The 72,089-nt window shown below is 36.5% G+C and overlaps 2 protein-coding genes and 1 non-coding gene across 3 annotated transcripts; 2 read left to right on the forward strand and 1 right to left on the reverse strand.

The window, feature by feature from the left end:
- Positions 1–16,930: 16,930 nt before the first annotated feature.
- Positions 16,931–17,824, forward strand: LOC137816975 (uncharacterized). Its single transcript, XM_068620167.1, has one exon. It carries the CDS (start codon positions 16,931–16,933, stop codon positions 17,822–17,824), a length of 894 nt encoding a protein of 297 aa, XP_068476268.1.
- An 18,660-nt stretch (positions 17,825–36,484) lies between these two features.
- On the forward strand, positions 36,485–36,589 carry LOC137816980 (small nucleolar RNA R71). Its single transcript, XR_011081905.1, has one exon. It is a non-coding gene; the product is annotated as a small nucleolar RNA R71 (small nucleolar RNA).
- Positions 36,590–59,341: 22,752 nt separating this feature from the next.
- LOC137816976 (uncharacterized) lies at positions 59,342–60,732 on the reverse strand. Its single transcript, XM_068620169.1, has 5 exons — positions 60,706–60,732; positions 60,454–60,579; positions 60,308–60,374; positions 60,096–60,202; positions 59,342–59,839 (listed from the first exon to the last, which is right to left on the reverse strand). Exons 1-5 carry the CDS (start codon positions 60,730–60,732, stop codon positions 59,342–59,344), a joined length of 825 nt encoding a protein of 274 aa, XP_068476270.1.
- Positions 60,733–72,089: the final 11,357 nt, after the last annotated feature.

The following is a 72,089-nucleotide window of genomic DNA, read 5'->3' on the forward strand; positions in this document are numbered from 1 at the left end:
ATAATAACTTTTTGATAAATAAAACATTCTACAAAATTCAATTCAAATTTGTAAGTGGAGTAAAACTATTATTTTAAATTTTTTTACTGATCTTTAAACCTACTAAAAAAAATCATTAAATATAAATTAATTTTAGAAATAAAACATAATTATTTATTATATTTATTAAATTATATATTATTTTAAATATTAAAAAATGTATTGATATAAAAATTAATTATTATTATTAATAAGTAGTTTTGAAATGGATATTTAATTAACTATCTAAATTTTAACTATTAATTATTTAAATTTTAAAGTTGGTATCTAAAAAACCTTATAACTAATTAGATATAAATTTATAAATTATTTATCAATAATATAAAATAATATTTAGTTAATATGACAATTAATTATCTTTTATTTTTATTTAATGATTATATATATATAACTTAACTTATTAATATAATCAATTTCATTTACATGATTCTATAATAAAATTTAAATTTAATTTAGTATAATTAGTTTATTAAAATTAACTACTTGTCATGATATAATAAAGTTATTATATGTAATATTAAAATCTTATTTTTAAGATAAAACTCATAGTTATTTTGAAATTTAATATTTCTTATAAAATATTATTTTTAAAACGTAACTTAGTTAAGAGAGATAATATATATAAATTGTTAATAATATGAGAATTTTCAACATATTAAAATAAATACTTTTAGTCAAAAACTAAATTGGGTACAATCTCCCTCCAATATATTTTTCATTTCACTTATGATTAAATATGGTTAAAAAATATTTTAAAACCAATTTCACATTATCAATGATTTTGTTATTTATAAATTTTATTTTGTCTTTTTGTTTTAAGTTATTTACTTATGAAATTGAGAAACTAACAAATTATTTTATCATAATCAATTGTCTTTATTAACTTCTCAACTTGTTTATCATTAGATGTCCAATATGTATGTGTTGATCCTTAAACATAACTCGATTCGACATTTTCAGTGTCTCTAGATCGACTTTACATTTTGAGTTTTTTTTTTTTATCTCACCCCTGAGCTTTAAGTGTATCTAGATTGATTCTACACCTTGAGTATCTCTAACTCAATTCCACACCCAAAGCATATCTAACTTAGCCTTACATTTTCAACATCTTTAACTTAGCCGCATATTTTAAACATTTCTAGTTTGACTTCACTCTTAAAGTCTCTTTAGCTTGGTTTCATGCCTTAAGCATCTACAAACCCAATTCAATGCCTTAAGCGTATCTAATGTGGATCCACGCCTTAAACATCTCTTGTTCAGTTCCACGCCTTGAATATTTTTAGCTTTGTTTTATGCTTTATACCTCTTTTGAGAAATGTGTAGTTCGACCTCACTCCTAAATCATATTTAGCTTAATTTTGATGCCTAAAATATCTTATAACTCTCATGCATAAAACATTTTTAGCTTCAACCATATACATCTCTTGTTCGAGTTCTCACTTTTAGAATCTTTAACTCAACTTCATAACATAAGGATCTTTATCTTGGTCTCATGTCTTGAGCATCTTTAACTTGATCTCATTTGAGTAATTCTTTATTCAGAATTTACTATATTTGAATTTTCAGAAGGTAAACATAATGTTTTATTGAGCATAAACATCTAACTTCATTATTAAAGGAATCAAATTGTATCTAGTATAACCATTACATTTGACCAAATACAAATATTGGGGCTCACTAATAAAGGCATCAAACCATATCATCGAACTATACATTGTATAAGCATTACACTATATTATATCAATTCAAAAGATAAATGTCATCATTTACCAAGTGTAAACATTGAACTTCAGTATAACTTAGATATTGATCTAAAACATCATATTATTAAATATACAAGTTAAGTCATAAGCATTGACTTATACCAAACATTAGCATCTAGTTATGCCACATATAGAGTTATACTAAATATAAGCATTCAATTTATACATCAAGTTATACTTAAGTATAAGCGAGCATGAACATTATTCTACAATCCATCATAACATAATCTAAGCATTGTCTTCTATGAGTTGGAATGACACATTTAATCGTTAATTATTTTTTATGTTTTGTAATATCAAATTAAATCATTTTTATAATACTTTAACTTAGTTTTCAACTAGTTCTCAATGTCACATTTAACTTGAGTTATTCTCACAAATTTGTTTTGGAAACTTACCTTAAATTAAATTAGTAGAATTTTTAATTGATTTTATAAGGTATTACATTTATAAAATATATAGAGAAAAATATTAAGAAGTTTTTTATATTTTTTCTTCACATTTTGAGTTCATCATCTTTTTAATAGTAAAACTTAAAACTCATTATTTCTATTATTAATTTTTTACCATACGTTATATTCCATTTCTACTCATGTTTTACTTATTCTGTTTCATTTATGAAAAAGAAAATAACTCTCTCTTGTCCTATTTGACGATAAAATATTAGTTTTATGGTGTATTACTTCATATACATTAGTTTTTACTATGATTTTTTTTTTCATATGCAGAGAATGTTTGAAATATAAAAATTTGAATACTTATATCTAATCTTCTTTTCCAAGCTTTTAAACTCTAACCACTACAAAAAAAAGTTTATTATCGTGGGCCAAAAACAAACGTTAAGTATGAAAAAACTATGCAAAATGGTCATTATCGTCGGCATAGCGTGGATAAGAATTTTGAAACTAATATACTCGACGTAAAGATATTGGCGGGTGTGGGCGACACATGGCAGGTGTTTTTTGCGTAGGTCAAGCGTGGGCTTAGCCTACAAGAAGTTTAGAAATTTATAAAAAATTGTGAGCTTGACCCACGCTTAGCTCACACAAAATTATATTAGCGTGCGCCAAACCTTCAAAATGTCCAAGTAATTATAAAAATTGTGAGTTTGACCCACGCTAAGCCCACACAAAATTATATTAGCGTGGGCCAAGCCTTCAAAATGTCCAAGTAAAGTGAGTTTAGCTACGACGAATGTAGGTTGTTGGCCACAAATTAGCGTGGGCTTAGCCTTCAAAATATTTTTTATATTATTTATTTGAAAAAGTGTAGGATTAGCCTAGTTTGGCACGTAACTAGTTTCAATTTAAAATATATTTTTATTGAAATAAATCAATTTAAAAAATAAAATTATTTTTTTATTAAAATAAATCAATTTTAAAATTACATTAACTAATGTGAAATCAATTTTAAATTACTTTATTTCTCTTTTTCTTATTACATTTATTCTATTTTTTACCTATTTCATTTTTTTCAATAGATAAAATTATTTTAGGAAGCAATCTAATATGAAGAAATGTTTTTCTTACTAAATTTTTTTTATTTATAACTTTTTCTTTAAGAAATATTTAGTTACGTTAGTTTGGTTGAAAAGAATGTATGAGGATTTATAATGATGGCAAAACTCTATATCTTATATACTAAAACTAATTTAAATTTTTTAATTAAAAAGTTAAAATTGAGAGAGTTAAGTAAAGTAAATGTTGAAACTATGTAGTTCATAATGATAAAGCATAAGCCTAATAGTTACTTTTGTCTGCAAAGCTATCTGCACTATTAATATTTTACCCTCCAGACAAACCAAAATTTCCACAAACAAATTACCAACTTTATATATTTTGCTTCATCAAGAAAATAAATATTCTAGTTTATTCTATTTGCATGCTAAAGGAAGAAAAAAAAGCAAGGGAAGAACAGAAGAGGAAAATAAGAAAGGTAAGCAACGAATATACAAATAACTAAATGGTGTTTTGGGGTAAACAAGGTTAATGTGAGATGAGAGATGTCATAGGCTCCAAAAAGAACATCAAAAGTACTTTAACTGCAGCAAAAACAGCATCAAAACAACACCAAAGCTGCAGTATAAACCAACATTTATACAGTATAAAACCAGCTAAAAACAGTACCAAAATTGCAGCAGAAAACCAACATTTGTACATCATAAAACCAACACCAAAACTGCACCAAAACTGCAACAGAAAACCAACATTTATACAGCATAAAACCAACAAAAAGCAGTACCAAAACTGCAGCAACAAACCAGCATTTGCAAAACATAAAAACCAGCAAAACCAGCACCAAATCTGCAGCAGAAAACCATCATAATCCTAGCAGCTACTTCATGATATCTAACTTCCCCGCATAATCATAATCATAATCATAATCATAATTTGAGCTATTAAAGCCTACCCTGCTTACAACAAATCAGTATCTGCTACTATCTAATCACCCACCAAAGGAAAAGAAACTTCAACTTTCTGATTATTTTGTACATTATCTAACTTCATCAAGAGCAGTATGCGACATCAATGAAGGTAATGAAACATAATCTAGTTAATACAAGGAAAAGAAAGTTATAGTATCATACAAAGATATTGTTTTAAGAAAACTTACAAAATGATGAACTCAAGGCAGGGGTTGATCATCAAAGTTCCGAGCATAGTGAGGGTGAACCTGACTTGTGCTTGTTGAGGTGTCACCCTGTTGTCGCTCCATCATCATGGTTAACTTTTTCTCCATGAACTTTATTTTATCCTCCAACATTGCACACTTTTGATTTGCTTGAGCAACTATTTGAGTTGCTTGATCGACTCTTTCATTTGCTTGCATCACTTGTTGATTGTTCATTATGAGAAAAGTAATCACTGGAAGGAGCAAGTATTGAAGGTTGGGTTAGGGAAGACACTCCATGGCGAATGTTGGAAGCCAAGTCTGCAGTGCCATAACATCGACCTCTACTCTTGCCTCCAACAACATCCTTCCAGCATTGAAGTTTTGTTGTTGGATTGATCGGTTGGCTGTTGGAAGTTGATCCTTCAGAGTTGTCTGATTGGAGGGCTTTCAATCGCTCATGGTAGGTTTCCTAGTTCATTGTGAAAATTGTAAGTGGGACAATAATAAGTTAGAAATATAAATCATGTATACAAAAGTAGAGTAATAACTTACGTAAGTCTGTTTGGCACGACTATCTACCCAAAGTCCATCCTTCTTAGTGTGTGTGTCTATGAATAATTCATCGAGTTGAACCGACCGGCCAAGTTTTCGTTCCTAAAATAAATGGAAAAGTTACCAATATTAGATATTATCTACTAAATTTAGGCTTATGCAACAAAATATAGATACTTACTAGGCCCAATGCAATGTCGAGGTGTGATTTACGACCAATAGAGTGTAATGCCCCACCTCGAGTCGATGACCTATTCAATTTATTTTGGATTGATTGTTCTTTGAACTTTTTCGAATCCCAATAGTCTAAGAGACCAATCCATGCTTCTTCACTAATCCAGTTAGGTTTAGTTGCTTTCATCCTAGCTTTACCAAGCACATCAGAGAGGCGTTTTCTCACCTTTGACTCGTACACTTTTCTAATTTGCCACTCATCATGAGGGGCCCAAGTCACTCGAGTCTGTAAAAAGAACAACAAATTTAAATAAAAGTTAATGAATATAATAAATGCTTAAATGGAAATGAGTGAAAATGCTATGTTAAGATCACCTTAAATTCAGTCCACCATTTAAGTTGGACTTCCTCTGGTGTTTCATCATAGTGATAGTAAGGACCCCTAAATTGTGACCTAATTGCATGCCCAATTGTTTTAGTAGCACAATGATTAGGTGTCCATCTACAAAACATGCAAACCAAAATGTTAAACATGAAGTATAGCAAACAATTCACAATAAAGTTCAATGTGATAATAAACTTACCCTTTACCCACTAGTCGAATGATGACCCTCCCACTACCATCATGTTCTTCATCAGGGATATCATGGTGTGTCGTGGGTTGTACTGGCGTATCAAGGGAGGGTTGCACTGATGCCTGAGTAGGCTGAACTAATGTATGAGTGGGTTGCACTGATGCCTGAGTGGGCTGAACTGATGTAAGAGTGGGTTGCACTAGAATTTGAGGAGTCACATGAATGAATGGAGCACCAGAGAAGTGAACTAATGAGGGAGTAGATGTGGACTGTAATGGACTGTAAGTGGGAAAGAGTGTCGGAGTAGACAAAATTGGGCTGCTGGAGCCACGGGCGACAGGACTGGTATAATACGAGGTATAAGGAGGAACATTGTCCTGTCGCACTGCATAATGAAAGGATGAGGAGGGGGTTGAGGAGGAAGGGGTCGAAGAAGAAGGGGTGGAGGAAGAGGGCGTGAAGGATTGAGGAAAACGGGATTTGGGTGATGGGCCAGAATAAGGAATTGACCCTAGCTCTATTGCAAGACGGCCATGCATAGATGTGTGAACTCCACGCCTAGCATTGTTATGTCTAATAACAGAACCATCCCTTCCTATAGTTCTAGGCATTTTTCCTGGAAAGAAAATGGCATCATAAAAAAAGAAAGCATAATAATCTGATCTAAATTGATCACAAAAAAGAACGATTATTAGTTTGGTTATACATAAACAAAGTCAAAAGCAGACAAACAACACAAAACATGGGAGAACAAGTCTATGCTAGGTCTCAGTTGGAGTTAAAAAGGGTAGGTGGAAATGACAATTATTCGGACAAAATAATCTGTAAACAAAGTACATATATATTTTCATCTAATCCATATTCACCACAAAAAAGAGAGAAGAAAGAAGAAGAAAACAAAAGTAACCTGAAATTCAAATGATCGGCTGACAAGGTTTAGACCAAAGCTGACCAATTGTTGAAGTGGGATTACAGTATGCTGCAAATAAAAGTTGAAGATATATTAATGACATTGCAGAGTCTAGAATTGATTCAATACAGGAAAGGTCAACATGTAATATGTGTTGATCCCAAAGTGTTGGATCGCCATCTAACTTGTACCTTTTTGTACAGTCACAATCAGAATAGTTGTAGCTGTAATGTAACTGTAATAGCCTAGCTAAGCTCTATTATTTCTTTCTTCCTCCAATCAGCAATGCCGCTGCCAAATATCTATTTTTGATAATTCAACTATACAGTATGAAATTTGATAATGCAGATTTCTCTTAACAATGTTATTATGGAACTGCGTAAGCTGTGCTGCCACCCCTTCATGTTACAAGGAGTTCAACCTGATCTTAATGATGAAAAACAGGCATATGAGTAAGCTCACATGCTATATTATCTGAGTGCCATTATCTGTTTGAAACATTGATTCTTTTTTAATTAAAAGAAAGAACGATAATGTATCACTATTGGGTTGCAATCCTAACCAGATTTAGTCTACAAAGTGTACCAATCATATGCAGCATTCTGAATACAATTAACCCAATCTGAACCGTATGGAAATCCAAACAATAATCCAAGTTCCTGTCAAAGTAAAAGAGAAAGTATATGAAGTTTATAATTGTTAACTTTTGCACCTAAGCTAAAGTATTTAATGTTCTTATGTTTAAAGTCATTAACATTAACATTTTTTATTGGTTAATATTATGGTTGATTTACTATTGTTTTCCGTCATTTCTATTTGATAGGCAATTACTTGAATCATATGGGAAGTTGCAATTGTTAGACAAGTTGATGGTGAAACTTAAAGAGCAAGGTCATAAAGTCCTTATATATTCCCAATTTCAGAGAATGCTTGACTTGCTGGAAGATTACTGTTCTTATAAGGTAAGCCAGTTAGTCATCTATGACATCATGCTTTGACTTGAGATAAAAGGAGATAAAAAAATTGTATTTTGTAAAAAATTGTATTTTGTAAGATGTTGAATTTGTTTTCCTTCTCTTTTAAACATTAGCAATGGCAATATGAGAGGATAGATGGCAAGGTTGGAGGTGCTGAAAGACAAGTAAAGATAGATTGGTTTAATGCTGAAGATTCTTCAAGATTTTGTTTCCTTCTATGATATGATTCCACTAGCACACTTTGAATGATTCTTGACATTCTTAGGAATCATCTTGAGTTGGATATGAGATAGGCACTTTATCATAGAATTGGATCAAGGTTCTATGAACAAGAACTCACCAAGACTAGTACCAAAACCCAAACTCACTTGGAAGTTCCATGTATTGTCAAATTGAACCGATTAAAATGGAACAAAAGGCAAGATTACCGAATAGAAATGCTGGAAACTTAAAAGCACCGAACCAAAATCAAACAAAAGAAGAACAGCCAGCTGAAAATTGAAAAAACCGAACCAAAAAAAAGGCAAGAACACAAGCTAAGACATGAACATAAAAAGAGAAGGAAGGAAGGAGAAGAGAAAGCTCATGAGGATGGAGGAATGGTTGGATGATCACGCCAGTTAGAGGATGGTGACTCCAAGATGAGTGTGCAAGCCGCCACTTGAGGTAACCATTGAACTCTCAAGATAAGACTAGTGAGGAAGGCACAAAGCTCTCCAATGCTCTCTCAAAAATTGAGTATAGTTTCTCTAATCAAATTTCAAATATGAAAAATACAAAGGCAGCATCTTAATTTATAGCCTAGAGGTGCTGAAATGCAAAGCTAAATGAATTCAAAATTCCCCCCAAATACAAATGAAAGTGGCGCCAACTATAGTCATGAGGAAGGTGTGACCTTCTCTCTCACTTTGGCACCTCCCTATTACTCCTACACCTATCTACTAACGCACCCCCCTAAGACTCCTAATCTAAAGACCTAAAGATGCTTTAACAAAAGAGGTTTCTAATGTTTCCCTCTAAGCACCTTCAAACAAAGAAATTACAAAAAGAGAAAATAAACGTCCATTAGCTCCTAAAGCTTTGAACATGCTTCTTGTAAGCCTTTGAGGTGGGCTTTGACCTCCATGGGCGTCCTCCATTTGAGCCTCAACCTCTTCTTGCTCTTGATGATTGGCCTCCATGTCCACTTGAGCTTGATCTCCATCATTCTATCTACTAGAGCTGGGGGTTTGGGGATAAACCTTACTACAACTGACACAGTTATTCTATACGACAGGTGGAGCTTTACATTTTTTTCAACATTTCTTTTCGTTTTTTTTACCTCCCTCACCTTTTTTACACATTCAAATCACATTAATTGATGTTTTTTCATAGTTGTTGACAGTGTACTGTTAAATCATACAACTTCCTGTTAGTATGCTATAACTGCTACTAGTAACCTTCAGTTAGTTAGCTTAGGCTATTCATTAGTTGGTCTCTTAATTTCTTTTAGAAGCTGTCACTGTGAATAACCAAGAATGCTGGCATATTAAGGGGATCTTTACAAATTAAAATAACTATATTCATATGATATGATAAACAATGGTCACTTTCACTATACTCATTTTGATTCTGGCATCCATATGATGCAGAAACATTAAGTTTTTGGTTTAAATAGAGTATTATAGTGTTCTTATCCTTTCTCTTTAAGCTGGTTTGCTATCTCTGTTCTCTATAGTTTTCTGTTGTTTATTGTGTATTTTAATTCAATAATTTTTGCCTCCAACTTACTGATTCTGTTCTTTTATTGCCTTTTTCAGTTTAATTGTCATTTTAGAATTTCTACACAGGTAACAAATCAGAAATTTCCCTATTCTTAAAATACTTACTGTTAAAAAATCAAATTCCTTTGTGATTGTCAAGAAAAGTTTTACACTAATTAGATAGTTCATCCCCCACTATAGCATATGACTACCTAAGAATGTATCAGGCATATCTAACTCATACATTGTCATCTTGACTTGATTCATTGACCTCATCTTCATCATCATCATCACATACTGTTTCCATAACATCATCATTGACGAGCTCAACAATTAATGTGTCAGCTAAGCCTTCTACTTCCTCAATTCTACTAATTGGTAACACATTAGGCATTTCATCAAACTAATAAGGTAAATCATCTTGTATGTTATCAACTTCAATAAGACCTCGGGGTTTTGTTGTGATTGCCACACTCCAACCACGCAAGTTCCTACATATCTTTGGATAAGGCACATAGTAAACTTGTCTTACTTTTTGTGGAAGAATGAAGGGATCATATGGAATATATCTTCCACTCATCTTGATTTCTACAATGTTATATTCTGAATGAACTTTGGTGCCTCTATTATTGGTTGGGTCAAACCAATCACAAAAGAAAAGAGGAATCTTCTTACTCAAACCAAGATATTCTAATTCATAAATATGTTTGATGACGCCAAAGAAGTCATCTTGTCCTCCTTCTGTTACACCTTTTACATGCACCCCACAATTTGTGGTTTTCTTGCCTTCACTCCATGACTTTGTATGGAACTTGTATCCATTAACAAAGTACATGTTTCACGATGTTGTAGATGAATTAGGGTAATTGAATCAGTTCGAAAATAAATAAAATTGCAGGAATAATGTTTTCTTGTAGATGATTCATGAATGATCTCATCGGAAGAGGTGTTGAGATTAAAAAACGAAGCGAGCAACGTGGATAGACGTAGAGAGCTGCACGTGTCCCTTTACATACGTGGCTCTTCCATAAAGCATTATCCTGATACAGAAAATCGGTGACTCAGAGTGATCTCAGAAAGATGCAGGTCTGAGTCCAATATAATATGTGTTTCAGTGTTTTTCTTCTGCTATATATACAATCACATGCACTACCAAACTCAATAACATTCATGAAGCTAACTTAAGGTTCTCTAACTCACAACAAGAGGTAGAAAGTAGAGAGCAGCCAAGTAAAGTTTTTTTTATTTTTATTTAAATATAATATTGGTGTGTGTTTGGTTAATTAGTTGATTTGTTTGGATTTGGTGATGTTGTGCTTCTTTATATTGTAGATCAAAAGCTTGCAAAGAACAAAATTAAAACCTTCACCTGCAGATTCTTCCCTCTCTAATCTTAAGAGATTGGTACAGAAAGTGCTTCTTCTTCGAAGTCTTACCTCCACGCCAGAAAAGAAGACAATTATGTATGGTTAATAAGTAGAAAATGCTGGATAATTGCGTGTTTGTTTCTATTTAATTGTTCCATAGTTTTCTCAATCGGGTTATTTGTTTCCATTGTTATACTTTTGGTGTCTTCCAATTGAGAATTGGAAATCTCATTAATCACAGTTGTTACAACTTCTGACTCTGATGTGGAAGCCAACATAGTAGAATGATTCGCCCATTGCAACATTCACATGGAGTTCAGGTTCCATTACAGATTTAGGTAGAGCAGGATGAAAACTTGGATATGATACATCTGGGTACTCCAAGGTCTTTGCTACAGCTGGTGTGAGTTCCTCCACCTGCATAGATGCAACTTCTCGACACCTTGTTTCAGTTAAATAAGATTTATCGCCAATAATTGGTGGATTTGGCAGAGTCTTTGGCATATCCCAATTCCATATCTTAGAATCTAATCGAACACTAAGAGATCTCAAAGGTGTGGCAGCTAACCAAAGCATAAAACATAACGATGAAAAAGAAGTTGTTAGAAGAACTAAATACGAGATAGATACACCACTCCCCACATTCCATCTCAAATCACTAGCCCAATCACTATTTCCAAACATATTTTCAGGTTGCTTACCTTGAAGATCCTGACAGATTCACTCAATTTGTATTAGTGAAAACAGTCTGATATGGTGAAAACAGCTTGAGACACCAACATGATTCTGAGTTTTATTAGACTCAGTCACCATAGCAATAACCTGTATCTTTTCCTTAGATGAACAATCACTAAACAATCAAATTCATGTGCAGGTGCAGGTGAACAATGCAGGAATCAATGGGTTCGATACATATCTAGATGGCATGGTCAATGAGCAATTTTTTTTACACTGTGTGAGGATATTGTTCTCTCTAGATTAAAGGCTTCTAAAATTCATTTGGCTTCTTTACTCTAATGCAACTGCCTTAAAAAGTTAACTGGAACGAGCTACCTCAACTACCTTGGCTTCTCTACCTCTGCTTTTTTTTTTCATCTCCTCTGTATGAATTAAAAAAATTAGAGACTCTGTGTAATATGTTACCTAATACCATGATTAAGTTTTGGACAAAACATAGTACCACGTTTCATCTCATTCCTCACTTCTTCGTTTTCCTGTCATTCTTGCTAAAAAAAAGCTTCAAAGAAATGGGAAGTTCCCAGAGATACAAAAAGAAAATTATATACACTACTGTTACCACTGTCATATTCATCTGGATGCATTGAATTCAAACAGTGTCAAACATACAAAACTAATAAAAAATAGTGAATCCAGTATCATTGAGAATACAAAATACACACTAATAAAAACCAGTGAATCCAGTATCATTGAGAATACAAAATACAAAATCACAGAGAATCATTGAAAATCAAAACACAATGTTAGGGCAAAACTGAGAGAATCACTGAAAATCAAAACACAATGTTAGGGCAAAACTGAGTGTAGAAATAAAAAATAAAATTACACATAACACATAAAGAAAGGAATCAAAATGAAAACCTAGGGCAAAACCGCGAAGACTCCGTTGGCACGTGCTTATGAACGATTCTCCCTGGCACGCTGCTTCCCGAATGAACCTTAACAATAGCTGAAGCTGAAGGCTATTCTCTGGAACGCTGCTTCCCAAATGAACCTTAACAATGAATAACAACACTTTCCCGAATGAACCTTAACAATAGCTGAAGCTGAAGGCTATTCTCTGGCACGTGCTTCCCAAATGAACCTTAACAATTAAGAATAACAACACTTTGTTTAAAAGGGGTTTAAAATTTTCTCAAAATATTCAAAACCTTAACAATTAAGAATTTTCAAATAAATACAAATTAATTGTTTGCGTGGGCTTCACCTTCAGAATTTAATTCTTTGTTATTTAGCGTGGGCTAAATCTTCAAACATTTAAATTTTTTATTATTTTTATACTTTTAATAGTAGTTGTTCCACCCACGCAACGTTTTTTTTATATATATATTTTTTTTAAAGTTTGCGTGGGTATAACCCACGTTTTCTCACATTTTTTTTGAATTTTGTGAATAGCGAAGGCTTATTTGACACTATTTAGTGCCGACCTAAGACCTTCGCTTTTTTTTTGCAGCTAAATAAGCAATTTCTTGTAGTGAACTAATTTAAGTATTATATTTTTTTATGAAAATTCTTTTTAGAAACATAAAATGAAATCTTTAAATGCTATATATATATATATATATATTTCTTTTTATAACATTTTTTAAGTGTGACTTATTTATCATAAATTTATGTTTTGGTAATCACTTTTTTAAAAATTTTATTTTTGATTTAATTATTGTTGAGTTCAAAAATTTGAAAAAAAAGTAAAAAAATGTTTATGAATAAAGGCATTAGCTTTTTTTTTTAATTCAAATTAATAATTACTATAAACTTAGCTAGTAATAATTACACAAAATATTTTTTAAAACACTTTCTAGTTTGAAAGTAGTTTTTTTCCTGTCTAAATTAAAAATTATTGTGTTAGGAATCCTATACTTAATAGGATAAACTACTTTATATTTAAGTCTAGAAGTTATCGAATGAAATATGCAAGCCTTTTTAGTTACACTCTCCTTTTATATGTTTGATGTTATCTTAATTAACATTAATCACAACAAATATTTTGGTAAAAGAATTATCTATAATAGGTTATTAAATCATATACTATTGATGCAATATAATGAAGCAGGTTGGGTACATAATCCAACTAAGCAAAAAAATCAATTCACATTCGAGAGATCAATAAATGGTAAGGGTTTTCTTGTTATATAAGGAAAATGAGGGATAAGATCATAGTCTAGTTATTATAGGGTGTATTTACCATGTGAGTATAATAGTATAATAAAAAGAAGCAATTGTGAGAAGAATTCACTAGAATTAATTAATAGGGATAAAGAATATAAGATATGGTTGTGTGAATTTATTGAAGAGTTAGAAATGGTAGATATACCAATGATAATAAGGAGAAAATACACGTGGTAAACAAATAGTTAATTTAAAAGCATATTAAATAGAATCCTAGTTATCTGTGATTGTTTGGAGAAATGATCAAGGTGGAAATAATACTGGTTAGATATGACATTTTTAGATCACTACGCTTAAGGTTAAAAGAAAATTTGGGTGTGTGGGGATTTAAAGCCGTTTAGAACACTAAATATTTGACAGACTGAGAGAGACTTTAAAGAAATCGTAAAACAAATATGGAATAGTTACGAGGTAAATGGAGGGGCATGCTAGTATTATAGGAGAAACAAAAAAAGGTTGAAGGAACATCTAAAGGTTTAGAATAGAAGTCTTTGGTATGTAAACCAAAGAAAGCAAGAAATTATTAGAAAAATAAGTAATCTTGATAAAAGAGATGATGAGAGCAGTCTAAAGTAAGAAGGAAAGATAAAGAGAAAGCATCTAGTTGTGGAGTGAAAAAAAAATAGGCTTTAAACATGAAGCACTACCAGAAACAAAAGTCTAGGATTAAATGGATAGAGTTAGGAGATTTGAATGCAAGGAAAGTGTAAGATGGAATAAAAGGAGTAAGGAGAAATGTAGAATAATCTAAATCATTAATGGTTTAAGAGGATATTGAAGTTCATTACATTAATAGATCAACAAAGACAAATGAAGAATAATAAGATGTTAAGACAAAAATTTACATAAATAAAGTTTTGGGAAGCAAAGTGGAATTGTGAAGGCACTAAAAGCCCAGGACCACATGGATATAATTATAGTTTTCCTTGGAAATCATTAAAGCGAGAGTGTCAAATGTAATAACTTTGATGGAAGTGGAGAGTGACCAAGAGGTAGTACCTAAATCAGATTTTATCCTAAGGCCTAGAAGATTTTAGACCAATACCATTGGTAAGAAACATGTATAAGATCGTATCAAAGGTACTTTCCAACATACTAAAAAAAGTATTACACAAAATTATTAACAAAAATCAATAGACTTTTATTGAGGGAATGTGATTGATGGATAGTGTGCTATTAGTTAATGATGCTATAAACTATGTTAGAAGAAGGAAGAACACATAGTAAAGATTGATTATGAGAATACATATGATTAACTAAGGTGATTTTTTTTATATTATATGATGAGAAGATATCTTTATGTAAAACATGGATTATCTGTGTAAAGGGTTGTTTAGAATCATAAAAAATATCAATCATGGTTAATGGAAGCCCAATAGAAGAATTTAAACCATAAAAAGGATTAAGAAGAGGAGATTCGCTTGAACCTTTCCTATTGTTGATGACGGTAAAAAGGCTACCAGGAATTGTAAGATAGGCAGGGAAAAAACACATGTTAAAAGGGGTAAAAGTGGGAATTAAAGAGGTGAAGGTTAACATGTTACAATTTGGTGAGGACACTAGTCATATATTGATGGAAGAAGGCCAAACTCAGGACCAACTACTAGGTCAATGGCAAGGAAGATTCAAGAAGACTGGGACTCTGCTACTGATGGCAGAGACACCCTTTTATACATGTTCAAAAGTGCCATAACCTAGTGTAGAATTTCTAGAGTATTAATTTTGCTAAAGTTAGGATAAGAATTTTACTTGTAATTTTTCTTAATTTGAATTAGGGTTGAATTTAGTCATATAAAAATCAACCTAGGTTAAAATTAGGGTTTCTAGAAGACTCCTAATTAACCTAGGCTGGTCATCCAGACCTAAATGTGTGACTTGAAACACACCTAGTCATGCTTGCATTGTGATCTCATTTTAGGTGCCTAATTCAAACTTAATTGGTTTGAATTTTTCCCATTCTTTCCTTCTACATTAGTCGGACCTCATCACTATATATTGGGGTGCTTGGCTCTCATTTTTCTAAGATCAAATATATGAGTGAATTGTTGCCAAATTTGCAAGCTTTCTCACTCCCTTGTCTAGACCTATCTAGGATAGACCCCTTGATCTTCTCCTTCACCTCTCCAAGTGATATGACCCAACCAATCACTCTCCCTACTCTCCATGCACCTTTCAAGGAAATCATAGCTTTATTGGAGCCATCCTTGTCCATTTCATCCATTAGCTTCCGCCAATCATCTCAACAATTCAAGAAATTCAATTGGTCATGAAGGCAACACTATCATATATGAGGCAAAAACACAATATTTTGGTTTTGAAAAGTATTCTAAGATGCTTTGAACTTGCATACGAACTTAAGGTGAGTTTTTCAAAAAGTAAGATTGAAGGGGGGTTTGGACAAATGTATTATAGAAAAATTTTCAGAGGTTATAAATTTTTGAGTATTGTCTACTTGGGTATGCTGGTAGGGGAAATCCCAGGAAAAAATATTTTACAAGGGATAATAGAGAAAATGAAGAAATGACTAGCTAAATGAAAAGTACATATTTATCTTTTATAGGAAGAGTATGCTTAATAAAATATCTAATAATTTCCCTACATTTATTTTATTTGACATTATTTAAAATATCATCAAGTGTGGGGAAGGTAACTTGGAGAATTTAGAGAAATTGTTTATGGGATTGGGAAGTGAAGGTAGGAAAGTAGCATGGATTAAATGGAAAAATGTGTCTAAGTCAAAGGAATGAGGAGGCCTTGAAGTGAAAGACATAAAGCTATTCAATACTACACTAATGGTCATGGAGGTTAGGAATGGAAAAGCAAGCAACATGGATAGACATACTGTACTACCTGATGGCCGAAAGGCCGACCAGACGACCAAGCCGACTAGACGACAAGATGCAAAGCTAAACACATAATTAGGTATAAACAAGCCAACTTAGGTGATAATTGAGCCTTCGTTTGGACCCTAAAGCAGGCCCATAACAGCCATAGCCCATTTAGAGCAGTATAAATAGTAGAAGAGGCACAACACTCAAGGTAACTATTCACTCCCCACTCTTCTGGTACTTAGCTCTCGGTCTGACTTGATCGTCGGAGTGTCTTCGCAGGTACTCCTCCCATCGTGTCTAAGCCGAAGATCCAGCTGAAAGAAGACCAACCGAAAGACCGGCAAGACGAGAAGAACAGCACAAGACATCATCAGAGGAAGTGTTCTGCAGGGTTTAGATCTCGTAGGAACATTTTGGCGCCCACCGTGGGACCGAGAAGAAAAAACCCCACAAATTGTCCACATGGTGACTACGAGGAACATGACGGGTAACGATAGGAATGTGCAAGAAGAAACCAGCCATCCAGACCCTATGACGTTAATCTTGAAAATGCAGAAGGAAATGGAAGCTTTGAGGAAGGAGAATGCTCGGATGAAAGAAAAGCTTGCTGAGAAGCCGGAAATACCGGAAGCCGTGGATAACATCCCCTCAGGGGACCACGCGAATGCGGACACACATGAGGTCGGAAGCTCGTATCAGGAAAACGTAAGGCCGACCTCGCATAACGTGTTAGGCACGACACCCCGAAGAAACCCCTTTGCCGAAACCGTCCTTGAAGTTCCCTTGCCGGGAACCTGGAGCAATCCCACGTTGGATAAATATGATGGAACCACAGACCCAGACGAACATGTGAACGCGTACCTAACCCAGGTTGGCTTGCACACGGCAGAAGACGCGCTATGGTGCCGAATATTTCCCACCTCTCTTAAGGGGGCAGCCTTAACCTGGTTCACCCGACTACCGGCTCAGTCCATAGATTGTTTTGACACACTTGCAACTAAGTTCGGAGCTCAGTTCACTACCAGCCGACCACACCACCTCACTTCGATCGCCTTGGTGAATATCCGACAAGAGAAGTCGGAGTCCTTGAGAGCCTTTATGGACAGATTTAACAAGATGGCTTTGGACATACGGAACCTAAGTCCCGAAGTGGCGATGCACCACATGGTAACTGCGCTAAAGCCGGGACCGTTTTTTGATAGTTTATGCATGCAGCCGATCACGACAATGGATGAGTTGCGCCAAAGAGCCACCAAATACATGCAGCTGGAGGAATTGAAAGAATTCCTAAACAAGGCTCGAGCACCTGATGAACCCGAGAGGACGGGGAGTTCCCAAGACATGGAACGCCAGTCGTTTGAAAATGTATTTTAGCTGATATGTATTAAGGGTGTACTCTTTCCTACCTTCAATCTTTTTTCCCAAGGGTTTTTGATTGAAGAGGTTTTAACGAGGCACCACATTTAATGAAATTAGACTTACCAGCTACGTATGAATTCCTTCGAAAGAAAAACCTCTCGGCCAAGAGAGTTCGAAAGAAAACCTCTCGGCCAAGGAAGAATTCACCCAAGTGAATCCCTGCCGAGAGTACGAAAGCAAAACCTCTCGGCCTCTCGGCCAAGAGAGGTCACAAGAAAACCCCTCGGCCAAGGAAGAATTCACCCAAGTGAATCCCTGCCGTGAGTACGAAAGCAAAACCTCTCGGCCTCTAGGCCAAGAGAATTGAAAGAAAACCTCTCGGCCAAGGAAGAATTCACCCAAGTGAATCCCTGCCGAGAGTACGAAAGAAAAGCCTCTCGGCCTCTCGGCCAAGAGAGTTGAAAGAAAACCTCTCGACCAAGGAAGAATTCACCAAAGTGAATCCCTGTCGAGAGTACGGATGAAAACCTCTCGGCCTTTCGGCAAAGAGAGTTCGAAAGAAAACCTCTCGGTCAAGGAAGAATTCACCCAAGTGAATCCCTGCCGAGAGTACGGAAGAAAACCTCTCGGCCAAGGAAGAATTCACCCAAGTGAATCCCTGCCGAGAGTACGAAAGAAAAGCCTCTCGGCCTCTCGGCCAAGAGAGTTGAAAGAAAACCTCTCGGCCAAGGAAGAATTCACCAAAGTGAATCCCTGTCGAGAGTACGGATGAAAACCTCTCGGCCTTTCAGCCAAGAGAGTTCGAAAGAAAACCTCTCGGTCAAGGAAGAATTCACCCAAGTGAATCCCTGCCGAGAGTACGGAAGAAAACCTCTCGGCCAACGAAGAATTCACCCAAGTGAATCCCTGCCGAGAGTACGAAAGAAAAGCCTTTCGGCCAAGGAAGAATTCACCCAAGTGAATCCCTGCCGAGAGTACGAAAGCAAAACCTCTCGGCCTCTCGGCCAAGAGAATTGAAAGAAAACCTCTCGGCCAAGGAAGAATTCACTCAAGTGAATCCCTGCCGAGAGTACGAAAGGAAAACATCTCGGCTAAGGAAGAATTCACCCAAGTGAATCCCTGCCGAGAGTACGAAAGAAAAGCCTCTCGGCCAAGAGAGTTGAAAGAAAACCTCTCGGCCAAGGAAGAATTCACCCAAGCGAATCCCTGTCGAGAGTACGAAAGAAAACCTCTCGGTCAAGGAAAAATTCACCCAAGTGAATCCCTGCCGAGAGTACGAAAGAAAAACCTCTCGGCCTCTCAGCCAAGAGAGTTCGCAAGAAAACCTCTCGGCCAAGGAAGAATTCACCTAAGTGAATCCCTGTCGAGAGTACGGAAGAAAAACCTCTCGGCCTCTCGGCCAAGAAAGTTCGAAAGAAAACCTCTCCGCCAAAAATTACATCTAGCATACGTCTTTCACCACTACATCTACACGTGCCTCGAGTAGAAGTAACCACACTCGACATCCAACACCAAAACAATCACGAACACAATCGGCATGCGAATACTCACGACAATTCGACTCTACGTTACGTTTAAACCAACTCACTTGAGCCTGGGGGGCATATGTACTACCTGATGGCCGAAAGGCCGATCAGACGACCAAGCCGACTAGACGACAAGATGCAAAGCTAAACACATAATTAGGTATAAACAAGCCAACTTAGGTGATAAGCACGATTAAGGCATAATTGGGCCTTCGTTTGGACCCTAAAGCAGGCCCATAACAACCATAGCCCATTTAGAGCAGTATAAATAGCAGAAGAGGCACAACACTCAAGGTAACTATTCACTCCCCACTCTTCTGGTACTTAGCTCTCGGTCTGACTTGATCGTCGGAGTGTCTTCGCAGGTACTCCCCCCATCGTGTCTAAGCCGAAGATCCAGCTGAAAGAAGACCAACCGAAAGACCGGCAAGACGAGAAGAACAACACAAGACATCATCAGAGGAAGTGTTCTGCAGGGTTTAGATCTCGTAGGAACACATACTAAAGTCTAAATATGGGACTTAGAGAAGTCAAATGAATAGGAGAATTTATAGGAATGATTTGTGATGGTGGAGGAATATAAGAAAAATAAGTAAGGACAATGAAGGGGAGACTAGTTTTAACAAAATATATCTTAGAAACTAGATAATGGAATGAAAATTAAGTTATGGGAAGATAGATGATTAGGTGACTCAGTTTTGATGGTTAGATACCTTATTTCAACAAGTAATGAAGGAATATTAGGGTAACTATGCAGCTGGTGTGATAACCAATGGATTCGAAATGTTGATGCAAGAGATAAAATGTACTAAATAGGTAAATAGAGGATGTATGGTAGTGGAAATATGCCCAAAAATATACCGTTAAATCTAGGTATATATGAAACTACAAAATTATAGTATTGGGGAACGAAACAGAACTGTATTATTCTAGAAAACAAAGGCCTTATCTTTAGCATAATTCTCAACATGATGCAAATTATGTGTCATGTGTGGCATATGCAAGGAATCTATGAGCCACATTTTTTCTTCATGTATAAGGTAGCGTGGGGTATATAGAATTTGTGTATAATAAATGAGTTCAAGTTAGTTTAGCATTGCATAATTTAGCAAAATGTCACTTGAACCCATTTACCATAATGAAATTGAACAATGAAGGGAACAAAAGTGTGGAGTGCACATGGACTGGAATAGTGTGGAATATATGAAACCAATGCAATAGAATTATTACTTTTACGGAAAATGGGGAAGATGCGAAAGAGATATTCACAATAGCTAAAGAAAAGGTAGTGGGACTAGCTAACCCAATAACAAATACTAGAGTTTCGGAACTAGGGGATGCATGAAGGGTGAAAGCTACATAATTTTGAAATAAATAGGAGAAACTGTTATAAAAAAAAAAGTAGGGCAAATAAAACAAAAATAAATGGAAGGTAAATCAAAAGTAGGATCTTCTAAACATAGGGAAAAGTATAATATTGTTTCTATGTGTTAAGATCATGGTAGTTAGAATCACAAGAATTGTACAATGTGAATCGTGATTCATTTCAAAATCTAGCTTTACCGATATATATATCGTTTTATAACTTGAATCGTTACATGAATCGAATTTCGTTATTCATGATTCATTTAATTTCTGAAAAATCCCAAAAAATAGATAAAGATCTCGATTCATTTAATTTTTCAAAAAATTCCAAAAAAACAGAAAAAAAATGAACAGTCATGATACAATGGACCGTCACACCTTTTTCCTATAAATTGAGAATAGTAAGAAAGATTAAAAGAACAAGGAGATGGAGAAGGTAAAAGGAAGCACGGAGAGGAACAATACTGTGGAGAAGAGAAGAGAAAAAATAAATAAAACCGGTAGATTATAGAAACTTATCGGCGAAGCAAGTCGGAGAAGAACAAGTCGGAGAAGAACAAGATTAGTGAAAAACGTAAAGAAGAAGAAAAGTGTAGAACACAAAGAAGATCAGTGAAGAAGAAGACCTATACTTTTATACTTTTGGTAGAATAAATTTTAATTTGTACAGTTTTAAATTTTAATATCTTTTTGTTATAAAAGTATTATAATCTGAACCAATTTTAAAAAAGCAATATGGTCATTTTTTTTGAAAAGGTTAATGTTGGACTATTTATTTTCAAAAAATCGGTTTTATTTTTTTATATAATTTTTTTTAAGTTTTTTTTTTTACTTTTTATATATGTAAAATTATTTCAGTAATTATTTTATTTTATTATATAAGATTTTTTAAAAAAATGTATTTTAAAATAATTTATTTATTTATTTTTTATATAAAATTATTTTAGTTTATGTTTATTTATTTTTATTTTTATATAAAATCATTTAAGTACTTGTTTTACTTTATTATATAAGATTTTCTTTTTTTGAAAAACTGCATTTTAAAATGTTTTCTTATACTTGTTTTTTTCGTAATTTTTTATTTTTTATAAAAAGTTTTTTAAGTTTCTGTTTACTTTATATATTAAAATTATTTAAGTACTAGTTTTACTTTATTATATAAGATTTTTAGTATATTTTTTATTTTATTTTATATATAGTTGTTATTTTATTATTTGTTATAATATTTTTTTGTTATTTTTTCTAATAAAAGTGAGTTTTTTCAAGGATGTTTATTTTTTTATTTCAGGAAAAAAGTTAGTTGTTATTTTTTTTTTACTTTGTTGGTAGAGACAATTAGTAAACAAAACAAAAGAAAGAAACAAATATTACATGAAATCATTATGAGTGTTGATGACTTTTTACGACAAGTGCACCAAGTTGTCAGAAGTAATAACGTGTCTCTAAGGACAGATATCGATCCCACAAGGAAAAATTGAATAATCAAGTAAAATGTTCGCTAAATATAAAAAAAAAACAATAAAACGTGTGTTGAAAGTGGTTGTGTTGGCAATGATTAATCAGAAAATAGTCAAAGAATTGGTTGCTTCAATTGGAAAAATAGGGATTGAGTTTCATGTTTCTCACTATTTTGTAATTAGATTAGCCTAATAATATTATGTCATTTGATTGATATTGATGCCTATATAAAATCATTTATATCGATTTCCTCATATATAAAATTCTTAAGATGCTTTCTAAATATCGATTCCTCGCACATTTATAAAAACAATTCAGTATTAAGATCAGACGTTGATAGCAATTAACATTTCAAATATATTCCTAGCACTCAAATATGTCAAGTATTATTGATTAGGTAAGAACCCTAAAAATACTTTCTAGTCAAATTTAAGATTCTTGATCAAGAATTAGAAGCAAAACAATAATACCAATAATCAATCAAGATTAGAATATTATGTTTAGAGATCACCTCAATACATAAGAGTTTGAACAGATTACTCCAAATCCTAAATGGTAGAATTGGCCACGCATCTTCTAATACCTTCTATTCTCCCAATTGGATTACAATTCACTCAATGGAGTTTTCCTCTCAATCTTGCACCTTAGGGTCGTGCCTCAAGCCCCCTATTTAACCTAGTTTGCTAGGGTTAGCTGACTTCTTGCGTCGCATTAATGGGCTTGTTGATTAAAACATAAAATGACCCAATGGTTCTGGCGCTTTCTCGCCAAAGCGATAAATAGCTCGCTTGAGTGAGAAAGGCGTCGATTTTAAAAATGTCACTGGAGCATTCTCGCTCAAGCAAGAATGGGCTCGCTTGAGCGAGTTGCTCGGCTGCTGAGTTGGGCTTTTTGTACTTTTGTGCGTTCCTGGGCCTTCCACCTTTCTCCTTGTAACTTATATTATTCCTTTTTAGCCCAATCATCTTTATTCTTCCCTAAAAACCTGAAATTAACACCAAATTTGGGAATAAATGCTCTTATTCAAATAAAGATCATAAATATGTAAAATGGTATAAATTCATAAATTAGAGATTATTTTATATAATTTTACAATTAATACTCATAAGTGCCTATATTTTAATATGAAATATTACTGAAATTAGACACTTATCACTCTTCCCAACTTAGAATCTTGCTTGTCCTCAAGTAAAGTAAATGAATATATTTGAATTTAAATATCAAAACAACTTCATTTACTAAACAATAGATTAAATTAGAAACTTAGGATGCTTCCAAATTCAAATATAGAAAAATGTAGATACAATATATGATGAGAATCAAAAAGATGTTATCAATAGAAGAAATGGACAAGGGCCAAAGCATTTAAAGTTCTTCTTATTAGTCTTTGCAAAAGATGAGGCCCAAGCCCAAAGCCCAAGTCCAAACCTTGAGGGGCAAGGCCAAACATTAAATAAAAGAGCATCATTTGAATTACTTTTGTATAGTTGTAGGAGGTATGAATATTAAATAAAGAGTGTGAATAGTTAGGGGGGTGTAGACGCATTTTAGGAGGTGCTGAAAATAAGAAAGGAGTCACACTTACTTCATGACTAGGTAGCACCAATTTGCATTTGAATTTGGAGGGAACTTTGAGTTTCATTTGTGTTTCATTTCAGCCCCCTTCTATTATAAATAGAGAGGTTGGGCTCTTGTAAATTCAGAATTGGATAATTGATATAGAGAAACTCTACTCATTTGGAGAGAGATTTGTGTGAGATTTGGATCTCCTTGCTTAGTCTCATCTTGTGAACTTTTGGAGAGCTTCAAGTGGCGGCTTCCTTCACTCATCTTGGGACTCCATCACCAAGTGGCGTGAGCAACTCCAATTCCCATTCCAGTCGATCTCCATTCACCTAAGTTCATTCCTTCATCTCATTTTCTGTTTTTCAATCGGTAGTTTAGAGTTCTTTAAGTGTTCTTCATCTTTCCGCCGTTTATTTTTGTGTTCATGTGTTGTTTCCATTTTTCTGTTCGGTGCTTTGTGTTCACAAGGAGATAACACTCTTATTTGAGTTTGGAACATCATTTGGACGACTATGTCTCCATTGATGATTCCTTAAGCTTCCTTGAGTCCAATTATGTTTTCAACATTCTATTTTGTTCTTGCTTTCCTTTCAATTCCGCCAAGTGTTTGTGATAAGAACATGACACTCATTGTTCAATGAGTTTGGCTTCTCTCTTGGATGGCATTATCCTCCATTGAGATGACCTTTAGTCTCCTTAAAGTGTTGTTTCTTGTTTAGTGTCTATCCAACTCATATCAAGATACAATCAACTTTCAGGATCAAATCAAAACAATAAAATGTCAATTCATTAAGAAATTTCTTCTCATATGCTCACAAGTAAGTGTTTTTCTTTATTTTCACTGAATCATAACAAATCACAGTTGCTTTTCATTTCATCTTCCTATCACAAACATATTAGAAACATGAATCTTGAGGTCTTTTTCAGGTTGTAATGAGGTTGGGCTTCCAAAAAGTATTGGTTTTTCAAATAACAAAATGCACATATTAAAGAAGAAGAACATACCTACAATCCAATTATAGATAACATATATGTTATCTAATCACCATTTTCTTTTGATTTCACACTTTTCCTCATTTTTCTTTCTACCTTTTCATGATTTTCAACATGATTTTTTTTTTCTTTTTCTCTTTTTTTTTTTCATCAATAGGAATAAATTCTTCCTATTTTCAACTTTTTGAGCTTTCAACAATAATTACCAACCATTCCCTTTTCTATATGTATTGCATCTATGTTCTCCTTCCTTAAACATGCTAAAGGGTAGGAAAATATATCGTCAAAGGTTAGGGTGCAATAATAACAAAAATTCTTGGCACAAAGGGGATATAAAAAAAATGGAATTCTAATAAGATAAAGGTTGACTATTTGGTCCTGGATTACAAATTAAAACAAATGCCTCAATCATCTTCATGCTCTTTTATGATGTAACAAAAAATAAAAAATTAAGCAACCACAAGAGTCAATTCATCAATAAAACTCTCAAATTTGTTTAAGGTTCACACACTCACTTGATTTAATTCGTCTCATTCCTTTTTGTTTTGTCATTCTTTGTTTTAATCAATCATCTTGTTAAATTTTCATTTACCACAATTTCAACTACATTTGAATAGAGATTCAATCATATTTCTTTTTTAACCTATGTCTAATTCATCTCACTATTTAATATTTAAACACAATTTTTTTCCACAATTCCATATTTATATTATAGTTCTTTTTTATTTGAGAAAAATAAATTAGAAAACAAACAAATTAAAACTTAAGTTTATTCAAGAAAAATAATTCAAGACATAAAACTAACAAAATAGAAGAAACAACAAATTTATTCAAAATACAAAATAAGCAAATAAACATGAAACAAAATAACCAAAAAATAAAATAAATAAAAAACCTAAACAACAAACTAAAACAAAATTCAAAAACTGAAAAGAAAAGAGAATTAGAAAGATAAAATCATACTTTTGTTCAATCCTCTCTTCCTAAGAAGTCGTCTAGCTCTTTGTTAAAATCTTAATCTATAGTCTTGCTTCATTTGCTGGATCTGCCCCCTTGAATAATAGAACCTGTCCCCAGGCCAAAATACATAACCTGCAAACTAATCGGGAGTCATATGGTGAGGGGATTACCTTTGAGAGATTTTTTTTTTCTTTTTTCTTTTTTGCAAAAATTGATCGCTTGAGCGATAATTTACTCGCTTGAGCGAGATTCCCTGTAAGGAACTCACTTTTTTCATAATAAAACTCGTTTGAGCGAGAATTGTCTCACTTGAGCGAGATTCCCTACAGGAAAATCAAATTTTGCGTCGTCAAACTCGCTTGAGCGAGATTACTCCAGAGAGTGTTAGAATATATGGCTTTAAACTAGAGGAGGGGGGGGGGTGAATTGTTTAAAGAAGGTTTTTGCAAACTTTTAAGCCTTGAATGAAATTACTTCGAGAATACCTTGATTGAGAAATCAGTTTTTCAAAACACAAAACTAAAAGCATAGAACTTGTAAAACAATCGGTTATTTATACCAGTAAAACAAAATATCAAAACTGAATTTAAAGAGTTAGGGATAGAGAGAATGCACACAGATGTTTATACCGGTTCACTTTAAACCCAGAGCTCCATCCAGTCTTCTCAGAAACCACTGAGGAAATCCACTAAGCAATCAAACCTAGATCACTTACACCACAACCAAGAAAGTGACCTTGATCCCCTTAAGACACACACTTCTCTTGGCCAACACACCAACACTAAGAATACTGATCTTGATCCCCTCAAGAACACACAACACTTCTCAGCAAACACACAAACAAACTTGTTCAACAGAATTCAAGGATTACACTTGTTACAGAAGCAAATCTGAAATCAATACAAGCAGAAATCCTATCTCACACTCTTTGATCAATCTCAATCTCTAAGCAATCTCAATTCTTTGAAAAAATAAAAAAACTTGTGCTAAAATCTTATTACTCAAATCTGTTTTTCTGAATATATTCAAAGATATTGTTTGTTATCAAATCTTAACAAACGTATTCATTGCGTTTAAAAGATTGGTCAAAACATTAAAGACTGGAGCGTAATCAGTTAAAACATTTAAAGCTCAGTCAAAGCTAAAATAGTTTTTCTGTTATGGTACCAAAACAAACAATCGGTTGTTTCCACGAATCAATCGGTTGTTTTTGTTTTAACAGCTCAACCATTTGAAAAACAATTTTCAACCTTTTCTAAAAACACCTTAGTATAAAACAATCGGTTGTTTCGACAAAACAATCGGTTGTTTTTCACTTAGTTTGAAAAACACTTTTCTTTTTAAAAAGATTGAGAATGCCTATGCTTTGGATTTAATCAAGAGTGGATTACATAACCAATCTACCCCAGATCCTATCTAGGATAACTCAGCAACAACAAGCACAGCCTAGCCTTCAACATCCTTCAAAGGGTTTGGATTCTTCAAAGCTTGAACACCACTTGGTTCAACAGAGAGCACCCCACTTTTCGTCGTTCAACTCGCCTAAGCGAGATTGGACTCGCCTGGGCGAGAATCCCTGCAAGAAAACATGATTTTTGAAAGGTAAAATCAAAACAAAGATAACAAAACAACATAAAACTAAAATGTGGACTAGGTTGCCTCCCAGCAAGCGCTCGTTTAATGTCATCTAGCTTGACGACTGTTTATTTCAAGGTGGACAACTCCTTTTCTTACAAACTTTTGTATAAATTCTTTCGTTGCATTAAAATTTTTTAGACCATTAAAATGATTAAAAGTTACCTCCTTATCTTAAGCTCTAAGTTGAAGTTCTTCTTTGTCAACATCAATTATGATTCTAGTAGTCTTCATAAAGGGTCTACCAAGTATCAAGGGAACCTCCTCAACTTCTTTCATGTCCATTATAATAAAATCCACATGGAAAATGAACTTTTTCACCTTCACAAGAACATCTTCAACCACACCATAAGGATATCTGATGGATCTGTTTGCCAATCGTAGTTGCATCTTGGTGGGTTGAACCTCCAAATCGCCTATCTTCCTTAGCATTTCTAAAGGCATTAAATTGATGCTTTCCCCTAAATCCAGTAGAGAATTGTCTGTAGATAAAGCACCTATAGACACGGGAAGATTAAAACTCCTTGGGTCCTTGAATTTTTCAGGCAAGCCTTTATGAAAAATTACATTTTATCTAGCCTCGAACTCTATATTTATCTCTTCAATATAGCTTATATTCTTCCCAAATCTGTCAAGTGTTGAATTTTGCTTCAAATTTCCTACAAAATAATTCTTAGGGAACAAATTTTCAAAATAAATTCTTTTTTTTTTAAGGAGCATGAGGGTATGATAAATGATGGCATTTTCATGAAGTTCTTCTTGAATCAATGTAGAGTATGGGGCGGAAGCAATGAATGAGAGTGAGCAAGATCCTCCTAAGAGTGGTGTTGATCTTGTAGGTGCATGATAAGTGTGGGTATTGGGTGGTTCGGCCAGCCCAAGGGAAAAGATGAAGGAATTGAAGTTTAGAGCCTAAGATTCTAGGGAGAAGCAAAGTTGAGCACAAATGGGCAGCATAACTTTACTCACAATAAACTTGCCAAATACATGAGATAGCCTCCCTATTATAGGCTATTTGGGACGTAAATCATAAGCTAATGCTTAATGAAATGTAAACCAAATGAAATGCAAAGCTATGCCATGTGCCATGACCGGTCACACCTAGCAAAGTTCTAGAAGGTTTCATTTCAAAATACTTTCTACACTACCCTATCTACTAAGTACCCCTATTGGGCCTTGATGCAACATATACAAGGCTTTCTCTCTTCCATCCGTGGCTTCTTCCACTTGTGCTTGTACATGCTTAGCCATTGATCTTGTGAGAGGACCTAGACGGTCTAGTGCCACACCTAGACGCTCCATGGGTGGACGCTTCCCTTCTTCACGGTCTAGACGCTCATTCCTTGGAGCTAGACGCTCTCCTTGGTCTAGACGCTCTTCATGGTGTGGGCTTTGGCTCCCATGGCTAGATGTGCTTGGCCCTCCTCCATCATCCCCTCCCCCTTGGAAAGGATTTGTCCTCAAATCCAGCTCGTCATCGTCATTGGTACCTACAAATGGAGAAAGATCAATTACATTAAAAGTGTCATGTACTCCATATTCAAGAGGTAGGTCCAATTTATATGCATTGTTGTTGACTCGCTTGAGAACTTGGAAAGGTCCATCTCCTCGGGGACTTAGTTTGGACTTCCTTTGAGTGGGAAATCTATCTTTGCGAAGGTGAAGCCAAACTACGTCTCCTTCCTCAAAAATTATTTCTCTCTTCCCTTTATTGTTGTATTTTGTGTACTTTTCATTTGTTGTTGTATCTGGAGTTTAATCTTCTCATGCATTTTCTTTACAAAATCAGCTTTGATTACGCCTTCCTTATGCACAAAATCTTGTGGATTAGGAAGGGGTATCAAATCCATGGGTGTGAGAGGATTAAAGCCATATACTACTTCAAAAGGAGAAGCATTAGTAGTCTTGTGAACTACTCTATTGTAAGCAAACTCAATATGGGGAAGGTACTCATCCCAAGATTTGTGGCTGCCCTTCATGATAGCCTAAGCATAGTTCCAAGAGATCGATTGACTACTTCGGTTTGGCCATCCGTTTGAGGGTGACAAGAAGTTGAAAATTGTAGTCTTGTGCCAAGTTTACCCCCAAAGAGTTTTCCAAAAGTGACTGATAAACTTGGGATCTCTATCGGACACTATACTTCTAGGGAGACCATGAAGTCTCACCACTTCTCTAAAGAAGAGTTTAGAAATATTTTGAGCATCATCTACTTTGTGGCATGGAATAAAATGGGACATTTTGCTAAAACGGTCCACTACCACAAAGATAGAGTCATGGCCTCTTGCAGTCCTAGGAAGTCCTAAAATGAAATCCATGCTAATGTCTTCCCAAGGAGCATTTGCAATCGGCAAAGGGGTATAGAGTCCATGCGGCATTGTTCTAGACTTTGCTTTTAAACATGAGATGCATCTAGAACAATGTCGTTGGACATCTTTCCTCATGTGTGGCCAACAAAATTTTGCTTTTAAAAGATCTAGAGTTTTATCAACTCCAAAGTGGCCCATGAGTCCCCCCTCATGTGATTCTTTGACAAGGAGTTTCCTATGTGTTCCTTGGGGAATGCAAAGTTTTCCCTCTTTAAAAAGATATCCCTCGGACACATAGTAACCTCCTTGCGTTCTATGTAGACAATGGGCATAGATGGATGAGAGTTCTTGATCATCTTGGTAAAGCTCTCTTATGTGGTCAAATCCAAGAATTTGGGCACCCAATTTTGAAAGGAGTGTATGCCGTCTTGAAAGAGCATCGGCCACTATATTGGTGCTCCCTTTCTTGTATTTGATTACATAAGGAAATTGCTCAAGAAATTCCATCCATTTAGCATGTCTCTTGTTGAGCTTGTGTTGGCCCTTTAAATATTTTAAAGACTCGTGATCACTATGGATGACAAATTCTTTAGACACAAGATAGTGTTCCCAAGTCTTTAGGGCTCGCACAAGAGCATAGAGCTCTTTGTCATAGGTGGGGTAGTTGAGGGTGGCACCATGGAGTTTTTCACTAAAATAAGCAATGGGGTGTCCACCTTGCAACAAAACCGCACCTATGCCTACCCCCGATGCATCACATTCTATCTCAAAGGTTTTGGAAAAATTTGGAAGAGATAGGATGGGTGCATTGGTGAGTTGAGCTTTTAGCCTTTGAAAGGCTTGCTCATGCTTTTCATTCCAACAAAATGCAACATCTTTTTTGACAAGTTCATTCAAAGGAGATGCTAGACTAGAAAAATTAGGCACAAACCTTCTATAGAAGCTAGCTAACCCATGAAAACTTCTTACATCACTTACATTTTGTGGAGTTGGCCACTCTCGGATGGCTTTGATTTTCTCGGGATCTACATGCACCCTCTTATTGTTTACTATGAAGCCTAAAAAGACTACACTATCTACACAAAAGGTACACTTATCCCTATTTGCAAAAAGACTATTTTTCCTAAGAACTAGAAGAACTTCCCTAAGGTGACTTAGATGGTCTTCTAGGGTTTTACTATATACTAAAATATCATCAAAGTAAACTACTACATATTTACCTATACAATCCCTCAAGGTGTGATTCATAAGCCTCATGAATGTACTTGGGGCATTAGTAAGCCCAAAGGGCATCACCAACCACTCGTATAATCCAAATTTGGTCTTAAAAGCGGTTTTCCACTCATCACCCTCCTTGATTCGAATTTGGTGATATCCACTTTTAAGGTCAATTTTGGAGAATAGAGTTGACCCATGCAATTCATCAAGCATATCATCAAGCCTTGGAATTGGATGCCTATACTTGATGGTGATGTTGTTGATTGCTCGACAATCACAACACATGCGCCATTTTCCATCTTTTTTTGGCACCAACAAGACAGGTACAACACAAGGGCTTAGACTCTTTTGAACCCAACCCTTCTCCAACAAGTCTTGAACTTGTGATTCTATCTCCTTAGTTTCCTCGGGGTTGGTTCTATAAGCAGGCCTATTTGGTAGGCTTGCCCCCGGGATAAAGTCAATTTGATGTTCTATTCCCCTTAGAAGAGGAAGCCCAATGGGTCCTTCTTGTGAGAATAGATCTTCAAATTCACTCAAAAGATTTTCGATTTGAGGAGGTAATTTCATAAGTTCACTACTTGTGGCAGTGCATGTAAGTGCTCCTTTACACAAGATAAGGCTTGGTTGTTCAACAAGAAGCAAGTTTTCAAAGACGTTTTCAAGAGGCTTTGCTTGTTGATCAACTTTGTGGGAAGGAACACTCTTCTCCCACGCCTTCCTATCCCTAAGGATTTTCTCTTTTTCTAGCGCTTTTTTTTTTGTTTTCCTCATCCCTCTTTTGCTTCATTTGTATTTGGTCTTTTACCACTTGAGAATGTGGTAAAGGACTAAGTACAAACTTTTTATACTTATGGGTGAAGGAAATTTCGTTAGTGAGACCATCATGCAAGGTTTTCTTATCAAATTGCCATGGTCTCCCTAATAAAATATGACAAGCTTCCATAGGCACTACATCACATAAAACTTTGTCCTTGTAGTTCCCTATGGAAAACTTGATTTCCATTTGCTTGTCTACATGTAGTTCCCCATTTTCATTAAGCCATTGAAGTTTGTAAGGTTTTGGGTGGGGAACCACTTGTAGCTTAAGCTTTTCAACCATCCTAGCACTACAACAATTACAACTAGAACCACTATCCACAATGAGAGAGCATATGTTTTCTAAAACATTGCATCTTGTATGAAATATGTTCTCTCTTTGTGTTTCCATGGTTGTGCTAGGGTGATTGTTGAGGGTTCTCCTAATCATAAGCAATTCTCCTTCTAGTGGAGCTACCCTCTCATCCTCTCCCCCTTCCTCTCTCTCACTAGGCTCATCCTCGCCACTAGTGTACTCATCTACACCTTTAAGAAACAAAGTCCTTTGGTTTGGACATTGTGCTTGCACATGCCCCCTACCATAGCACTTAAAACACTTAACATCTCTAGCTCGGATGGGTGGGGTTGAGGTTTCTTTGGTGAAGGGCTTGGTAGGCTCTTTTGGTTTTTCCTTGGATGTACTACCCTCCCTTCTAAACTCTTTCTTGGGATAAAAGCTAGAATAGGGGCTCACCTTTTGACTTGAGGTTTTGCGCAAGTTTTGTTGCTCAACTTTAATGCAAAGTTGAACCAAATCATTCAAGTCTTGATAAGGTAAGAGCTCTACTCTATCTCTTATCTCAAGTGATAGGCCACTAAGGAACCTAGCTATGGTGGTTTCCTCCTCTTCTCTAATAGATGCTCTCATCATGTAGAGCTCCATTTTTTGCCTATACTCTTCCACACTCATGTTCTTTTGTTGGAGTCTTTGGAGCTTGTCCATCAACTCCCTATGGTAGTAGGAAGGTATATGTCGACGTCTTAGGGCTCCCCTAAGGTCATTCCAATATGTAATGGAAGGTTCCCTATGAAGACGTCTATCTCTTTCGAGAGAGGTCCACCAATACATGGCGTTCCCTTGGAAACTAAGGGTGGCTAAGGGTACTTTTCGTTCCTCACTTACCCTATGGCAAGCAAAGAGTTGCTCTACCTTCATTTCCCAATCTAGATATACTTCTACATTTTCCTTTCCATGAAAATGAGGTAGGTCTACTCTAGTTTCCCTTGGCACCTCTTGTTCCCTTTGCCTAGTTCTTCTAGGGGGTGGTTGGTAATAATCATTGATTCTACGGCTTCCCTCCCCTAGAGACTCAATACTTTGAGAATGGGATGCATGAGTTTTTTTTTATTTTTGTGATTTTTGAGATTTCTCTTCTTGAGCTTTAGCCAACTCATTGATTTTGTTCTCATTCTCCAATTGTCTAAAAGATATCAATTGTACCGCTTGGGATACTTCTTTTAAAAGAGTTTTCAAAGATTTTACTTCACTTTCTATAGACTTTGGAGAGTGAGAAGAAGAAGACATGGCTAAAACTTTGTGTATATAGGTGTTTTACTTTGAGAAAGTTTAGGAAAGTTAAAGAAGGTAGTTTTCCAGGTAAGGGAGGTGAGTCACAAAGGACTACTTAAGTACCAAGCCTTTTCCTTGCCAAAAACTATCCCCCAATATCTTCACACAAAACTTTCTCTTAGTGAAACACTTAGAACACAAATAAGTTGAGAAATAAATGCAAGAAAACAATGTAAGCTAACTATGCAACATAGCTAGTCGGTTTAGCACACAAATTAAACAAAATTAAACATGCAAAATGTAGCTATGAAAGCAAAAGAAAAGCAATTACAAACAAGTAACAATTACTAATCAAGAATGCTATACTATTCGGCCCTAGGTGAGGCTTCTTGGACACTTTGAGCCCTTGAAGACACACTCACCGTCTAAAACGTAATTAACAAGGTAATTAACAATAAACCAAGTTGCAAAGGAAATAAGAGAACTCCCTTTGTTGATCCTCTTTTGATTAGTGCACTTCCTTGTTGTCTTTGATTGTTGATCTTCCAAGTGTTTGTAGTGTTTATTTCAAGACTATTTGTTTCGGCTTTGACCTTGTCTTCTCCTTAGAATGATGGCCTTTAATCCTCCAATTTCCAGCACCTAGCAAAGGGCTAAACCTTAACCAAATCAAGTTCCCATTCACATAAGCACCAAAGAAGAATTAAATTCCAGCACCCAAATTAGAGGTCAAAGAACAAAAGCAAGAAACAAATTTAATTGAATAAAACAGTACCACCAAAAGGATTTAGATTGTGACAACTAGAAAGAGAGTCAAGAAATTAAAGCAAACAAATAAAGGTACTCAATTAAAGGTTGGCACACAAAAGAATTCCTAAAGAAAAGCACTAGATTAGATGACCAAATAAAAAAACATCACCACTGGAAAATGTTGTGGGCCAGAAAACGTGTTTGTTCCCCGATTTATGCTGATCTGTATTTTTGGAATTTGTCTCTGAAATTTTTTATGCAAGATATTCAGGATCTTATCTAAAATCTGGCTTTGGATTCACTCAAAACGGATGCACCATTTTGTTTTAATAAATTTTGCAAAATTGGTGTTCGGTTAGGCCAGTTGGAGCGCTTCAGATTTGCACTCTGATCTTAAAAGATTTATCATTTTTTTTCTGTTGCTTCTTTTGACCTAATTCTTTTTTTGTCCTTTCTATAACACTTTAAACTTGCATTTTCCAGAGAATCAAAATTTTCCTATGGGTGGAAATATTTTTCTGGGTTAAAACAGCCAAAACAGAGAAGGTGAAAACAGGGGAATCTGAAAACTGGAAACAAAAACAGCAAGATACCAAAGTTTAGACACAATGGATATTTGTGAAATAGAATTGTGTAGAATCTAAACACAATATGTACTCAAACTAAAAATTAAAAAGGCACCAAAGGAGCAAAGAACAGCAGATTCAAGCAATATAAAGAGACCCAAAATCAAGAAACAATTAAGCCAAATAAAAGGACTACTATGAATTGTTGACAATATGGATGAACATGACTTGACAAAACATGTATAGATTCAGAAAATTAAAGACTCAAAGCATAATATGAACCAAAATAATGAAAGCAATAAAGACTCAAAGCCTAAAAGAAAATAGCAACACAAAGGTGTATGGAATCCTATCACAAATTGCACAAGAACTTGTTCAAGATCAAATGAACAAGAGTGCTTCGGTTGGATCTTCCACAAAGCACACCAAGAACAAATTAAAATGTAAAAAAACAGCAAGACAAGTAAGGAAAGTAAATGACAATATGAAATAAAGAAGAACTAAAATTTAAAAGACAAGGACCTACTCATCTTGAAGAACCAAAGCTCATGATACCAAATGATGGCATTTTCATGAAGTTCTTCTTGAATCTATGTAGAGTTTGGGGCGGAAGCAATGAATGAGAGTGAGCAAGATCCTCCTAAGAGTGGTGTTGATCTTGTAGGTGCATGATAAGTGTGGGTATTGGGTGGTTCGGCCAGCCCAAGGGAAATGATGAAGGAATTGAAGTTTAGAGCCTAGGATTCTAGGGAGAAGCAAAGTTGAGCACAAATGGGCAGCATAACTTTACTCACAATAAACTTGCCAAATACATGAGATAGCCTCCCTATTTATAGGCTATTTGGGACGTAAATCATAAGCTAATGCTTAATGAAATGTAAACCAAATGAAATGCAAAGCTATGCCATGTGCCATGACCGGTCACACCTAGCAAAGTTCTAGAAGGTTTCATTTCAAAATACTTTCTACACTACCCTATCTACTAAGTACCCCTATTGGGCCTTGATGCAACATATACAAGGCTTTCTCTCTTCCATCCGTGGCTTCTTCCACTTGTGCTTGTACATGCTTAGCCATTGATCTTGTGAGAGGACCTAGACGGTCTAGTGCCACACCTAGACGCTCCATGGGTGGACGCTTCCCTTCTTCACGGTCTAGACGCTCATTCCTTGGAGCTAGACGCTCTCCTTGGTATAGACGCTCTTCATGGTGTGGGCTTTGGCTCCCATGGCTAGATGTGCTTGGCCCTCCTCCATCAATAAATCTTTTCAAGAACACCTCTCTCCTTATTTTTAATTTTTCTTCCTCACTTCTTTTCTTTTCTCTCTCTTTCTCATTCTATTCCCCTCTGTCTCATCTTTTTCTTCTTTTTCAATCACTACATTGTTGCAATGCTCTTTTGGATTGGTTTGGCTGTTGTCTGAAAACTAGCCACTTTGTTTCTCTACTAATTGTTTGACAATCTGTCCCATCTGAATCTCTATTTTTTCTGAACGTTGCCAAAATTTTCTCTTGATTAGCTATAGTGGCTTTGACGAGTTTCTCCTTGGTGTCTTCAAGTTTACTCATCCTTTCAGGAACGAATGTATCCTCAGCTTCCAGTACAGTGACCATTAGGATGATCACCTACACAAAAAGCACACCTGATTGATTGACTTTGCCTTTGAACAACATGTAATTGTTGAGGCAATTTAGCCATTTATGCAGTTGGTTGCTCAATCTGCTATGTCAGAATTTTATTTTGAGCTAATAGTGCATCTGAAGTAAACTCTAACAACCCTTTCTTCTGAATACCTTATCTATCATGTTGGGTTTGATAATCTGTTGATGCTAAAGCATCAATAATCCTTGTCTCTTGTTCTACATCAAAAGCCATCATTGTGCCGCCAGCTGCAACATCTAGGAGCATTTGTGTATTAGATATGAGACCATTAAGAAATATGCTTAGTTGAGCAATATCTTCAAACTCATGATTGGGGCATTTTCTAAGCATTATTTTGAATCTCTCCCATGTCGCACAAAAAAATTCCTCAGCTCCTTGTCTGAACATAGAGATTTCAGACTTTGCTTTGATGTAGCAAGAGATTGGAAAAAATCTTTGCAAAAAATTTTCCTCTACATCATTCCAGCTAGTAAAACTCTGATTTGGAAGTGATTTGAGCCATTCCTTCCAGTGAAAAAGAAAACAAACGCATATAAAATTTTTCAAGATCACCTGATTGAAAGCTCATTGTTCCCACCAATTCATAAAATGTAGACAAATGTGAATATGGATCCTCATGATCCATTCCTGTGAATTGATGGGCACTGATGAGAGTTAGAAAATTGGGATTGATTCCCAAGGCCTTGGTGGTAGCAGGTATTGCAATACTATAAAAATGCCTTGGCCCTTGGTACATGACATAATCTCCAAGTGTCCTCCTAGGAGGTGATGTTTGTTCTTCTGCCATGTTGTTTTCTTCCTGAAAGATATTAGTGAAAAAAAAATAGAGTATATTTTTTAAAAATAAAAATAAAAATAAATAAATAAAATAAATAAAATGAAATGAAATAAATTCAAAATAAATTTGAAGATAAAATAAAAGCAAATTAATACATGTTCTTGCCGGTTGACTCAGCCGCCGTTGACTTCAGAGGCAGGTGGTGGCTCCTCCTTCTCACGGTGGTTTCTGTGCTCACGCCTAGGTGTTGGAGAGCAGCTCCGTTTGAAATAGAGGGGGCCCTACTTGTCGATTGCACTCCAACGATCAAGTCAGTACTGGGCTAAGAAACAATAAGTATGTAAAACAGTTTCTGTCTTAGAAACGACGTACCTTTTCTAGGGTTTTTACCACCCTTTTTATAGGTTGTATCTAGGTCAACTTCCCTGTCCCACGAGGATCTTTCCTTAAGTGGAATTAGGGTTACTAGCAAGGCATCCTGTTGCGTGTTGCACAATCTTAGCACAATCGCCTATAGGGAATGCTTACTTGTGCTATACCTGAATGTACTATACACACCACATGCATAGACCCTCTTGTGATTTAGGTCTTTCTCATATATAGGTGTTAGCTAATTACTATTTTTGGGGACCGCTTACGTGGCGCATTATCGCGACCAGACCACTGATGTCTGATGCTGATCTTTGATGCCGATGTCTGAGGTCTGACCAGTACACAAGCCTCCCAGGCTCGAGCTGTAACTTGTTTCAGCGGAGAGGCTAAATGATCGCCCATGGCGATCTACGTGGCGAACGAATTGTTAGAATATATGGCCTTAAACAAGAGGGGGGGGGGGGGTGAATTGTTTATGAAAGATTTTCGAAAACTTTGAAGGTATAATGAAAGCCAATGAAGAATCACAGATAAAGAAACTAAGGAAAGCAATGCACAAAGCTGTTTTAGTTGATTTCCAGAAAATCAACTGGTTGTTTTTGTGATTCAACCGGTTGTTTTTATTAGCATTTAATAAAAACAACTTAAAACAAATATATGTGAGATTAGGGAAAGAGAGAATCACACAAATAGATTTATACTGGTTCACTCTTACACCAAGAGCTCCCACTGCCTTGGAGCTTGCTTAAACCCATACAAGGCTTTTTTCAGCTTGTATACATGGTTAGGATGTTGACGATCTTCAAAGCCCGGTGGTTGTTCAACATAGACTTCCTTATTGATGTTTCCATTGAGGAAAACACTCTTAACATACATTTGAAACAATTTGAATCCATTCATACAAGCAAAGGCCAACAACAACTTTACAACTTCTAATCTTGCAACTGGAGCAAAGGTTTCACCATAATCTATGCCTTCTTCTTGATTGTAACCTTTAGCCACAAGCCTTGCCTTGTTCCTTGTAATTACTCCAGATTCATCCAGCTTGTTTATGAAAACCCATTTGCATCCAAAGATGTTCATCTCGTCAGACCTTGGAACAAGAAACCAGACATCATTTCTTGTGAATTGATGCAGTTCCTCATGCATGGCAGCAACCCATTTATCATCCTTGAGAGCTTCTTCAATTACTTAGGTTCAACTTGTGAGATAAAAGCCATATGCTTGCAATAGTTAGAGACAACACTACGTGTAGAAACACCTTCCTGGATCTGGCCAATGATGTTTTTCACTGAAAGATCCCTTTGAATTCTCCACTCCTTTGGCAACTCTTTCTGTTGCAGAATTTCAACCGGTTGTTTTGCAGAATCAATCGGTTGTTTTTCTGGGCAGGATTCCAACTTCTCCAAGGTGATGTTCTGCTCATCTTTTGCATAATCCTTTGTAGAACCCTGATCACTAAGAATGATTTCATCAAACACCACATGAACAGACTCCTCCACAGTTATAAGCCATAAACAACACCAGATCAGACTCTTTATTCTTGAAGTTTCTTTACATAGGTAATGAATTTTGACTTGTCAAGAATATGAGTAAGGTGTATGCTCTTGAACCATAATAAGAAGCATCACTTTGATTAGTCTTCTACATAACACCTGTACTTGAAAGGTCTTGCAACACATAATTTATGCATATACAAAGCAAGTATAGAAGCAAGATAACAAGACACGCACACAAACCAGTTTTCTGCAGATACAACATTAGCAGAAAAATCATAAAAAGTAAAGTGTTCAAGCGCTTTCAAGTGCATAGAAGTAAAAACATAATGCATCAGTTTTAAAGCTATCTATACAACCAAATCAAGCATAAACTTCTCCACTTATTTGTTCACACAAATAGACAATGAGAAGGGTTTGTACAAAGTAGAAATCAGAATGATAATATAATAGTTCAGCAGTACAAACAATGTTGACATTTCAAGAATAGAAATTGATATAGAGCTTTCAAGAAAATTGTTGGGTTCAATAGTGTCAAAGTTCAAGAGGGGGGGGGGGGGGTGAATTGAGCTTTCTAAAAAATTAAAACAGATTCAGATTTATCACAAGTCAGAGAGAAATAAATCGATTTATTTAACAATGAACAAATTGATTTTATTCTGTTTATGTATTAAGACAATTATATCAGTTAAGCGATTTTTGATTTTAAGCAGATTAATTGGCAAGCTACAATCACATTGATTTTTAGAGAGAAATAGTGAAAGCAAAATCAATGAACCTCAACTTTTAAAGCAAGTGATAAACGTTCAATTAAAGGCTTGACAATTAATTGTGTAAACTTCCACAAATCAGTGAGTTCCAATTATGTTCAACAGTTCATACACTTTTAAAGGGATCAAACAAATTTTCCTGAAATCAAGAACAGAAAGAAAGAACAAGCCCAGAAAGAACAGATTTATTTTTAATTGAACATATTCAATTTCTGACAGTTCAACAGATAAAACAGTAAAAGAGTGCAGGGATGAAGAGAGATTTAACACAGAACGATTATACTGGTTCACTCAAATGAGCTACATCCAGTCTCACCTAATTCAAGGTGAAATCCACTAAACAAACGAATGAAAACACTTACACAACCACTATTCTTGAACCCTACAAGAAATTGACACACTTTGCTGAAAAACACTATTCCAACACACACAACTCTTCATGAAATCCTATCAAGAAGAGTTTTACAATTACACTTTACAAAGAATTAAAAGATGAAATGAATACACCTGGTATGAGAGTGCATAAATCTGTCTTAGACCAGTAGAACAAATTGCACACAAGGACAACACCTCCAACCAAGCCTTAGAACCAAACAAGAACAAGCATAGTTTCTGGTTTTGAAAAACTTTTAAGAACACGTGCTTATTCAATGAAAACAACTCCTCAATCTTTGTTGTAAAACTTGTTTTTATAAACATTACTAACCAGCCAGAATAAACTCTCCTTTTTTAAGAAACATTTTATAACAGACTTTTGAAAAGCAGTTAAAGCAGTTGTAAAAATAACAGATTGAAAACAAAATGAACAGAATTATTTTCGAGAGCAGTGAGAGATTTATTAGTTGTATGAGACTTAGTCAAACTACTTGGTGCAAAGATAAAGCTTGTGAAAAAACCTTTTATGAAACATGACAACAAACAAAAAAGAATCTATTCATTTAAGGAAGAACATATTCATTTTCAAAATGATAACTAGAACTTTTTCACAAATGAAACTCAGTCGCTTTGATAGAAGTAAGACTGAGTCAAGATATTCGATGCATAAAACAGGATTTTCAAAAACACTTAATCAAGACATCAGTTTAAAAAAAAAATCTATTCATTTAGAAAAGAGCAAATTCATTTTCTATGCAGTAAAGGATATTTTTACGAAACATGTGAAAAACATTTTCGGAAAACTTGTTCTTGCTCTTATCACATGGTCAAGGGTTAAGAGGTGGGTTATCTAGCAAAAAACCCACTTTAAACAACCTTTAATCTATACCTAAGATATCCTCAAAGCAAATACAAATACCAAGGTAAAATATACATTTGGCTTCATCAAACACTTTGTCTTGAAGGGGTAACATCCATCTTCAACAATCTCCCCTTGTTTGATGGAGACAAATCCCCATAGCTCAGTTGCTTTTGAGAAGAGAACACCACCTGTACTGCACCAAAAACCAAGCTACAAAAGTTGAAACTAACATAACATAAAACAGTTTTAAGGAACAAAGTGTAACTCCCTTTATCACCTAGCTTTACCTAGCATGGTGAGCTATTTTTCTCCCCTTTTGGATTCATCAAACAGCATAGAGAAATATAACTCCAGATAACAATCAAACAAAACAGTTCAGAACCATTACAAATTGTTCAACAGAAACAGAATGCAAAAAAAAAAACATAAACTAGGAGAAGGATAAGCATAGAAACAAGGAACTCCTAATCCTTGAAGTACAATTCTGCCAACTGCACCTGCACACCCTCAATCTGATCATCAAGATGCTGGAACCTGCCTCGAAACAGGTTCTTTGCTCCTCTATCAATGCATCAAGTCGAGACAAAACTTGCCTTTCAAACATGGACATAGGTTCACCTTGGAATTCTGGAGCTTGGTAGGCAACAAAAGCATTGTAGTGAGTTGCAGCAGCATCTTCATTCATTGGTTGTGGTGCAGGTGAATCTCCTCTGAATTTTGTAGATGGGGAACTCATTCTTTGGCTCCTAGCACGATCAACAAATGATTATTCTCTGTGTGAGTGATGGACTTCATAGCAAGACTGTTCAGCAGCTTGAACAATATCATCTTCCATAGGAACAACATCATCTCCTTCTTCATTGTTTAGATTTGAGGCTCCACGTTCCTCTCTGTGAGTCCCGCTTTTGTGAAACACCAAGCAACCTTCTACTTTGTGAAATCCCATCTTAATGAGAGTGGCATTGTCAATCTCACTCACAACTTTGACAGTCTCATTCCTCTCATTAGAAGTATCAACACCAAAATAGTCAATCAATTTTGAAACAAGGATAGCATAAGGAAATCGATAATCAGTTAACCTTTTGGATTTCAGCATGTGTTCCATTATAATGTAAACCCAGTTAACTTTTATCAGATTCATAATGCAATATAGTAGGATTAAATCTTCCTCATGCAACACAGCATGGTTCATACCTCTAGGAATGAGTTTCCATGCAATGATATAGGCAATTAGTCTTGGGGTTAAATTTAGATTACCTGCATGGAATCTGTTCACACTTAGGGATGGATCCCTTACACAACTTCGATAGTACTGAATTTTATTAAACTCCTGAATCCCAATTGTATTTCCTTTGCCAACCTTCAAACCAGCATACTTGATTCCAGTCACTGAATTCCATACTTCATTGGTGACTTTCATCTTAATTCTTTTCACGTAGGACACAAGGCTTTTCCAATCCAAAGTTAGATTGGTGTAGAACACCTTCACTAGATCATGATACACATTACCAGTCATTTTAAGAAGTTGCTTCAACCTTTGATGCTTCAAGGCAGACCTGGTTTCGACCAGATTTTCAGTTTTCAGCTAAGAGAACTCTAGGACTTTAGGGATGTTGATTTGCTTCCTACTCATTTCATGGATGTAGGCAGTTATCCCCTCATCATCTCCAGCAAACCAGTTTTCCAGTACTCCTTGAAAACTGTTATGCTTGTCCTGATTCTTCTTTTTCTGACGTGATGAAAAAGCCATGGTTGAACCAGAGTTGGGTATTTTGATTCGAATATTGAGTAGTGAGTGTGAGCAATGTTGTAACACATATTTATATAGGAGAAAAAAGATGGGTTGATGAAGCAGTTAAGGGTAGAGATACATGAGGATTTTATTCTCTGTATATGTGCAGAGAATCTTTGAAAAGGGGCAACAAATATTTTGAATCACGATGCATACATATCACACCAAAATTTAAGCAGCCAATGCATCAAATCAGTTACAAGACCATGATCAAAACCGTCAAAGATTCAGTGGTTAATACCCACTAAGTCAGTCAATCAGTCAAAGATCAGATATTAAAGTTTCTCTTTCCTAGTCATCAATGTATACCAGTATCAGAACAAAAAATAAACATGTTTAATTGCGAATAAACAGATTTAATTTTTCACTGCAGAGCACAATTGACATTTATAATACCCAATTCATTCAGCATAAAATTAAACCTATCTTTGGCCAAGGGTTTTGTGAACAGATCAACAAGCTGTAAATCAGTGCTAATGAACTTAATTTCACATGTTCCATTTGATATATGTTCTCTTAGAAAGTGATGCCTTATTTCAATGTGTTTTGTCCTTGAATGCATAATAGGATTTTTAGTTAAATTGATGGCACTAATGTTATCACATAACAAAGGTATATTATTAAGCAAGATACCAAAGTCATTTAATTGCTGCCTTAGCCATAGGGTTTGAGCACAACAACTCCCTGGTGCAATATACTTTGCTTCAGCAGTAGAGAGAGCAACACAAGCCTGCTTTTTGCATTGCCATGAGATCAAGCTTGATCCAAGCAAATGACAGGTGCCACTGGTGCTCTTCCTATCAATCTTGCAACCTGCAAAGTCTGAATCAAAGTAACCAGTCAAACTTAATGAAATGTTACCTGGATACCACAAGCTAACTTCTTTTGTTCCTTGTAGATAATTCAGAATCCTTTTACCAGCATTGAAATGTGATTCTTTAGGAGAAGATTAGAAACAAGCACACATGCACACTGCAAACATTATGTCAGGTCTACTGGCAGTGAGATACAATAGGGATCCTATAAGTCCTCTGTATTTAGTCTCATCAACAGGAATTCCAGCAATATCATGATCCAAGTGGTAGCTAGTTGAGAAGGATGTGCTGATTGGTTTGCACTTGTCCATTCCAAATTTTCTCAACATGTCCTTGCAATACTTGGTTTGATTTAAGAATATGCCATCCTTGAGTTGTTTGACCTGCAAGCCTAAAACATAATTCAAATCACCCATCATAGACATTTGAAAAAGAGAAATAGGTTTAATCATGCATAAGCAAACTTGGCAACACTATACAAAGGTGATAGAGGAAAAACAATCGGTTGTTTCAAAAAAACAATCGGTTATTTCAAAAAAACAATCGATTGTTTTACTGTGAGAGTAAAAAGAACATATTACATAACCACAAAATTACCTTTTAAATTGATGAAAATGAAGTATGCAATTTGTTCATATCTTTACACAGAGAATCTCAATAGATTCACCCAAAAAGAAGACCTTGAGATGTTCATATGGTCACAAGGCACACTTACATAAATTGAGAAATGAAAACACACATACTATTTATTCTTGAAGTTTTTCTTTTGACCAACCACTATGCATGTGCCAAGGATGTCTCTTGACATTCAAAGAACCCTGCAAGACATATACAATTGAAAAGTGTATATACAAAGATTGACTTTGCTCTTGATGTTCTTCCCTTTAGCAGTCATTCTTCAAGCCCAAAAGTGATTCTTGGCTGCCAAGGATACTTACAAGAAAGGATTAAGAAGCAAGATTTGGTCCACTTATGAATTTGGGTCCTATGATGTTAGTAGGAGCCTTAGGAACCTTAGAAACCTTAGGAACCCATCTCATTACACCTTTAGGAACATAAAACTTCCTAATATTGCAGAATGTAACTGAGTGGCCTCTCTTCATGCAATAAAAGCATGTAACAACCGATTGTTTCGATTTTTCAATCGGTTGTTTTTCTGGAAGTTTTGAAGAAGACTTTGAAAACTCATTCTTCTTGCTCTGTGGATTAAAACCTAAACTTGCTTTTCCAAAAACACAATTTTGAGATGCCAAGATAGTATCAAAGTTGGATTTACCCTTTGAAAGCCTATCCACAGTTTTCACAAGGTAGTGAACCTTCTTTTCAAGAGATTTACAATTTTCACAAACAAGTGAGTCACACTTGCAAGAAGAGTTCTTGTAAAGCATTTCTAGATTTTCAAAATCAGTTTTTGAATTCTCCAACTCTTCTTCTAGTGCCTTGACTCTATTTTCTAGCCAGTTATTCAACCCTTTTAACCGGTTGTTCAAGATTGCCAATCGGTTAGCTTCCTCATGTGTTTCTTTAAAAGCATCAAGAAGTTGACTACAATTTTCAGCATTTAAAGAAGTACAAGAACTTACACTACTTGCATCATCTTCTTCCTTGGCCATCAAACATAGTTTGGCTTCTTTTTTATTTTGCTTTCTTTTCCTTCTTGCTTGACTTCTTCTCCTTGCGCTCTTTATTTCATTGGTTCCCTCATGAGTTACTTCAAGTGTATCCCACACCTCCTTAGCAAATCCACATTTTGAGTCCCTGAGAAACTCATCAGAATTTAAGGCAGAGGTGATAATATTTTTTGCAATGCAATCAAACTTTGCTCTTTTGTTTTCTGCATCAATCCATTGGGACCTAGGTTTTTCAATAAAAAACACCATCCTTTTCAAACTTAGGAATAAAAAGGCCATTTTCAATTGTATCCCATATTCCTTTATTAAGAGATTCAACAAAGATCTTCATACGTACCTTCCAAAATTTGTAATTCAAACCACAAAATAAAGGTGGTCTGTTTATTGATGCGCCCTCCCCAAAGGGTAATTTTTCAGCCATAAGAAAAAAGATTTTTAGGATCAAACTTGAGTATTTTTTAAGTACCAAGCTCTTGATGCAATTGTTAGAATATATGGCCTTAAACAAGAGAGGGGGGGGGGGTGAATTGTTTATGAAAGATTTTCGAAAAATTTGAAGGTATAATGAAAGCCAATGAAGAATCACAAATAAAGAAACTAAGGAAAGCAATGCACAAAGCTGTTTTAGTTGATTTCCAGAAAATTAGCCGGTTGTTTTTGCGATTCAACCGATTGTTTTTATCAGCAATCAATAAAAACAACTTAAAACAGATATATGTGAGATCATGGAAAGAGAGAATCACACAAACAAATTTATACTGGTTCACTCTTACACCAAGAGCTACATTCAGTCCCCAGAAACCATTGGGTAATCCACTGAGCAATCAAAACCAGATTACAAACACCACACACCAAAGTAGTGACCTTGAACTCCTCAAGAAACACACTACCTTTGGCAAACCACACCAAGAGTATTGATCTTGAACACCTCAAGAACACATAACACTCCTTGGCAACACAACTACAGAAATACAGAAGATTGAGAAAGGATTACACCTGATCAAAGCACAACTGAAAAGTATACAATTGCAATCCTATTCCACTCTCACTTGAAAATCCAAAGCTTGATGTGAATCTTAAAAACTTGAAATCAAATTTGCCAAACTGAATTCTCAAAACTGTTTCTTACCTTCCAAGAGCGTATGACAAACTATATATACTTCCAAAGGTTGGTTAAAAACATTTAAAGCAGGAGCCTATTCGGTTAGAAATCATTTAAGACAGATTCACGAATCAAAACTGAATTCTGTTAGGATTTTCAAAGAAACAATCGGTTGAAAACATGAAACAATCGATTGATTTGGTTTGACAGTTAAGTCAACCAAGTGAAACAACTTTCAACTTTTTTCAAAAACCTCTAAGAGTAAAACAATCGGTTGATTCGAAAAAACCAGAGGTTGTTTTTCACTTGGTTAGAAAAGCACCCATTTTCAAAAAGGTTTTAAATCACATCAGTTTTAGATTCAACAAGGGAGTGAATTACACTTTAATCTACCCAGATCCCACCCACACACAACAACAACACCAGCCTTTCATCAAACACCTTGTGATGGAGGAATGCCTTCATCCATAGCTTTTCTTTGGTGGAATTGGTGGAAGCATTCATGGAAGAGAATGAGCAAGGAACTCATGTAGAGTGGTGGACTCCTTGAAGGTGCATGCTAGGTGTGGAGAGTGAGCGATGAGTCAATCTCACTTGGCAAAGGTGAAGAATGAAGATTAAAATGTCTATCCTAGAGAGGTAGGAGACAAGGAGCAAAATTGACACAATTTTGGCAGCAATTTGCTCTAAAATAATCTTGCTATTTCATGACCCAAGCACCTCCTTATATAGAATTGGAGGGTTGGAATTGGAAGAGTCAAATACAAATGAAATACAAGCTAAATCAAATGTGATGCATTTGGGGCCTAATTTGAGACCTAGCACATGGAGCATGTGATGGAAAGCTTTTAAACACATGGAACATGTGCTCTCTTCTCCAAGGCTTAGTCATAACCGGCCTTGGTTAATTTAGGTGTTCAAAGAACCCTAATTTAACCAAGGTTGATTTTAAGGTACCAAATTTCACCTAAAAAGAATTACAAGTAAAATTTCCTATTCTACTTTTAAGAAAAATATATCCTACTTCTACACTAGAGTTATGGCATTTTAAACATGTACAAGAAGGTTTCTCTGCCATCAGTAGCAGTATTCCAATCTTCTTGATCCTTCTTGACCATGACTTTAGTGATAGGCCCAGATCTTCTCTTTGTTGGGCTTGCACTTGTCCTTGGGCCTCTTCCATCATCCCCTCCCTCTTGAAAAGGATTTGTCCTCAAATCCAATGCTTATACTTCTTCTTCTTCATTACTTCCTACAAAAGGCATTAAGTCCACAACATTAAAAGTATGATGAACTCCATATTCTTCAGGTAAATCAAGAATGTATGCATTGTTGTTGATTCTTTTGAGGACTTGGAAGGGTCTGTCACCTTGGGGACTAAGTTTGGACTTCCTCTTAGTTGGAAATCTATCTTTCCTAAGATGAAGCCAAACTAAATCTCCTTCCTAAAAAACTATCTCTCTCTTCCCCTTATTGTTATCTTTTGTGTATTTTTCAGTTTGCTGTTGTATTTGTGCTTTAATCCTTTCATGCATTTTCTTAACAAATTTAGCTTTTGTTATTCCTTCCTTATGCACAAATTCTTGTGGATTAGGAAGTGGCAACAAATCTAAAGGAGTAAGAGGATTAAATCCATAAACAGTCTCAAATGGAGAAATATTAGTAGTTTTATGAACTACTTTATTGTATGTAAACTCAATATGAGGAAGATACTCATCCCAAGATTTATCGTTGCCTTTCATGACTGCCCTAAGCGTAGTACCAAAAGATCGATTAACAACTTTGGTTTATCAATCCGTTTGAGGATGACAAGAACTTGAAAAATTCAATTTGGTTCCATGTTTTGCCCAAAGGGTTCTCCAAAAATGACTTATAAATTTTGGATCTCTATCGGACACTATGCTTCCAGGTAGTCCATGAAGTCTTACCACATCTCTTGTTGAACCATGTGGTGTTCAATGTTTTGAAGAATCCAAATCCTTTTAAGGATGATGAAGCCTCTGCTTTGCTTGTTGCTGCTGTGCTGGCTTTAGTCTGTTTTTTTTGAGAAAATCAGAAAAACAACCGATTGTTAAGACGAAACAACCGGTTGTTACATGCTTTTACTGCATAAAGAAAGGTCACTCTGTTAGATTCTGCAAAATTAGAAAATATTATGTTCCTAAAGGTTTTATGAAATGGATTCCTAAGGGATGTGGTGTTTCTAACAGCAAAGAAAAGCCAAATGGACCCAAATTTATAAGGGGACCAAATCTTGCAACTTGTATTTGATTATGCAGGAAAAATGAAGAGAAAAGGAAGAATAGAGCCATCTGATCAAACTGTTGAAGAAAAAGGCAGTCATTGAAGCTGAATCAATGATATGCAAAAGGTCAAAACAGTGAAAAGAAGCTTTCTTGATCAACAAGCAATTGACTCATTGAAGAAACAACACAAGGATAAGACCTTCCTTTTATTTGTTCTCTATTTCAGTTTCAAAGTTCTTTCTTATGATTAATTGTATTTCAATCAATGTCATGTGCCTTACTCTGTTTCTGTTTATGGTTAATAGTTACAAAATCAAGTTTTTTTTTTAACTGCTGCAGAAAAACAACCGATTGTTTTGAGTCTGACAGCACTGTGAAGAAATTGATTTAACTAATTTTTTGAATTTCTAGCCGTTGCAGATATTTTTCTAAGGGAGAATCTTGGTCAAAGGATCTGTGTTGAAGGCTGATCACGTTCAGAAAAGAGTTACAAATGTCATAAAGGAATATATTCCAAAATCTTGGAAATTCAAGAGCCTTAATGACTAGTCAAAGATCACATGTGAAGACCATGTGATTTTCAGCTTTTTCTGACATTTTTCAGTGCAGAACAGAGTCAAATCCTCTCTCTGAAAATCAGGTACCCATTGAATGAAATTGAATTCAAATTGATTCTCTTACTGCTATAAAATCAGGTGCAGATTTCTTTCAACAAGAACAACCAATTGCAACATCTCTTGCAATATCTCTTGCACCATCTCTTGAAATTCTCTGCGAAGTGAGTTTTCGTCTCTGCTGTCATGGAATCAACTCCTCCCACTGCTAAAAGAGTCAAAACCAGAGCTGTGAGGTCTGGAGGAAGGCTTGAAAGCTGGTTTTCTGGTGACATTGATCTCATTGAGAAGTATAGATATGAAACAAGTGTTAAGAAGATAAACAACCCCAAGGTTGTGTGCTTTAATTGGCTGAAGAGTCAAAAACTTGACAATGTGAGGAAGCTTCTCAAAGACCAGTCACTCAGAAATTTTCTGGAGCTCAAAGGAAACATATATCCAGATTTGGTGAGGGTCTTCTACACCAACTTAAAGTTTGAGGGAAACAACTTAGTCTCTCATGTGAAAGGCATGGAGTTGGAGATAACCCATGAGGTTTGGACTGCAGTAGCTGAGCTTAAGTTTTTGGATTAAGAATCAACAAAGGAAACCTTGGTGTGGTAGAAGATTTCAACAAGATTCAGTTCTACAAAAGTTGCTTGAAGAACAATCAATCTCAAGTTAGCACTTGCTCGGTTGGAGGCTTGAAGCTTGATGAGAGATTGCTTGCTCTATTTGTAACTTGGATCCTAACTCCTAGGGGGAGCAACCACTCTGTGTTGATTGAAGAAGATCTGGTTTATATCTTCTGCATCACCAAGAAAGTGAAGATTAATTGGATTCACATAATCAAGGAACATATGCAAAAAGCTATGAGGTTAGCCGATTACCATTATCCCTATGTTGTTTTAATATCTAAGTTTCTACTCTATTTTGAAGTTAATCTTGAAGATGAAACTTCTGAGTTGGTCAAGTCAACTCAAGAGTTGAAAAATGGATCACTCAGCAAAATGGGCTTCACAAAAATAGGGGGAAAAGGGTTAAGTAAGGATGGTGCTCATGGTGCCTCATCAAGTGGTGCTGCTCATCTTGAACAAGATGAACCTGCTGACATGGATGAAGATCCAGCTAGAGATTTTCAAGATGCATGGCCTAGTGCTGCTGATGGTTATCAAAGAGAAAGTATGTCAACAATGTCATCTTTTGAAAGGCAAATGATGGAGAGGCTAGATAGCTTTGCTGAAAATCAAAGAAGCCTTCATGATCTGTGTGTTAGTAACTTTCAGAGGATAGACACAAGGTTTGACAACATGGATACAAGGTTTATGACACTGGACGAACAGATTGAAGCTGTCTAGAATCAAATCTTTGATCTACAGTTTGCTGATGAAGAAGACTAAGAGAAAAACAACTGATTGGCCACAGAAACAATCGATTGTTTTTGGTTGTTCTCGTTTCTGGTTTTTAAAATTTCTTTCCTTCTGCTGTTGCTGGTTTATTCTGATGTAATATGAACAATGTCTTATTTTATCTCTTATCTTTGTCTATTTGTGAAGACAAATAGGGGGAGATATATGTTGTGTTTTCAATGTGTTTTAAGTTTCTATTTTTCATATTGTTAAAAACAGTTTGAGTGATGTTATTTGGTTCTGATATTGAATGTTTTAAGCTTTAATTGTTTATCTGTATGCTAACAAAATATCAGAAGTTCAATGTATTGTTCAAAGTTCTAGTGCAAGAATTGCCTCAGATTTAATCAAAGAACAACACAAGCATCAGGGATTTGTCTTCATCAAATAGGGGGAGATTGTTGAACCATGTGGTGTTCAATGTTTTGAAGAATCCAAATCCTTTGAAGGATGATGAAGCCTCTGCTTTGCTTGTTGCTGCTGTGTTGGCTTTAGTCTTGTTCTGGGGTAGTTCAATGTTGTAATCAACACTTAGATTAAATCTCAAAGCAATTAGCATCTCAATTTTAACAAAGCAAAATGATTTTCAAACTAAGTTGAAACAACCGATTGTTTTGTCGAAACAACCGATTGTTTACACTTAGGTGTTTTGAGAAAGTTTGAAAACTGCTTTTGAATGGTGTATTTTGTTAAGTAACAAAACAACCGATTGATTCGAGGAAACAATCGATTGTTTGTTTTAAAACCATAACAAAAAATCTGTTTTCTTTGACTGAGCTTTAAATGCTTTAACTGAATACGCTCCAGCCATTAAATGCTTTGACCAATCTATTTTAAATGCAATTAAGAGTTTGTTAAGATTTGATAACAAACTATATTCTTAGATATATTCTGAAAAACAATTTTGATATATTAAGAATCTTGGAACAAAGTTTTAATCCAAGAGTTTTTCAAAGTATTCTGAGATTGCTAAAGAGTTGAGAGATTGATCAAGGTGCTAAATAGGGATTATACTTGTATTGATTTCAGATTTCCATCTGTAACAAGTGTAATCTTTGTAAACTGCTGAGCAATTCATTTGTGTGTGTTGCTGAGATTGGCTGTGTGTTCTTGAGGTGTTCAAGATCAGCAATCTTAGTGTTGGCCAAGGAGAGTGTGTTTCTTGAGGTGTTCAAGGTCATTCTCTTGGTTGTGGTGTAAGTGATCAAGTGGTGATTGCTTAGTGGATGTAGCTCTAGTTGGAGTGAACCAGTATAAACATCTGTGTACAATCTTTCTATCCCTAACTCTTTAATTTCAGTTTGTTTGTTGTTTACTAGTATAAACAACTGATTGTTTTGAAGAAACAACCGCTTGTTTTTTCCTGATATCACTGTTTTGCTTGCTGTTTTGGGTAACTAAATTGCTGAATCAATTGGTTTCTGAAATAAGTTCATTCTAGCTTTGAAAAGTTTGCGAAAACCCCTTTAAACAATTCACCCCCCCTCTAGTTTAAAGCCATCTTTTCTAACATCTCTAAACAAGAGTCGAGAGATATTATTTGCATCATCCACTTTGTGGCATGGAATAAAATGTTCCATTTTACTAAAACGATCCACAACCACAAAAATGGAATCAAAACCTCTTGCAGTCCTAGGAAGTCCAAGAATAAAATCCATGTTAATGTCTTCCCATGGAGCACTTGCAATAGGTAAAGGAGTATAGAGTCCATGAGGCATTGTTTTAGACTTAGCTTTTAAACATGATATGCATATAAAACAATGTCTTTGAACGTCTCTTCTTATATGCGGCCAAAATAATTTTCCTTTTAAAAGCTCTAGAGTGTTATAAACTCCTGTACCGTCCCGTCCCCGGGCGTTGACCAAAGTCAAAGTCAACATATGGTTGGACCCCTAAAGGGGGCCCAAGGGGAGAAAGTCAACAGGTTGACCGCTTGAGGCGTCGCCAGGTGTAGGCGACGCCAAGATGAGGCGTTTAGGGTTTAGGGTTTACGCCCTGGGAGCGTATCTACCTTTCTCTCGTACCATGCACGTGGTTCTCCCCTGGGCGAGTGACTAGAGGTTGGGGTGCATGAGTTGGCACCCAGAAAGTCACCCCCTTACGCCCGATGCACTTCGAGAAAGGAGGACTTACACGATGGATTATCCCTAAGTTGGGTTACGACGCTGTAAGGCCCTCCACATAGAATAGCGATCAAGTCAGAAGAACACGTGGCAGTAATCACTGGAACATCAATGTTCTCCTGAAAGTTCGCTAAGGTACATATTGATTTAGTTTACGTTTCAAACGCTTTAAAGCACTTTAAATGCTTTAAACGTTTTAAACGCGTTGAACGTTTTTATACGCTTTAAATGCGCTTTAAGACGCTTTACACGTTTAAAAGGGGGTTTAGACGTTCGAGACAAGGATCGGAGTTTTGATCCAAGTTTTCAGTTCTACACACAAAAAACCCTAGTTGTTTTGCGGCGCACCCACTGTACGCACATGCAATTAGGGAAAAAAGTATTAACTACTCAGTTATTTGACCACCTTCAGAACATCCGTTCACGGTGTTTCGATACGGAGGTGTGTCCCTTTGATGTTTCTCGCTAGCTGACTTGATCGTCGGAGTGCAAACGGCCGCGAGGGCACCCCTTTGTCCACTTCTTTTCAGGTACTCACAGACGGTGCAGAACGAAGGTGCCCTAGCTCGCGAGGATAAGCCACGCACAAAGACGACCCTGGTCAATCGGCGGGAACAACTCCAAAATGGCCCATGAGACCTCCTTCATGAGATTCTTTTACAAGAAATTTTCTATGTGTTCCTTGAGGTATACAAAGTTTTCCTTCTTTAAAAAGATACCCCTCAGACACATAAAATCCTCCTTGTGCTCTATGTTCACATTTAGCAAAGATGGATGCAAAATTATGATCTTCTTTGTAGAGTTCACTTATGTTTTCAAATCCAAGAATTTGGGCTCCAAGTTTTGAAAATGGGGCATGTCTCCTTGAGAGAGCATCAACCACAATGTTTGTGCTACCCTTCTTGTATTTGATAACATATGGAAATTGTTCAAGAAATTCCATCCATTTTGCATGTCATTTGTTTAACTTATGTTGAACTTTCAAATATTTTAAAGACTCATGATCACTATGAATGACAAATTCTTTAGAGACTAGATAGTGCTCTCAAGTCTTTAAGGCTCTCACAAGTGCATAAAGCTCTTTATCATAGGTGGGGTAGTTGAGAATGGCTCCATGAAGTTTTTCACTAAAGTAAGCATTTGGATGTCCACCTTGCAACAACACAACACCTATGCCTACTTCTGAAGCATCACACTCTAGCTCAAAAGTTTTTGCAAAATTTGGTAAAGCTAGAATGGGTGCATTAGTGAGTTGAGCTTTTAGCCTCTTGAAGGCTTAATCTTGCTTCTTGGTCCAACAAAATGAAACGTCTTTCTTCACTAACTCATTGAGTGGTGTACCTAGACTTGAGAAGTTAGGCACAAATCTTCTATAAAAGCTTGCTAAACCATGGAAGTTCCTAACTTCTCCTACATTTTGTGGAATTGTCCATTCTTGGATGGTTTTGATTTTTTCGGGGTCAACATGTACCCCATTTTTCTTAACTATAAATCCTAAATATACTACACTATCAACACAAAAATTACATTTATCTCTATTAGCAAACAAACTATTATTCCTAAGCACTAGGAGAACTTCCTTAAGGTGAGATTCTAGATTTTTGCTATATACTAAAATATCATCAAAATAAACTACTACATATTTACCTATACAATCCTTTAAGACATGATTCATTAGCCTCATGAAAGTGCTAGGTGCATTAGTGAGCCCCAAAGGCATCACTAACCACTCATATAGTCCAAATTAGGTTTTAAAAGCAGTTTTCCACTCATTACCTTCTTTAATTCTAATTTGGTGATATCCACTTTTAAGATCAATTTTAGGAAATATGGTGGACCCATGCAATTCATCAAGCATGTCATCTAGTCTTGTAATTGGATGCCTATACTTGATGGTGATGTTATTGATGGCTCTACAATCACAACACATTCTCCATTTGCCATCTTTTTTGGGCACCAACAAGACAGGTACAACACAAGGACTTAGGCTCTTTTGAACCCAACCCTTATCCAACAAATCCTGCAATTGTGATTCTATCTCCTTAGTTTCTTCAAGATTAGTTCTATAAGTCGGTCTATTGGTAGACTAGCTCTCGGAACTAAATCTATTTGATGTTCAATTCCTCTAAAAGGAGAAAGTCCACTAGGGCCATCCTTAGAGAATATGTCATCAAGATCTTTTGAAAGTCTCAGTAAGTGTGGCAATGCATGTAAGTATTCCTTTACAAAGTAGGAGGCTTGAAGGTTGTTAAGAAAGAAGTATTTTTTTAATCTTATTTTCAAATTTTTCGTCTTCTTTCTGAATGACCTTGTGAGAAGGAACACTCTTCTCCCACGCCTCTTTTTCCTTAAGGGCTTTTTCTTGTTTTTCTACTTTTTTTTTTCTCTTCCTCTTTTTTTTTCTTTCTCATTTGCACTTTGTCCTTTATCACTTGGGAAGATGATAAGGGATAAAGTACAAACTTCTTTTCTTTGTGAGTGAAAGTAATCTCATTGGTAAGACCATTGTGCATAGTTTTCTTATCAAATTGCCAAGGTCTACCCAACAAAATATGACAAGCTTCCATGGGCACTACATCACACAAAACTTTGTCTTTATAGTTCCCCACAGAAAACTCGAATTTCACTTGTTGATCTACAGTTAGTTCCCCATCTTCATTGATCCATTGAAGTTTATAAGGTTTAGGATGAGGGATTAATTGTAGATTAAACTTTTCAACCATCCTAGCGCTACAACAATTGCAACAAGAACCACTATCCACAATGAGGGAACACACATTTTCAAAAACTTTACACCTTGTGTGAAAAATGTTCTCCTTTTGTGTCTCTTAGCTCATACTAGGTTGATTGTTGAGGGTTCTACGAATCATCATTAATTCACCCTCACATGGATAAACCCCTTCACTATCTTCTTTTTCTTCTTCCCCACTAGCTTCATCACTTTGGCTACTATATACATCCTTACCCCTTAATAATATAGTTCTCCTATTTGAGCATTGGACAACTATATGACCTCTTCCAAAGCATTTAAAACATTTTTTTATCTCGGCTACGGGGTTGTGGGGTTATCACTTCTTTATCTATATTTTTGGGACTTTCCTTAGATCTTTGTTTTAAAGTTTCCTCCCTTTTATACTCTCTCTTGGGATAGGAGTTAGAGTATGAACCTTCCCTACGACTTGAAGTTTTCCTTAAATTTTGTTGTTCTACTTTGATACAAAGTTGAATTAAATCATTTAAGTCTCTATAGGGTAAAAGCTCAACTCTATCTCTAATCTCAAGATTGAGTCTACTCAAAAACCTTGCTATGGTAGTGGTCTTAGACTCCATAATTCCATTTTCTGCCTATATTCCTCTACACTAATAGTCTTTTGTTGGAGTCTTTGGAGCTTGTCCATTAACTCCCTATTATAATAAGAGGGAATATGGCGGCGTCTTAAGGCTCCCCTAAGATCATTCCAATACTCTATGGGAGGGTCCTTATGAAGGCGCCTATCTTGCTCAAGGGCAGTCCACCAATACATAGCATTACCTTGAAAACTTAGGGTGGCTACGGGTACCTTTCGTTCCTCACTCACTCTATGGCAAGCAAACAATTGTTTTACCTTCATTTCCCAATCTAGGCAAGCTTCTACGTTTTCTTTTCCATGGAAATAAGGTAGATCTACCCTAACCTCCTTAGTGCTTTCTTGTCTTTCTCTTCTAGCTCTCCTATGGGGTGGTTGATAATAGTCATGAGAATTTTTTTTTGATTTATTTTATTCATCCCTTTCTTTAATTAATTTCAACTCTTTTATCAAAGAAAAATGTTCATCCCTCTCTTTGAATTGAGACTCATATTGCAATTCTCTATATGAAAGTGATTGAAAGTTTTGTGCTAATTGTTTCAAAAGAGTTTTAATAGACTCTCTATCACTTTCACTAGAATGATGAAAATGAGAAGACATGGTTAAAGTTATGTGTTAAAAGCAATTTACTAAAAGAAAAATAGGTGGAGTAATGTAGGTAGATTCCCAGGAAAGGGAGGTGGATCACTTGGATCACTTAAGTACCAAGCCTTTCCTTGCCAGATTCTAGTCTTCAAGACTTTCACAAATCTTTTTCTAAGTAATTCACTTAGAGCACAATCAAGAATGAAAACAATTTTAAGAAAAACAATACAAAACAATTAAACAAAGCAAAGTAATTAAACAATACAATTTGAAAAGAATTGCTATCTAGTAAGCTTTAAACTAGACGTATCCTAAGGTGAGGCTTCTAAGCACTTAGAACCATTGAAACCACATTCACCTTCTATTACGCAATACAAAGCAATTAAACACTTCAATATAAAAATTTCTATCTAGAAAGCTTGTAAACCAGACGTTTCCTAGGGTGAGGCTTCTTGGCTCTTTGAACCTTTGAAGACACTCTCACCGTCTAATACGCAATTAGTCCACTAAGTATTCAAGGTTTTGCGAGTTACAACTCAAATAAAATATAAAGAAAATTGAATTGACAAAAAAATTTAGAAATTCCTATTCTATGTAATCATTTTTTTCTTTTTGACACTCCTTCTTTGTGTAAGTGTTTAAACTCACTTGTTATTGCTCTCTTGCTCAACCTCTCAAGGATATTCAACTTTAGAAATTCAAAACAGCACCTACTAAGTGATAAAGCTCTCACCAAAGATGTTAGCTCCAAACTTAACAAGCACCTTTGAATTATTTATCTACCAAGAAATGAGGTCAACAAAAGTTAAAGCAAAAAAAGAAATTAATTTGAAATTGGAAAACAACAAAGATAGTTGATGTATGACAACTTGAAAGAGTAATTGAACAAATATCGACAAGCAAACAAAATAAGGTACTCGACAAATGGATAGCACACAAATTGAACCTAGAGAATGGCGCTAGAATTGGATTAACAAAATCAAAACAGTACTACAGAATATTAAGGTGTCAAAAAAGGTGACTTACTTGATTTATGCTGAGCAAAATCTTTCAAATTTGAATTTGAATTTTTAACCACAAACAGATCAAGATCTTAACTAACTTTTGGCTCTGGAATCACATTAAAAGAATGCACCAATTAATTGTGATAAAATTTTCAAATCTGATGATGCTTCACCGTTTCTTTTTTTCGCGCCAAAATTGCACACTGTTTGTGTCTGATTTATCATTTTTTTTATATTTTGAATTTTGCTTCACTTACTTTTTCCACTTTTTTCTAACACTTCAAACTATTCAGATCCAGAATTTCATATTTTTTTCTCCAACGAGTTTTAATTTCATAAGCAAAAACAGCTAGCGCAGAATCAAAAACAGAGGAAGCCTAATTCTGGAATTAAAAACAGTTTTAAGAAACTTCAAAAACACAATAGAATTGATGTATAAGAACTTGTGTGGATCTATCACACAAATATGAACTCAAATCTAAATATTAAAATGCACCAAAAAATCAAAAACAGAACTATAAATCTGGACTCAAAAAGAAAATCAATGAACCAAAATTATTAAGAAAAGTACTATATAGAAATGTTGGCAATTTAGGAGAAACATGACTTGACAAAACATCTATGGATTCAAAAATCAAAATGACTCAAACACAACAATATGAATCGATTGAAATTGCAAGAAAGACTCAAATCTAGCAAAATTAAAACAGTAACACCAAAACTCAAAGGAATCCTACACAAAATTGAATTTAGAGGCTCAAGAACAATTTGAACACATTGCATCGATTGTATTTATCCAAAAGCATCTAAATCAAAACTAAAATGCAAAAACAGCAAGACAATCAAGGATACAAGATGAACAACACGAAATCATGAAAAACAACACAAAATTAAAATGAGAAGAAGAAGGCACACTTAGCTCTTGAGGAACTTAGGCTCATGATACCACTTGATGGAGGAGTGCGTTCATCTGTAGCTTATCTTTGGTGGAATTGGCTAAAGCATTCATGGAAGAGAATGAGCAAGGAACTCACGTAGAGTGGTGGACTCCTTGAAAGTGCATGCTAGGTGTCACTACAAAAAATATCACTTTTAGCGACCACCAAATTCGGTCGCTAAAAGCACTATAATCGGTCGCTAAAAGCACTATAATCGGTCGCTAAACCTATCTGCGACCGAAATAGTCACCAAATTAAGATGGAAGCGAAAACCCTAGTCGCAAAGTCTTTAACGACCGAATTATAAAGTGGTCGCTAATTTGCAACCGAAATTTCGGTGGCTAAATCGGTCGCAAAGAAGTTGGTCACCAAAATTTAGAAACTAAATTAGCAACCGAAAATTCGGTTGCTAAATTCGTCGCAGATAAATTTAGTCCCAAAATTCGTAAACCAAATTAGCAACCAAAATTTCGGTGGCTAAATCGGTCGCAGAAAATTTGGTCACCAAAATTCAAAACCCAAATTAGCTACCCAAATTTCGGTGGCTAAATTGGTGGCTGAGATAGAAGGTGATAGCGACCACCATTTTCGGTCGCTAAAAATAAATCATTTGGTGGCTAAATGGAGACCCCTATAGCGACAAATTTGATTTCAGTGGCTAAATAGCCACCAAATCAATTTCGGTGGCTATTTTTATATGTATTATTAATACCTATTTAAAATGGTATTTTGACCATTTTATAAACAAATTCAAACCTGCTTATAGATACTCAAAATTCAATCAAGCTAAATTGGAATGAATTTCAAATACATAGTTTAAGAAGGAGTTGTACTCAAATTAAAGGTAAATCGTACTACACAACTAAAACTGTTGAAAACTAGTTAAACGAGTCAAATCTATGATATAATTCAACATACAACTAATCTTCTTCTGAATTGTCATCTCTAATGTGGTCTCCTTTATGATGTCCACTGGTAGTAAGATCTGAAGAGCCTGATGCGGGATTTTTCATTTGAATGTGTTGGAGGATGAGTTGCATCTGCTCATCTTGTTTGCGCAAGCGTTCACTTTGCTCTTCATGAGTTTTCATCAATAGCTCCATCTTTTCTTTAAGTGTCCGCTCATTGACCCGTTTTGTCATAAGTTCATCATTTAGCTTTTGAATAATCTCACGCATTTCTTCTATTTGATGGACTATTGGAACTTGACTTGTAGTAGCAGAGTTAGCACTTGTTGAACTATTAAACCTTTTGCTCAATACACCAAGACCATAAACATTCCCTTTTTTATTTCCACTTCCAACAACATCGATGTATATTTCATTCTCATCAATTGAGGCAACATGAGAGTTTTGTGAAGATGCGCTTTCAAGCATTTGCTGTTGTCGGGCTTCTTCTAGACGTTTCTTATATTTCTCCTGAAAATGAAGTCAAATTGATTATTGTGAAGAAAACATATAGTAAAAATTAAATATAACTTAAATTTTAAACATACCGCAAGGTCGCGAGTCTTGTCATTGACCCATTGTCCAGTCTTCAATTTTTTTGTTCTCTCTACAACCTCCCAAGTAGTTGGTTGTCATTCAAGCTCTTTAGTCTACATAAATTTAATAAAAAGATATAATAGATTGTAGTTAAATTAAATATAGAAAGAGAAGAAATATAATAATATACCATTTTCTCAAAGTGAGCCGCGGTAGATATGGAACCACCACAGTAGGCTGAGGCTCCCTTCTCAACAGCCCGATTCGCCTTGGCAATAACACTCTTGTTCTGGAATTCTGTAGAACTCCAATGCTGGTCCAAGGTTGCTCGAACAAGTGATGGAATCTAGGTCCCCTTATCTTGACCATGCTTAACTTTACTCATAGCATTTTTAAATATACGAGAGGCTTTTGTATCAAAAATGGATCTAATGAGTTGGTCTTGTTCCATATCCCACCTATACTCTTTCTGCATGTAAAATAAATTAGAAAACAAACATTGTAGAAAAATAAAATATCATTTTAAATGTAATCATAACTCAAATTACCTTAAACTCTCTAAACCATTTGTCCCTAAGCTCAAGACGAACCTTCTTCCAAGTGGGACTAGGTTCATCATATTTTTGCTTGATGATTCGTGAGATAACATTGGAAGGTCCATTTGCTGGTGAAAACTATGTTCAAAACATATTGTCAAAATGATAAATGAAAATTAGATCATATTCATGAATTACAATTAGATTAAAATATACTTACTCTCCCCTTGAAAACATGCTTCTTGTTGAACAACCTAGCCTTACCTCAGGTAAAGGAACACTTGCAAGCATAAGCAAAAAAGAAGAGTCTTTAAAAGAAGCTTGCATAGATAAAGATAAAGTAGATTATTTCTCATATGTGCTAGGATATCACCAAGTGAATGTCAAGTTATCTATAAGCATCTACAAAAACAAATTTTTATGTGAAGTAGTGCCCAAAGAAACTTGTCATGTCTTATTGAGACAACCATTGCAAAGTGTACAAATTCTCATAAACAATGGTTGTAACAACGAGACTATCTTTACACATAAGAGAAAAAGTCTTCATGAAGGAGAACCATGGGCCAAATTAGAGTTGATAAAACTCTAGAGCTTTTAAAAGGAAAACTTTTGTCACCCATGAGAAAAGAGGTTCAAAGACATTACCTTAGGTACAATTCTTGTTTTCAAACTACACCTAAGGCAATGTCTTAAGAACTCTATACTCCTTCACCTTTTGTAAATGATCCTTGGGAAGACACAAACTTCATATTAGAGCTTCCTAGGACAACAAAAGGTTTTGATTCGATTTTCATGGATAAACTCTTCTCTAGAGAAGTGTTACATCTTCATGGTTTATCCTCAAGCATAGTGTTGGATAGAGTTCCAAATTTCGCAAACCATGATTTGAGGATTCTCTTTGGAAAACTTGCAACTAAGTTGTACACTTTAAATTCTTATCAACCTCAAAGGCATGGTCAAAATACATTCGAAAATCTAGCTCTTTCTACTATGCCTAGAATAATCATAAAGGACAAACACAACTCTAGAGATGAGCATACATACCATAAAGTAGTTCACAAAACTACTTGTATTTCTACTTTTGAGGTTATATGTGGGCTAAATCATCTTTCTCCTTTCAAGTTGTTACCATCTCCTATAGGATTTATGCCTAAAGAGAAAGTAACCACAAATGAACATTTCAAAATGCATAAGATGATTAGAGAACACGTACAACAATCAAAACAGAAACATTGTCCAAAGTTGCCAAAACCAAAAGAAAAACAAAAATGGCAACATAGTAAAATTGATTTTCAAACTAACACCTATGCTTTATTTAATGATTTCTATAGGTGGACGTTTGATCCAGGAGGACAAGTTTTGGCGAAACAAGAGGCTGTTATTCGAGATCAAGTCTGTAGATCTGAGGACAAATCTTCTCAAGAAGGAGGAGATGATGGACACCATCCAGCCACATCCATCCCCCTAGTTGAAGAAAAAGCGTTGGATTTGAGGACAAATCCTTTTCAAAAGGGAGGGGATAATGGAAGAGGACCTATTACTAGGTCCACGACCAAGCTACGGATGTGAGACTTGGGCCAACCTATGGATGGGAGAAGAAGCAACTTGTATATGCTACATTAAGGCCCGTTAAGGATAGCTTAGTATTAGTTGTGGTGTAAATAGCATAAACTTGATTCCATGAGACTTGACCTAGATTTGCTAAAGATTTGGTCACTTTCTAGAAGGATTCTCCATATGGCCATGTGCTCCATGTGATGTAAATTTGCATTTCATTTTGATTAGCATTAGGGTTGCATTATGGTCCTCCTTAGCCTATAAAAGGAGGAGCCTACACCTTGTATTTTCAAGATTGAATAGAGTATTGTTATGCTGCCAATTTAGTGCCATACATTACTCCTTGCCTAGCTTCTAGGTTTTAATCTTCATTTCAGCACCTTCAAAGGGGTTGGCCGAACCTCCCCATTTCCACACTCTTCATGCACCTTCAAGGTCACCACACCTCTTAGGAGCACCATCTTCCACAAACATCCAAGAAGAGCTCATAGGAAATCCATCACCTGTTGTGCAAATATGAATGGATCATATGCTTTATTATATCTCCGTGATTCTTTTACTTGGACAATGCCATAGTTCTTATCTACTTTGGTTCCTATATTAGGAGTATTATCAAACCATTCGCACTGAAAGAGAACTACTTGGAAATCCAGTATACTCCAATTGAATAATATTAGACAATATTCCATAAAAATCTGACTCTAATTGACCATTATTTTGAATCAACATCCCAATGTTTTATCTAATTATATTATTTACTTTTTCAATACGTAAAATAAAATTGATTTTGAATCAACATCTCAATATTTTATCTAATTACATTATTTATTATTAGAAATGAATAAAACTAGGTAGCCATACACATTAAAAAAAATATTAAATAAATATTTAAATATCCATGATAATAAATATGGATATTTTAATCATTTAATTATTTTTCATATTAATACAAATTTCATGATTTCTAACTTGCATATACTTATTATCTTTATTAATAATTTTTATTTAAACAACTTTTTTTATAGAAACAAGTGATAAAAGTGCTATTAATAAAAAATATTAATAATTAAAAAATTATTTACAATTTAATTATGAAAATATATTTATTTTTATAAAACTAAAGTTATTCTGAAGAGATAGTTTTATTTAAATTTAATTATGTGGCGTAATTTTTTTTAAAGAATTAATTTTATTAATAATAATTTTTTGTTATGTAATTTTATTTATAATTTTCATTTGAGCTGATATTTTAAAAATAATATTTAATTAATTTTATTTAAATTTAAGAAATTACAAACTCATGACCACTCATGAATATATAGAGTGTGATCCTTGTATAGTTTTTTAAAATAAAAATGAATTATTATTATTATTAATATTAGTAGTAGTAATAAAATAAACAATTATATTTAGCGACCAAAAGAAATTCGGTGACTACAAAATATATGTATTTGGTGGCTGATTTGGTGGAAAAAACAAACAATTATATTTAGCGACCACAAACAAACCGGTGGCTAAAAAATAAATAAATTTTGGTAGCTGATTTGGTGGCAAAAATAAACAATTATATTTAGCGACCAAAGAAAAATCGATGGCTAAACAATAAACATATTCAATGACTAATTCGGTGGCAGAAAATAAGCAATAATATTTAGTGACCAAATTAAAATCGGTGGCTAAAAAAGAAACATAATCGGTGGCTAATTCGGTTGTAGATATATTTTTCCAATTTATTCAAAACAGCCACCACTTTAGCGACCAATTATTTTGTCACTCTCAATTTGGGTCGCTGATTGGGTCGCAAAACTAACTAACATCATTAATAATTCAGTTAGCCGCTATTTCGGTCGCAGATTTGACATTACGGGTATTCGGTGGCTATTTCGATTGCAAATTGCGACCACTTATTTTCGGTCGCTAAATTCGGTGACTAAATTGCTATTTTCTTGTAATGGAGAGTGAGTGGTGAGGCCATCTCACTTGGAAAAGGTGAAGAATGAAGATTAAAATGTCTATCCTAGAGAGGTAGGAGACAAAGAGAAAAATTGGCAGCAATTTGCTCTAGAATAATCTTGCTATTTCATGACCCAAGCACCTCCTTATATAGGATTGGAGGGTCGAAATTGGAAGAGTCAAATACAAATGAAATACAAGCTAAATCAAATGTGATGCATTTGGTGCTTAATTTGAGACCTAGCACATGTAGCATGAGATGGAAAGCTTTTAAGCACATGGAACATGTGCTCTCTTCTCCAAGACTTAGTCATAACCGGCCTTGGTTAATTTAGGTGTTCAAAGAACCCTAATTTAACCAAGGTTGGTTTTTAAGGTACCAAATTTCACCTAAAAAGAATTACAAGTAAAATTTCCTATTCTACTTTTAAAAAAAATAAATCCTACTTCTACACTAGAGTTATGACATTTTAAACATGTACAAGAAGGTTTCTCTGCCATCAGTAACAGTATTCCAATCTTCTTGATCCTTCTTGACCATGACTTTAGTGATAGGCCCAGATTTTTTCTTTGTTGGGCTTGCACTTGGACTTGTCCTTGGGCCTCTTCCATCACCTTGGATTTGGATTTTTCAAAGCTCTTGATCACTCTTGATCATCACGAGTGACAGGACGTGCACAGTGCACTGAGGTGACGTTCCACCATACTTTTTTAGCAGGGTACATGTGACAAGATCAACTGTCGAGGCTCGTTGCCGCTTGCGCTTTTCTTATATAATAAACCCTTCAAGTCTTACGCTCTTTTTACTGTTTCATTACTTCTCTTAAGCTTTTCCAAACATTTCTTCCTTCCAAACGCTATGTCTTCTTCCCTTGCCCACTTCAACTCCCCGAAGCATAATCACTCCAAGGTATGTTTTTTTACTTCATCATCGCCTTTGTACTATCATTCCGATACTTTTGGCATGCTTTAACTGCTCTGGGACTATTTATGTTTTTCGCATTTTACGATCGTTGTTCTTCGTTTTTCTACTTCTCTGTTTTTCTTTCTGAAGTGCACACATTTCCTTCCCTAAACTTTGCATTTTTCTCCTTTTTCCTTCTTCTTTTTAGCTTCTCTCCTCAAGATGGCTCAAACAAACCCAACTCCTCCCCCCTCGACTATAAATCTGTATACCGCTGGGCACCTGACAAAATTTTAGAGGAAACCTCCCTCCTTTGCGAGTATAGCGACCTATAAGAAGAACGAGGACTACCCTAAATCTCGTGTCTTTGGGAAGGAGCACGATAGATTCGTGAAGGTCGAGCCCTATAGGATTGGTGAACCTGTTTGTTCTGATGAGTCGTCGGACCCAGAGGGACCCTTTTGTTTCATCTACTCAACGGTCTTTAAGAGATTTACCCTTCGCCTACCCCTCACTAGTGTCGAGCGTGCCCTCCTTACCGAAGTGAACGTGGCCTCTGCCCAACTACAGCCCAACAGCTGGGCATTCGTTAGGGCCTTCTTTGTCCTCTGCGACCACTTTGGCCATACGCCGTCTGTGGTTGTCTTCCTATATTTTTTCGAAGCCAAGAGCCCATGGAAGAAGCTGTGGGTGAGCTTCAACGGGGTCGCTGGAAGAGTACTGTTGACCCTCTTCCAGCAATCATACAAGGGCTTCAAAAGGAAGTTCTTCAAAATCCGTTGCAGCAAATTCGACCCCAACCTCTTGGATGGGTTTCCCCTTTACTGGGTGAAGGAACCTGGGCTCAAGAAACCCAGATGCCTCGAGGACATACCCACACGAGAACGAGAGGTGTGCAATTTCTTCTCCAACCCAGGAGCGTTGTTTAGTACTGTCGAGCTGCTCAAGCTCGAATACAGCCCTAAGTTCCTTAAGGCTTATATTGGTACCCCCTTTTCCCCTATTCCTGATAGTGATTTTCTTGCTTGTGTGCACTGCTTATTTAAATTCTTATGTTCTTTCATCTCCTTATGCAGGCATGGTGCTTAACGCCGAGAAAAGGAAACAATTGGCTGCTATGGCGGCTCAAATGAAGGCTGCACCAGGTCCCTCTGCTCTTGGCCCCTCTACCAAAGGCAAAAGGCTCAAGGGAGTGGCTGAAGTAGCCGAGGTTGCTCCCTCTGAGGATGAGGATACTTGCTCTGACCTCGTATTCAGAAGGAAACGCAAGGCCGATGTTGCTGTCCCCATGCCATCGGGCTTAGATGAACAAGCCCCTTTCTATAGAGAGTGCCCCCTAGTACCTCCTCTCCCCGTGACATCGTGGTGTAGGAGGGTAGAGGGGAGAGTGCTTCAGGGGGTGACCGTGGTGAGCCCTTTGCTGATCTGCCCGCCTTCCTACAGCAGGCTCTACAATCCTTCCAGACCCAGGAGAGGCTGAGGAACTTGGAGGATGACCCCCTATTGGATCATATTTCGAGGCACCTTGGGGAGACTCTGGTTGGATCCAGCCTTCTCCTATCCAAGATGTATAAGTTAAAGGAAGCAGCTAGCCAAGATGCCCTCCAAGTCAAAGAACTCAAACGTCGTGAGACTGGCATGTTCTTGGAGATGACGGAACTTCGCAAGTCTGATTAAGAGACCAAAAAGCTCTTGTTCGAGAAGTCCTAAGAGACTATGAGGATCTATGCCAGGAACACCGATCTTCGGGATGTGATGGATGGCTTGACGGAGAAGCTTGGTAGCAGGGACGAGGAGGTGGCCCAACTGAAGGAGAGATTGGCCAAGCTAGAAGAGGAATCGATTCAGAAGGATGAGCAATTCCTCCAAGCCAAAGATGAGCTGACCTGAGACGCTGCAGAGTCTTATGTAGCAGGGTTTGAGGATGCCATGGCCAAGGTTGCCTGTGTGCATCCTGGGATGGATCTTTCCCAAACTGGGCTAACTAAGACAATTGCTAATAGGCAGCTGGTAAATGCCGAATAGCGGTGATGACTCTTCTTGTCTTTATTTTGTAACCCGCTGAACAATTGATGACTCTGTACATGTATTTTTATTTATGAGATCTTTTCTTCTTTCAACTTGTCTTTTGTATTCGCTGTCAGCTATCTTGCCTGCCTTGGAATGGTTTTGTCAACTAACAGCGCTTTGGTGTTCGTCCTTACCTAAGTAGCACGCTCCTTTACCAACCCGCTTGAACTTTACCTTTCTCGATTTTTGACACATAGGGCTTGAGGAGATGTTTGCTCGAACTCTAGCTGGTCTTACCTTTGACATACAAAGACAAGGAATAAGTTTACTCGTTGTTCTCGACCTTGGCGCATAAGGACAAGGGAGATGTCTCATTTTGAACCATGCTATTCTCGGCTTGGGCGTGTAAAGGCCAGGGAGAGGTTCGCTTTACTTGGAACCTTACCGTTCTCGACCTTGGCGTATAAAGGCAAGGGAGAGGTTCACTTTTTCTGGGAACCATACTGTTCTCAACCTTGACTTACAAAGGCAAGGGAGAGGTTCACTTTATTGATCTCGACCTTGGCGTATAAAGGCAAGGGAGAGGTTCACTTTCTTTGGAGCCATACTATTCTCGACCTTGGCATATAAAGGCAAGGGAGAGGTCACTTTCTTTGGAACCATACTATTCTCGACCTTGGCGTATAAAGGCAAGGGAGAGGTTCACTTTCTTTGGAACCATACTGTTCTCGACCTTGGCGTATAAAGGCAATGGAGAAGTTCACTTTCTTTGGAACCATATTGTTCTCAACCTTGGCATATAAAGGCAAGGGAGAGGTTTACTTTCTTTAGAACCATACTGTTCTCGACCTTGGCGTATAAAGGCAAGGGAGAGGTTCACTTTCTTTGGAACCATACTGTTCTCGACCTTGGCGTATAAAGGAAAGGGAGAGGTTCACTTTCTTTGGAACCATACTATTCTCAACCTTGGCGTATAAAGGCAAGGGATTTTTCACCTTTCTTTCTTTGTTGGATTCTTCAGCCACGAAGTTCTGGGAGCATGGTGAACTCTCATAAATTTCCACGGGGATCATCTCGTCCGATCCATACACCAAACTAAAAGGTGTTTCCTTGTTGGTGGACTAGGGAGTGGTGTTGTAGGCCCACACAATTCTAGGAACCTCGTCTGCCCAAGTTCCCTTGGCTTTTTCCAGTCTTCTCTTTAGACCCCTGAGCAGAACTCAGTTGGCAGACTCGACCTGCCCATTCGTCTCGGAGTGCTCAACTGATGCAAACATCTGCTTTATTCCGAGCTTTGTGCACAGTTTGCCCAACTATTGTCTTGCAAACTGGGTGCCATTATCGGACACCAAGCGCTTTGGGATTCCAAGACGACATACTATGTTCTTCCACATGAAGTACATAGTAGTGTCTGTAGGGTGTCATTCAGGTTTCGCCTTCTTCAACTAGGCAAACGTGCAATGACTCTTCCCTTGATAAGTTGTATGCGCTTATTCTGGCGTTTTCAACATTTCTTGGGTCAGCTACCGGTGACTTCTCTTAACGCCTTCTGAGGTGCTTACTTGCTAGACTTATGTTGTACAATTTGTGTTGGTTTGAGGTGTCCTCAGGGTCTCATGTATGACTGTCCTCTATCTGCCCCCCTTGCCTGAACTGGCGAGCTTTGCTAGAAAGTCAGATCAGGCATTCTGCTCTCTAGGGACGTGTACTAGTTCGAACACCACAAAAGTCTCTTTCAAGATCTTGACATACTATAGGTATGCGGCCATCTGAGGGTCCTTGGCCTGGTATTCTCCCGTAACCTGCCCTGTTACTAACAGGGAATCACTCTTCGCCAACAAACTCTTAGCACCCATCTCCTTGGCTAGTAACATTCCTGGGATCAAGGCCTCATATTCAGCTTGGTTGTTACTAGCCTTGAAGGCAAATCGTAGGGCCTGCTCGATCAACAACCCATTTGGTCCTTCCAAAATGACGCCAGCCCCGCGACCCTGTTGGTTGGAGGACCCGTCCACGGAGAGGACCCGTCTGAAGTCTGCTTATGCTTGATGTGTGGATGTCGAGGATAGTTCTACTACAAAGTTAGCATAAACATGGCCTTTGATAGTTCCTCTTGGTTCGTACTGTATATCCAACTCTGATAACTCAACCGCCCAACACACCATCCGCCCTGCCACATCGGGATTTCGTAAGACTTTGCGAATAGGGAGGTCTGTCATCACTATAACAGTGAAACTTTGGAAGTAGTGGTGGAGCCTTTGCGTTGAGAACACTATCGCTAGGACTGCCTTTTCTATGGCCTGGTATCTCACCTCAGGCCCATGCAAAACTTTGTTGACAAAGTATATGGGCTTTTGCACGTGATCATGCTCCTGGACGAGGACAGAACTTATCGCCGGCTCTGTAATAGCGAAGTTCAAACGGAGTGGGGGTACCTAGCAGTGGCTTGCACAGTACTTGGGGGCTGGCTAGGTATTCCTTTAACTTGAGAAACGATTCTTCACACTCCTTGGTCCATACGAACCTGTTGTTTCTCTTCAAACACTGGAAATAGGGATGTCCTCTATCCCCTCCCGCCGATACAAATCGGGACAAAGCGGCCATTTTCCCTGTCAACTATTGCACTTCTTTCATTGAGATCGGACTTCTCATGGCTATAATCGCAGTGCACTTCTCGGGGTTTGCCTCTATCCCACGCTTAGTGAGTAGGAACCCTAAGAATTTTCCTGCCTCTACCCCAAACATACATTTTTCAGGGTTTAGCTTCAATCTGTACTAGGCTATCGTGGTGAATAGCTCCTCCAAATCAGCAATGTGTTAGTCCTTCACCTGGGAGGTGACCACCATGTCTTCCACATACGCCTAGACGTTTCGCCCTATCATGGGAGCGAACACTCTATCCATCAACCTTTGGTAGGTTGAACCTGCATTCTTGAGCCCAAAAGGCATCACCTTATAACAGTAATAGGAGAGTTTAGTTATGAATTCCATCTTGCACTCGTCCCTAGGATGCATCCGAATCTGGTTATATCCAGAGAAAGTATCCAGGAAGCTGAGAAACTTGTAGCCTGACACGCTGTCTACCAAGGCGTCGATAGTGGGCAGTGGGTATGAGTCCTTCGGGCAAGTTTATTCAAATATGTGAAGTCGACGCACATCCTCCACTTACCATTGGCCTTTTTGACCAATACCACGTTGGCTAGCCATTCGGGATATTGGATTTCCCTTATGTGTCCAGTATCCAACTACTTCTTGGTCTCTTGCCTGATGACCAATTGTCTCTCTTCATTAAACTTTCTTCGTCTCTGGCGCACTGGTCGAACTTGAGGGTCCATGGTGAGGCGATGGCACAAGAAATCTGGGTCGATGGCAGGCATGTCTGAGGCAGAGCACGCGAAGGCATCCAGGTGTCGTGCTATTACCTCGACAATCTGGTCTTGCACTTCTTGACTTAGAGATTTTCTGAGCTTGAACTTTTTACCCCTGATCTCCCCTTCAGGCACCTCCTCTGCAGGTTCGGGTGGATCTTCCCGGGCGATCTCTACTCGGGTGACCCCCTCCTCCCTTGGAGGTTGGTTGGTCACGGTGCACACCCCTCTCTTTCTCTTCAGGCTATTCTCATAGCACTTCTTTGCCGCCTTCTGGTCAAACTTGATTATTATCACGGTTCCCTCAAGGAAGGGTAGCTTCATCTTCATATGCCTCGTCGAGGCTACTGCCCTTGTTCTGTTTAGGGCAGGTCTACCCAAAAGGATTTTGAAAGCTGAAGGGGCATTGACAACAAGGTACCTTATGTTAACTGTGCGTGATGCGGTGCCGTCTGTGAAAGTTGTCCTTAGCTCTATGTGCCCTCACACCTCCACATTGTCCCTAGCGAAACCGTATAGGCAACCGTCATAAGGTCTCAATTGATTGGTCGACAGCTGGAGCTTATTGAAAGTTGACCAAAACATCACATCTACCGAGCTCCCCTAATCGACGAGGACTCTATGTACTCTCCTTCATGTCGTTACCACTGAGATCACCACTAGATCGTTGTGGGCTACAGCTCGACGACGGATCTCGCAAAACGTCTTCGGGCGACACCTTATCAAGGAATCACTGAAAGGTCCTAGTAGCACACCTCGCCCGAAGGCGTGAACCATTATAGCTTTGTCCTTGGTGTGTAACTTCACCACCAGGGCCCCAAACTTGTTTAAATTTTTTTTCAAAGGCTCTCCTTGATGTTGCTTTAAGTCGAAGAGATCGAAAGAGACAAGAGGGGGATCCTGGTTGATGATGGCTCCTTTAACAATGCTGAGAATTGATCAAATGAGGTGATGTGTCCATCAGGGAGACTGATGAACCAGTCCAACGCCGTGCCTGAGAATGTTCCCATGAACAGCTTACAGTGCATGGCGTTGGTGCCTCCCGAGATCATCATCTAAGTGTGGAAGGCTATGATGTGGGCCTCCGGGTCTTCTACACCTGTGAAGGTGATTTTTGGAACCATGAAACTGGTTGGTATCACAGTGTCCATGATTGCCTGGGAAAAGGGCATGGGGCGAGCCTTAACTGGTATGGGCAGATTTCGCTTATCATCCGTACGCTCCCCCATGCGTTGTAAATCTCTACATAGCTCTTCATTGGCCCTACGTAGTTCTTCATTGTTCGCTCGCAACGTAGCCAAATCATCTTGGAATCGGTTGTGGCTGGCAGCCAAACCCTCCTTTTAGTGCAGATGCACCTTGTCTCGTATTCCTCATGTTGCTGGGTGGCTCTCAACACGATTGTGAGTGAGACCTAGTTTTATTGAGCCCCACGGTGGGCGCCAAATGTTCTTGCCGGTTGACTCAGCCGCTGTTGACTTCAGAGGCAGGTGGTGGCTTCTCCTTCCCAAGGTGGACGCCAAATGTTATCGCCAATTGACTCAGCCACTGTTGACTTCAGAGGCAGGTGGTGGTTCCTCCTTCTCACGATGGTTTCTGTGTTCACGTCTGGGTGTTGGAGATTAGCTCCGTTTGAAAAAGAGGGGGCCCTACCTGTTGATTGCACTCCAACAATCAAGTCAGTACTGGGCTAAGAAACAATAAGTATGTAAAACAGTTTCAGTCTTAGAAACGGCGTACCTTTTCTAGGGTTCTTACCACCCTTTTTATAGGTTGTATCTAGGTCAACTTCCCTGTCCCACGAGGATCTTTCCTTAAGTGGAATTAGGGTTACTAGCAAGGCATCCTGTTGCGTG

The sequence above is a fragment of the Phaseolus vulgaris genome, unplaced genomic scaffold, assembly GCF_000499845.2.
Source record: "Phaseolus vulgaris cultivar G19833 unplaced genomic scaffold, P. vulgaris v2.0 scaffold_14, whole genome shotgun sequence".
NCBI classification, from domain to species: domain Eukaryota; kingdom Viridiplantae; phylum Streptophyta; class Magnoliopsida; order Fabales; family Fabaceae; genus Phaseolus; species Phaseolus vulgaris.

What these genes read in the sequence shown, in the direction of transcription:
- LOC137816975 (XM_068620167.1), top strand. Translation starts at nt 16,931, where the DNA reads ATGACGGGTAACGATAGGAATGTGCAAGAAGAAACCAGCCATCCAGAC.
- LOC137816976 (XM_068620169.1), bottom strand. Translation starts at nt 60,732, where the DNA reads ATGCTTGCAAGTGTTCCTTTACCTGAG. An exon ending in AATGGTTTAGAGAGTTTAAG is followed by an intron (nt 60,375 to 60,453) that starts GTAATTTGAGTT and finishes TTTTACATGCAG; the next exon opens with AAAGAGTATAGGTGGGATAT. An exon ending in CGGCTCACTTTGAGAAAATG is followed by an intron (nt 59,840 to 60,095) that starts GTATATTATTAT and finishes CTTCATTTTCAG; the next exon opens with GAGAAATATAAGAAACGTCT.